The sequence below is a fragment of the Triticum dicoccoides genome, chromosome 1B (assembly GCF_002162155.2).
Source record: "Triticum dicoccoides isolate Atlit2015 ecotype Zavitan chromosome 1B, WEW_v2.0, whole genome shotgun sequence".
NCBI classification, from domain to species: Eukaryota; Viridiplantae; Streptophyta; class Magnoliopsida; order Poales; family Poaceae; genus Triticum; species Triticum dicoccoides.
Window position 1 is genome coordinate 663,660,166 of NC_041381.1, and position 72,089 is coordinate 663,732,254.

Below are 72,089 nucleotides of genomic sequence, written 5' to 3' on the forward strand. Positions count from 1 at the left end.
CCTCACGACGATATGCAGCCATAAGCGGGTCCTTAGAATCCCAAGTGCCAGATACCTGTTGAGCCATGAGGTCCGAGTCACCGAAGCACTTAACCCGACTTAGATTCATCTCTTTAGCCATCCGGAGACCATGGAGCAAAGCTTCATACTCAGCTGCATTATTAGTACAAGGGAACATTAAGTGGAGAACATAACAAAACTTATCACCCCATGGGGAAGTTAATACGACTCCAGCCCCCGAGCCTTCCAATTGCCTGGATCCATCAAAATAGATAATCCAATATGTGTGATCCGGCTTTTCCTCAGGTGCTTGCAACTCCGTCCAATCATTGATGAAATCAACAAGTGCTTGAGACTTCACCGCCGTCCGAGGCACGTACTTCAATCCGTGCGGCCCAAGTTCTATGGCCCACTTGGCAATCCGGCCAGTCGCCTCCCGGTTCTGTATGATATCGCCCAAGGGAGCTGAACTGACCACTGTGATGGGGTGCCCTTGGAAATACTGCTTCAACTTCCGACTTGCCATGAAAACTCCATATGCCAGCTTCTGCCAATGCGGATACCTTTGCTTGGATTCAATAAGCACCTCGCTGATATAGTAAACCGGCCGCTGAACCGGATACTCCTTGCCTGCCTCCTTGCGTTCTACCACAATAGCCACGCTAACTGCACGAGCATTGGCCGCTACGTATAACAATAACGGCTCCTTGTCGACCGGAGCTGCAAGAACGGGCGGATTGGCTAATTGCCGCTTCAAGTCCTCCAACGCTTCATCAGCAGCTGGACTCCAGATGACTTGATCTGTCTTTCTCAACATCTGGTATAAAGGGATGGCCTTCTCTCCGAGGCGGCTGATAAACCGGCTCAGTGCGGCGATCCGACCCGCCAAACGCTGAACATCGTTGATACACTTCGGTTTAGCCAGGGAGGTGATAGCCGTAATCTTCTCCGGATTAGCCTCAATTCCTCTGTTGGACACAAGAAATCCCAGTAACTTGCCTGCCGGAACACCAAAGACACATTTGGCAGGGTTAAGCATCATCTTATAAACCCGCAAGTTGTCAAAGGTTTCCTTCAAATCATCAACCAGCGTCTCCTTCTGCCTTGACTTGACTACAATATCATCCACATAGGCGTGCACATTGCGGCCGATCTGTTTATGCAGGCAATTCTGTACACACTGTTGATAAGTGGCTTGGGCGCTCTTGAGCCCAAAAGGCATAGATACATAGCAGAAGGCTCCAAAGGGAGTAATAAACGCCGTCTTCTCCTGGTCCTTAACCGCCATTTTGATCTGATGATACCCAGAATACGCATCCAAAAAACTCAAACGCTCACAACCCGCCGTGGCGTCAATAATCTGGTCAATGCGAGGGAGGGCAAAAGGATCCGCTGGACAAGCCTTGTTAAAATCCGTGTAATCCACACACATACGCCAAGTGCCATTTTTCTTAAGTACCAGCACCGGATTAGCGAGCCATTCTGGATGGAATACTTCAATGATAAAACCAGCTGCTAAGAGCCTGGCCACTTCTTCTCCAATAGCTTTGCGCCTTTCTTCGTTAAACCGGTGGAGAAACTGTTTTACCGGTTTATACTTGGGATCAACATTAAGATTGTGCTCAGCGAGTTCCCTCGGTACACCTGGCATGTCAGAAGGCTTCCATGCAAAAATGTCCCGATTCTCACGGATGAACTCGATGAGCGCGCTTTCCTATTTAGGGTCCAAGTTGGCACTGACAGTGAACTGCTTGGAGGAATTGCCGGGCACGAAGTCAACAAGCTTGGTCTCAGCCGCCGATTTGAACTTCAGATCTGAATCATGCTCCGTAGTCGGCCTCTTCAAAGGGGTCATGTCCGCCGGATCAACATTGTCCCTATAATATTTCAACTCCTTCGTGGCACAAACCGACTCTGCATAGGCCGCATCACCTTCCTCACATTCCAAAGCAATCTTGCGGCTCCCATGAACCGTTATTGTCCCTTTGTAACCCGGCATCTTGAGCTGCAAATAGATATAACAAGGCCGTGCCATGAATTTGGCATAAGCCGGCCGCCCAAACAAGGCGTGATACGGGCTCCGAATTTTCACTACCTCAAAGGTTAGTGTTTCAGATCGGGAATCATGCTCGTCCCCAAAAGCCACCTCCAAGGCTATCTTACCAACAGGATATGCTGATTTGCCAGGCACCACACCATGGAACACCGTATTAGACGGTCTGAGATCCTTGTCTGTTAGCCCCATACGGCGGAATGTCTCATAGTACAGGATGTTAATACTGCTCCCTCCATCCATGAGTACCTTGGTGAATTTATAACCTCCCACCTAAGGGTCTACCACTAATGCCAACTGGCCCGGATTGTCAACCCGGGGGGGGGGGGAGGGGGTGATCCTCCCTGCTCCACACGATAGGTTGCTCCGACCAGCGTAAATAACGCGGTACGGCCGGTTCAACAGAGTTCACTGCTCGCTTGTGAAGTTTCCGGTCGCGCTTATCCAAGCTAGTTGCGAAAACGTGATACTGCCCATTGTTCAACTGTTTTGGCTGGCTTTGATAACCCGACCGCTGCTGCTGCTGCTGTTGGTTGTAACCCCCTTGTCCGCTCTGATTATCCTAGTTATTATTACCGCCCTGATTGAAACCTGAACCGGAAGCTCCATCATGACCCGGCCCATGGAAACCGGATCCTGAGCCACCACCTGACCCACGGTCATACCGGAAGGCATTAGAGTTTTTAAATTCCTGCATAATGTAACAATCCTTCCAAAGGTGGTTAGCCGGCGCCTCCTTCGTCCCATGTTTTGGGCAAGGCTGATTCAGCAAATAGTTTAAGCGATCCGGGTTAGGATTTGGAGCCCCATTACGATTCGCCGCTTTACCTCTGCGCCGCTGACCCTTGTCCTGCGCATTAGTGTTAGCCACAAAGTTCATGCTGCCATCCGCTTTACGCTTGCCTCCGTTTCCATGGCCCGTCGGTTTGTATTGATGCCCCTTAGAGTTGCTATTCTTTTTTCCCTTCCCTGCTTCGTCATCGTCAGTCTCGGGATCCATGGTACTATCAGAATCAGCATACTTCACTAAAGCGGCCATGAGAGTTCCCATGTCATTACAGAACCGCTTCATACGCCCCAACTTCAACTTTAGAGGCTTAAACCGGCAGTTGCCCTCCAGGGTTAAGATCGCAGAGTCAGCATTGATCCTGTCAGACGAGTGCAAGACTTCAGAAACGCGGCGTACCCAATGGGTTGTTGACTCCCCGTACTCCTGAACACAAGCCGCCAAGTCTACTATGGACTTAGGCTGCTTACACGTATCTTTGAAATTCTGGATAAACCGGGTCCGCAACTGGGCCCATGAACTGATAGAATTAGGCGGCAGGCTCTTCAACCAAGTACGGGCTGCGCCTTCAAGCATCATGGTGAAGTACTTTGCACACGCGGTCTCATCCACATCCAGCATCTCCATTGCCATCTCATAACTCTCTATCCACGCTTCTGGAGATAAATCAGCGGTGTAATTTGGCACCTTGTGCGGGCCCTTGAAGTCCTTGGGCAGGCGTACATTGCGTAAAGCGGGGACTAAACAGGGCACTCCCAAGCTAGATGCGACCCCTGGCCCGGCAGAGGTGGTAGGACGAACCGGTGTAAGCTGATCCGCCTCGTTCTGTGCTGCTAACTCGGCCTCCCTTCGTGCCCGGGCCCGGTCCACTACATCCTGAGCATCGTGAAAAACACCGGCCGGGTTATTGCCACGGGCCGCTTCACGGCCCTGTGCATTGCTTGATATGGCTGGTTCATCCAGGCACCTACTATAGCTCCGGCTTGGACGAGGTGTGGAATGAATCCGATCACGGCTATATGAATATACCTCCTGTTGAATCAAAGCGGTCCGGAGAAGTTCCTTAACCCGGCGCATCTCTATTGCTTGTGGAGAGTCTCCTTCGACCGGGATAGCTTCTAATCACGTAGCAGCTGCGACAAGATTGTCCATAGGATTAGAATAATGACCCTGAGGTGTCTAGACCGGCGAAGGAATCACAATGTTCTGCCGAGGAGGTTCCATCAGGCGGGGTTGGACCGACGCTCCTGGCCCTGGTGCCTCGACGCGATTTACCTCCAGGTGCCCCGGCGGATTACTGGTTCCAGCTCCCGGAGTGTGAAAGAGATTTCGAGGGTCGAACCCTAACGGCAGGCGTGATCTGTGCTTCCGCTTCAAGACCTCCTGTGATGCGTTCTGGTCGAGCATGAGCTTATAGGCCTGGGCGTCCAAAGCGGTCCGCTCTGCAGCCATCCTGTCCTTCTCTGCTGCCTTGTCGGCTTTGGCCTGTACGATCTGCTCTCTCACCTTTGCAATCTCCGCATCATGGGCCTCGTGATCCACTGGATTGGCCTCTGCCATAAGTACCGCTAGTGTGTCAAACAGGTCAGACAGAACTTGCACCGATGGGGGCACAAGGCCTCCTGCCCTTGCTGCCGCTGCCACTGCTGATCTGGAGAGCATTGCTACTGCAGTCGAAGAGTGATTCGCCGCCTGCATGTCGGCCATGAATATTCCAACCCGGTTGATCTGATCTGGGGGGTCCGGAACACTGTCGCCATCGGAACAGCCCCTATTTTGGTCGTCTTGCAACTGGTACAATGATTCGGTCTCTCCGGTTGAGGACTCGTCACCGGAATAGACGACGGTCTCGCTACCGTATTCTGACTCGTCCTCATGCTCTCCTCCGTGGATGACTCCCACGAAGGCACGCCTCATGGCCGGCTTAACCTGGGTAGATCTTGCATACTGAGCCGTCTCGACGAGGTCGGTGCGGATGTCCGGCTCAGGCCCAGGCTCACCAATCTTGCCGATAAAAATGTGTATGCCACCAAAGGGGACCCGGTACCCATACTCGATCGAGCCGGCTTCGGGACCCCATCCTACATCGTCGATGTAGAGCTTGCCGCGATGACTCTTGGTCATCCGGCCCACAGCATAGCCTTCGAGTCCTTTGAGCTTGCCCTCCAAGATCATCAAACCGTTGTGCGATAGCCCCACGGTGGGTGCCAACTGTCGTGGATTTGTCACGGCAAACGTCCTTGTGAAAGGACTTAGTCGTGGAGCCATCGCTACAGGTTAACTTGAAGGGGTTAAAGTGGACACAAAGACACAAGGGTTTATATTAGTTCGGCCCCTTCGATGAAGGTAAAAGCCTACGTCTAGTTGTGATGGAATTGATGTGGTTTCGATGGCTAGGGAGCAAAGAAGCTTCGCCTAGGCTCGAGTTGTTGTTTTCTGTCCTTGAACCGCCGCCGGGTCGTCCTCTTATATACACGGGTGACGCCCGTCGGTCCACAGAGTCCCACACCGGTTCATACTCGTATCCCGGTTGGTATCTCTCTATCCCTAACCTACAATGCAAGTTTACATATCGAGCCGGTTTACGGCTACAGGTTCTAAACCGACTACAGGCCTTGGGCCTTCATCTGCTTAATCACCTTTAAACTACTAATGAAGCTAACCCGGCCCAGGTAGGCCGGTTCACGCCCAGTGGTAATATCGGCAACAGAACTTGTAGGGTGCGTCTAAGGTTTGTTCATAAGAGAAGGCGGGTAACCAATTGGACTTGCCGCCCTTCTTCCGCTTGGGTGCCGGCTGCCCTTCCGGCTGCTGATCCTCGATTGTCGCCACTTGTCGGCTGAGTGGCCTTCCGCTTGTTGTCGCTTGATTGCTGTCGCCGACTGGTGTCGCCAGCCGGAGTCCGAGGGGCCTGAGGTGCCACCTTGCCGGATGCATTAACTAGGATTTCCGCCTTCATGGAGGATTCGGCCGTGGCGTGCTTGTCGGTGATGATCAGCAGCTCGTCGAGCGTCTCAGGCTCGTCGCAGAGGAGTCGATGCTTGAGGAGGGTGCCCTCTCGGCACCCGGCGGTGAAGTTCTCGATTGCCTGCACCTCGTGCACGCCTTCGCAGGAATTGCATAGCTCAGCCCAGCGCATGAGGTAGTCGCGAGTCGATTTTGTGGGCCCTTGGACGCACAAGGAGAGCTGTCGGGGCTTGGGAGGCCGCTTGTAGGTGCTCGTGAAGTTGCGGATGAAAGCCTCGGTGAAATCAACCCAGCTATTGATGTTGCGGGGCTTCAAGCTGTTGAGCCATGTTCGGGCTGTACCCGGAAGCATGAGTGGGATGTACTTCACGACAACGCGCTTGTTGCCGTTTGCTATGCTGACGGCTGTCGAGTAGTCGACCAGCCAATCCTCTAGCTTCACGGAGCCGGTGTACTTGGGCGTATCTCGCGGGAGGGTGAACCCTTTGGGAAAGGGTTCATCTCGGATTCGAGGGCCGAAACAGGGCGGGCCCAGCGCATCTTCTTCTTCTAGCGCCAGGGAGCGGTTGAGGTGATCGATCCGATGGTGGGTGTCGTTCTCTCCGACTCCCTCTCGGTGGCCAAGGCGGTTGCCGAGTGTCAGGTGCGTGATAGGTGGCGAAGTGGGATGTCTTGCTCCGCGAGGCGGAGGAGGCAGAGGATCACCTCGGTGCTCCATCGCTCGAGGGTGGCCGTCTTCGTCACGCTCGATGGAAAGGCTAGTCCGGCTTTGGCTAGCCGCCGGCTCGTTGCCTCGTCTTCCGCGGGCGCCACCAGTCGGTGTCCGGGATGTCGCACCGTGATCTTGGTGAAGGGGCGGCTCTTCATTCCGCGGGGCGGGTTCTTCAGCACGGCAGCCGGCTTCGTGCAACGCGGCGGCCGCGTCTAGGAGCTGCTGGACTTGATCCGTCATGTGGCGACGCTCGTCGCCCTCGTGCTTGTCCAGTTCATCTGTCACCTCCTGGGCGGCCCGGATGTTCTCTGCAGGCGTGGCGTAGACGTGGCGTTCTGCCCCGAACATGCTGGCGATGGTCCCGCCACGCTGCCGGATAGGGCCAATGCGGCTAGGCCCCCAGGAGCCGGCGTACCACCGACCGCTCTCTCCATCTCGCGCCGATAGGCGTCCGAAAGGCGTCGCATTCTGGCTAGTCGGCTAGCACTCTCAAAAAGCTGGACGCGGCGTGCCTCCAGCATCTCAGCATCTGCGTCTTCTGGGATGGGCGCCGTCAGGTCTCGTAGCGCTGCATTGAGTGGGTCTCGAGCATCTCCATTCAAGCGCTCACCACTATTAATGACGAGCAACTCCGTGACGGTGCTCCTACCGTTGTGCTCGCGAGGAGGCGGCTCGTCATAGATCACCACGTTGGTGGGGAACGCATCAAGCGATGCCGTGTCGGAGTCGACGATCATTGCGTCAGTGGAGCCAACAGACTCCAGGTCCACATCAGGCTCGCTGGTGACGTGGAGCTGGTCGAGGAGGCTAACGAGGCGGCTCTCGGGGCAGCCGGTGCCCGCTGAGGGAGTCCCAGATTAGGGGGTATCCGGATAGCCGAACTATCACCTTTGGCCGGACTCCTGGACTATGAAGATACAAGATTGAAGGCTTCGTCCCATGTCCGGATGGGACTTTCCTTGGCGTGGAAGGCAAGCTTGGCGATACGGATATGTAGATCTCCTACCATTGTAACCGACTCTGTGTAACCCTAACCCTCTTCGGTGCCTATATAAACCGGAGGGTTTTAGTCTGTAGGACGAACAACAATCATACCATAGGCTAGCTTCTAGGGTTTAGCCTCTCTGATCTCGTGGTAGATCTACTCTTGTACTACCCATATCATCAATATTAATCAAGCAGGAGTAGGGTTTTACCTCCATCGAGAGGGCCCGAACCTGGGTAAAAACATCATGTCCCTTGTCTCCTGTTACCATCCGCCTAGACGCACAGTTCGGGACCCCCTACCCGAGATCCGCCGGTTTTGACACCGACATTGGTGGTTTCATTGAGAGTTCCTCTGTGCCGTCCCCATCAAGAAGGATGCATCATCCCGTCTTTAAAGACGGCACCGTTGCTAAAGGAGCTTTGGCCATCGGCCAAACTCTCTGGCTAGGCGGTTTTCTTATGACCGCCTGTTCGGCCAACGCGCCGACGATGACTTCTCGGGTCATCGAAAGCAATCTTCACATTAACTCGGAACTCGCCGAGCAGTTAGATCCGATGGAGCTCTCTTCCTTAAACGAGCTCTTGGATCGCATCTCCGCCATGGGAGTCGCTACAGACTACGATCAGATTGGGCCTAAACCCGATCTGAGAGAGATCAACTCTCCCCAGGTTACCCACCACGTTGCTGTGGTCATGGAACAATACGGCAACCCTTCCTCTATTTTAAGGACTAGCTATGTTCAGATTCCCGATCCCTCCATGCCGGATTCCCGCGGAGGGGAGGACGTCACTCAAGCCCTGAACCTAAAGTCAGGCAGCGGGCTAGATTCATTGGACAACATCCAAGAACCAAAGCTTCCAAGTTCAGAAACTTCTTGGCCCCTGAGTCTTAGATTGGACGGGGTTCCAAATTTAATTCCACCCGCCCTCCCAAACATAAGCGATTTATCCCAAATCCGGCAAGAGCCCGCAGAACAGTACACCATTACTGGGCCAGATTCCTCCTGGTCATCAACAGGATAAAGGATTGCCGTGAGGAGGACGCAATTTCATTCTTCTGCAATAATTGCACGGACAAGGGAATCCTCAACGCCGTAAGTCGTCGTGAAATTACACGCTTCGCTGACTTGGCGTCCATAGTACGAAAGTACTGTGCGATGGAAAGCGCCTGGAAAACCGAAATTAATTTTTGGGACAATCTGGCCCTGAATACAACCCCAGTCCGAAATAAAAGGGTGCATCATTGCCAGGCACCTGGGTTAAATACCAAAAAGCAAAAAACCCTCTATAGGGCATGGAACCGTACTGGAGGGATGGCTCAATGGACCCTGCAAAATTCATAGTACAGAGGGCGCCACTCCAACTCATAGCCTTAGAGCATGTTGGATACTACGGCAGGTGGCCAAAAGTGGCGAAGAGCTTCTAACTCCAGAGCACCAGCCCAGGGATACCAATACGGTATTAACAGTCTTCGAGACTTTCGCATCAAATAATATGCGGAAACGAACACTCCACAGCCTTGTGGAAGTCTACCAAGTAGCAACAATAAACCCATGGAGTGACACGGCTATTACCTTTAATGCCAGTGACGACCCTAAATTCCCAACAGCCCGAGCACCAGCCGCATTGGTCCTCAGTCCAATGGTGGACGGCTTTCACATTACCAAGGTACTCATGGACGGTGGCAGCGGATTGAACCTCATTTACGAGGAAACCCTCCGAAAAATGGAAATAGACTGGATCCACATTGAGCGAAGCAGCACAACCTTTAGAGGAATAATCCCCAGTCGGGAAGCATGTTGTACAGGAAGAATAACACTGGATGTGGTGTTCGGCACGCCGGATAATTACAGGTCCGAGGAGGTCACGTTCCAAGTGGCCCTGTTCAGCAGCGGATATCACACTCTATTAGGGCGAGAGGCATTCATAATTTTTCAAGATATACCCCATTACGGGTACATGAAGCTCAAAATGCCCGGGCCCAACGGAATCATCACTCTTGCTAGTGACCCGGACATAGCACTCCGCGCCAAAAATAAGACAGCCGCACTGGCCCTTGAGGCACTATCCGAAGCCCTAGCGGCCGAGGAACTCACTGCGCTATGCTCCATGGTGAATAGGGACGATGTGATACTCGAGAAGAGATCCATGTCCACCTCCTTTAAACCAGCGGACGAAATAGTCAAATTCCAAGTCCATCCAACGGACCCTACAAAAACGGCCTCCATCGGGGCACAATTAAACTCTGATGTAGATGCCGCACTACAAGAATTCCTACGCGAAAATTGGGACATTTTTGCCTGGCACCCTTCAGACATGCCAGGAATCCCACGCTGGCTAGCCGAGCACAGCCTAAACATCCTAAAAGGATTCAAGCCAGTCAAACAGGCTCTTCGGTGTTTCTCCAAACCCAAGAGACAGGCCATGGGAGAGGAGCTAGCCAAATTATTGGAGGCCGGATTCATCAGAGATATAAAACATCCGGACTGGCTAGCAAACCTGGTGATGGTACCAAAGAAGGACAAATCCTGGCGCCTATGCTTCGATTTTAAGGACCTCAACAAGGATTTCCCAAAGGATCCCTTCCCACTCCCCCGCATCGATCAAATTATCGACGCTACCGCAGGACACGATTCATTGTGTTTCCTCGATGCATACTCCGGCTACCACCAAATTAAGATGGCAGAGCCCGACCAGGCCGTAACGGCATTCATCACCCCATACGGCCCATTCTGCTTCAACACAATGCCCTTTGGGCTCAAAAACGCCGGCGCAACATATCAGCGCATGATTTAGACATGTCTGGCAAACCAGATCGGCAAAACAGTGGAGGCATATGTAGACGATGTGGTCATCAAAACCAAGCACGTCGAAACTCTAGTAGACGATTTGAGGCTCACGTTCGATAATCTCCAAACATATGACATTAAGCTTAACCCGGAAAAATGTGTTTTCGGCGTACCAGCCGGAAAGCTCTTGGGCTTCATTGTATCCGGTAGAGGAATTGAAGAAAACCCAGCCAAGATCCGAGCTCTGTCACAATTGGATATCCCAAAGGACCTCAAACAAATACAAAAATTGACGGGATGCATGGCGGCTTTAAGCCGCTTTATCTCCCGTTTAGGAGAAAAGGCATTACGCCTTTATCGCCTCCTCCGACGCACCAAACACTTCGAGTGGACGGATGCCGCTACGGCCGGACTCGAAGAAATAAAAGCCATATTGGCAACAAACCCGGTCCTGGCACGCCCAACATGGGCAAACCAATGCTATTATATATCGCGGCAACTTATCAAGTTGTGAGCGCGGTGCTCGTTCTCAAACGAGAAATGGACGGACACAAGTTCCCCCTTCAAAAACCAGTTTACTACATGTCCACTATCCTAACTCCATGCAAGTCACGGTACCCGCGTTATCAAAAGATAGCGTACGCGGTGTTCATGGCATCCCGGAAGCTGCGACACTACTTTCAAGAGTGTTCGATAACAGTAGCCTCCGAAGTACCTCTTAATGACATTATAAACAACCGCGACGCAACGGGCCGGATTGCCAAATGGGCCATTGAGCTCCTCCCGTTTGACATAACCTATAAGCCACGGCGAGCTATTAAGTCGCAAGCTTTGGCCGACTTCGTCGCCGAATGGACTGAAGCCGAACTCTCTAAAGAGTACGGCGCATATTCCAACTGGATCATGCACTTCGACGGCTCCAAAATGTTGGCTGGTCTGGGGGCTAGCGTCGTTCTGACGTCCCGAACCGGAGATACGGTTCAATACGTACTCCAGATAATGTATACGGACTCCAACAACGCAGCCGAATACGAGGCCCTTCTACATGGCCTCCGGATGGCAGTCTCCATGGGCATTCAACGCCTAGAGGTGCGCGGGGATTCGAACCTCGCGATATCCCAAATAAATGGAGACTTCGATGCCAAGGATCCGAAAATGGCAGCTTATCGCAACACCGTCCTAAAAATGTCAGCTCGTTTGAGGGGCTCGAATTTCACCATATAGCCCGGAATAACAACCAGGCAGCAGACGTGTTGGCACGCATTGGTGCAAAGCGCGATGCCGTCCATCCCAACATCTTCCTAGAGAGGCTGTTCAAGCCATCCGTATATGGGAGGGGGAATCCGAAAATAACAACCCGGACCCAACCGCACTGCCCGACACCGAACATTCTGACACAATCGATGGTTCTGCCAACGAAGTAACATCCTCAACCCACGTAATAATGGCAGTCATTGCCCCGTGGACGGAACCATTCCTAGCCTACCTAACCATGCAGGAACTTCCCGAGGACCAAAACAAGGCCCGCTACATAGTGGGGCGATCTAAAGCCTATAAGGTCCATGAGGGAGAGCTTTACAAGAAAAGCACAACCGGAGTTCTTCAAAGGTGTATCTCCGAAGAGGAAGGGCGGAATCTTCTGGCTGAAATTCATGCCGGACTCGGCGGGCACCACACCGCAGCTCAGGCCCTTGTAGGCAAGGCCTTCCGTACAGGATTTTATTGGCAGACGGCTCGGGCAGATGCTCAGGACTTAGTCCAACGATGCGTCGGTTGCCAGCTCTTTGCTAACCAAAGCCACATGCCAACCACCGCCCTCCAAACTATACCCATAACCTGGCCCTTCGCGGTCTGGGGGCTTGACATGGTTGGACCCCTTAAAGGAGGAACCCACAAGCAAAAATACCTATTGGTCATGGTGGATAAATTCACCAAATGGATAGAGGCCAAACCTGTTAAGACGGCCGAATCCGGACCAGTGATAGACTTCATATCAGGGGTCGTACACCGTTACGGCGTCCCCCATAGCATCATCACTGATAACGGCATGAACTTTACGGCCGACGAGGTCAAACTCTGGTGCAAAAAGATGGGCATCAAGCTCGACTATGCTTCAGTCTATCACCCTCAAACTAACGGTCAAGTCGAGCAAGCAAATGGTCTAATCATGAGCGGCATCAAACCCAGATTAGTGCGGTCCCTCAAGGAATCTAACACGCACTGGGTAGAGGAGCTTGACTCCGTACTCTGGGGGCTGCGGACCACTCCGAATTGCACCACCGGATTTACACCATTCTTTATGGTATACGACATAGAGGCAGTTCTGCCTGTGACATAATTCATGACTCACCTCACGTGCGCATGTACGAAGAAATAGAAGCCGAGCTCGACCGGCAGGACAGTTTGGACGCATTGGAGGAGGTGCGTGATGTGGCAAAAGCCCGTTCCGCATTCTATCAATAGCAAGCTTGAAGATATCAAAGCAGAGAAGTACGGGCCAAAACTTACAACGTTGGCGAGTTAGTTCTACGCCTGCCGGACAAGAAAAAGGACAAACTCAAGCCCAAATGGGAAGGTCCCTTTATCATCGACCAGGTCCTGACCGGTGCAGCATACCGTCTGCGAGATGCATCGGATAACCGACTCGAGCCGAACCCATGGAACGCAGCCCGTCCCCGAAGAATCTATGCCTAGCACCGGATTCTGAGTTCGTCTCCTTCCTTCGTCTATATTTTGCATATTAGATGTCTTTTGTTTCTCTCCTTCTCCCTCCTTTTCTATTACAGCCTCTGAAAGCTTGTTTGCGCATTGTTCACACACACTTGACGCGCTATCCGCGCTCATTATACCTGGGGGCTTCTTTAACAGAAGCTTATTTATACGGGCTTCATGCCCAACACATGTGTTACACTTTCGCATGTACCTTTTATTCACCATTATATGCATCGATATGACTTAAGTTTTCACCAAGCTGGGTTGCCTGGCTCCTGTGCTTACCCCTACGTTCCCGATTGTTCGGCTAGGCGGTAAAGGGAGCACCTCTGCGATTGTTACTGTCGGGTCAGCCGGATGTGTACCTCAGACTGGGTGAAGCCGAAAGCTAGCGTTCTTAAGGGAATATTCGGTCGGTGAACTAAAAGACGATTTCTTACCTATTTATTTATCTGCCCCCAGATGTTTTTCTGCTTTTTTCGCAGTCCGGACATGCACTTTAGGGCATGCCTCCCAGGGAAAGGAACCCCTAACGGAACTATTCTCCCTGGAAGATGTTTCTTACTAACCATGTAATATAACATACCTAGTTGGGCACTTGTCTGATAAAGCACTAATGACCCCTACGCCTGGTTTCCACGCATGCCCCGGTTCTTATATAACCACGAGGGTATTCAGACACACTCCGGACTATTGGGTCCCAAGGTTGAAGCGAAAAGGTCCGCTATGACAAACGATCTACAATCCGGCTAGAAGGCATTTTACATGTCATCTTAAATTACATAGTCAATTCGACTGATTGTATTCCTCTTCAATGCCATCTAATAGGCTGTCTAGTTTACAATCCTGCTAGGAATACTTTGCGGCCAACTCTACTTGGCCGTACACTAAGCTCACAGGGATCTCCTTCCCATCGGGCCCCACAGGTCTGACCTCGGCCATGTGGTTTGGGTCAGCCTTCGTGTACCGCGTCTTCACCATGGCCCAGGCCTCCTTGGCGCCTTGACGGCAGGCCGATATCTTCCATAATTGAAAGCGCCGCCGCGCTCACTGAAGCCTCTCTGCAAGCTCTCCAAGGCCTTCGGGCAGGGAGACAGGTGGCCACAAGGCCTAGGCGACGCCTTTCATCACCTGCCAAACTTGTTCGTGCAGTTGCAAGAGCTCGGGAAGAAGGTCACCCATAGAACCGGGCATTTCCTCAGCAGGACGGCCTGTCAGCATACCTACAGATATACCTCTATTAGTCGACTTCCTCGCCAAACTCTTTTTCAAAGTTCGTTCAAGCACTTACTAAAAATGGCGCGTCGAAGCCGCCGATTCTCCTTAACGGAGTCAGACAGCTGGGCACGAACATCCTTTAGTTCCTCACCCAGGTGGGTGTTGTCAGCTTGGAGATTATTTTTCTCTTTCTCACCCTTGTAAGCACATTCTCGCCGGCCTTTAACCGGCGCATGAGCTGTTGCTTGTACGGATCTATGCCGGCGCCATCCGCAATATTATTGTCAGACTTATACACACGCCACACTTCACAAATTACTTATCTTTTGAAGCATATATTACCAGAGGGGGTCTCTTTGGCTTCCCCCGCTGTGGCTAGTGCGGCCTCAAGTTGGGCTTTGCACTCCTCCAGCTCCTGGGACAGTTGGGTATTCTTTTCTGTAAGATCCTGCACAATAAATGATCCTTAAATCAGCTATTCTAACTATTTCAAGTCTCGGGGGCTACTGGCATATATAACTGTCAAATTTTCTCACCCGTATGTCTTTTACATACTGCTCCGTGGCTCTGGCTAGACCATTTTGAGCGGCACGGAGGTGCGCATCTCCCGAATTGAAGGCATCCAATGCCTCTGGGGAGAAACATGCGTCACGAAGAACTGCCCGGTGATGCCTGTGATTCATGGCACTCTCCACCTCGGAATTGGTGGCAGATAACCTGTCGGCATCCTCTATCGGAGGAGCATCCGACGCACGCCTCGTGTTCGCCTCCGACTCTGGACCTGGCTTTGGAGCCTGGCGAGCGGAGGATTGATTGGCAACCTCTCCGGATACAGTCCGGCGAGCGCTCTTCTTCCTGAAAAAGCACGAGCGTTAGTATGCCTCCTGGGAATAAAACCTGGGATAAAGATGACATGCCAAACCGTTGCACTGGCGTTTCAATCTGGACTGCACTTCTTTTCAGCCTGTTGGGCCTTGCTGTCCCTTGTTGACTAGCCATCGCAGGCTCGGCCTTCCGCCTTAAGGACTTCCCCTGCGAAACACCATTGGTATACGGTGATCAAAAACAAGCATGGATGGGTCATTTTCAAAGTATTAGAACTTCGTCTCAGTTACCTGCGAGGCTGGAAGTATTCCGGGGTAATCGGCCCTAATGGCGACCAAGGCATTATTGATGCTCAGTTGGTGAAATACCCCATCGATCAGCTCCACCGATATGTCCGGATCCTCTTGGGAGGTTGGATCGAGGAACCGTTCGGGATCCTCGGGTTGTGGAGGTGGGCTTTTTATATCCTTTACGGCCCGGCGCAGTTCCTGTGCCGAAATCACAAAATGAGATACTTGACTATGGGAGTATGGATCAGATAGGCAAAAATAAATGTCCGCTTACCCAGCTTGGGGGATTGTACATAGAAAATCCGTCCTGTGGATTGACACGGAGAAATTCCTCCTCTTCTCCCTTGTACAATGCGGACAAGATCTTCATCAGATCGGCGACCGATCCCGGCCCCTTACGACCGCAGCGGGTGGCATCATCCTCCCCGTTGAAATCCCACATGGGGTGGCCTCTATACTGGAGCGGCTGCACCCCCCGCATAATGCATGTGGCCATGACCCCGATCATGGTCAGTCCGGAATGAGCTAACAACCTTATTCGGCTCGTCAGGTAAAGGACGTCCCTGTCATTTTCCTTCTGAGGGCTTCGTGGACGCCAGCTTAGGCGTTTCTTCAAAGGAGCGTTATTGAACTCAGGGAGGCTGATCCGAACAGGGTTCGGCAGGGGGACATCTTCTATATAAAACCATTCCGAAGGCCAGTCTTCGGACACCTTCTTCGGGGTTCCGAACAGATATCCGGTCCCGGCGATGCGCCATAGTTCGGCTCCGCCCACTTGATATATTGACCCCTCTTGAGAATGGGGCACAAGGCAGAACAACTTCTTCCACAGTGCAAAATGAGCCTCGATGCCCAAAAACAGCTCGCAAAGGGCCACGAAGCCCGCAATATGCAAAATGGAGGCAGGCGTAAGGTTGTGCAACTGGACGCCCTAGAACTCCAGGAGCCCCCGGAGAAACGGATGAATTGGAAATCCGAGCCCTCTTATCAAATAAGAGACAAGGCATACCCGCTCTCCTTTGGAGGGGCTGGGGACGCTCTCCGCTCGCTTTCCGCCCTTATAGGTGGTGAGTCCGGCTCGAACCGGAACCATGAAGGCTGGGGGAAGAAATCCCTTGGTTTGGAGCGTCACTAACTCATTGTGCGGGACGGAGCATCTCTCCCAATCTCCAGGCTGAGGGCTGGGAGGGCGAGAGGAGGAGCCGCGTCGACTGTCCATGATGGAATGGATTTCTATCAGATGCGCTCTGATGAATGCTCGCGAAGGGAGGATGGTGTGATTCGGATCTAGATCCTCGTCTCTTTTATAGGCAGCTCATTTGCGCAGCTAGGGGGGTAAATGTAAAAATACCCTGGCTTTTTGCATTCGTTCAACACGTGGAAGATGGCCATTATTGGGCATGGAAGCCGAGGAGCGCAATATTTACAAGAAGCCGAACGCTATTCAACAGGTACACGGGATTTGGAGAAGAACCCGCCTTGCAATGCCAAAGACAATCTACGCGCCGGACTCATCGCCATTGAAGCCTGGTTCAGGGGCTACTGAGGGAGTCCCGGATCAGGGGGTGTCCGGATAGCCGAACTATCACCTTTGGCCGGACTCCTGGACTATGAAGATACAAGATTGAAGGCTTCGTCCCGTGTCCGGATGGGACTTTCCTTGGCATGGAAGGCAAGGTTGGCGATACGGATATGTAGATCTCCTACCATTGTAACCGACTCTGTGTAACCCTAACCCTCTTTGGTGCCTATATAAACCGGAGGGTTTTAGTACGTAGGACGAACAACAATCATACCATATGCTAGCTTCTAGGGTTTAGCCTCTCTGATCTCGTGGTAGATCTACTCTTGTACTACCCATATCATCAATATTAATCAAGCAGGAGTAGGGTTTTACCTCCATCGAGAGGGCCCGAACCAGGGTAAAAACATCGTGTCCCTTGTCTCCTGTTACCATCTGCCTAGACACACAGTTCGGGACCCCCTACCCGAGATCCGTCGGTTTTGACACCGACACCCGCATCGGAGGCCGGCTCGTCGGAGAGGTGAATCTCGCCAACGAGGTCGGCGAGGCAGATCGCCGCGCAGGTGATCTCCGCGCCATGCAAGGCGTCGAGGTTGATGCCGTCGGGCGTGCTGGGCTGGCTTCGCTCGCCAGGAAGGAACAAGGTTCCCGTCCAGAGCAGGTCTCCGGGAGACGGTGCACCTTGCCCCATGGTGGGCGCCAAATGTCGGGGGTTGGATGCGACATATGCCAAAGGATGGCTTATCATGGTGGGAGCGAGTAGAACGTCCCCGGTGCCCAGAAGCGGGATGAGGCGTAGACACGAACGCCGGCGTACTTTACCCAGGTTCGGGGCTCTCCTAGGAGATAACACCCCTAGTCCTGCTCTGCAGGGTCTCCGCATGATCACTATAGGCTCAAGTGATACAGAGTTGCTCCTTGAGTTGAATGCTAGAGGTAGGAGAAGGCAAGGCTAGCTCCTTCCTCCTCTAGGAATGTGGCTAGGTCTAATGGGGTGGGAACCCTTTGCATGGGTGCCCTGGAGGGTTTATATAGGCCTACCCCCAGGGGTACAATGGTAATCTGGCTGGCTACTTGGCCCGGCTGTCAGCGTCTCCGGCCTCCGGCTTCTCCGCCGACTACTGGAGCCCGCCACCTGGTGGGCCCCGCCGACCGGTCTGGTACGGAGCCGACAGGCCGCCTCCACAGCTGGCGGGGCTGGTTGGTGGCTGCTCACTGTAGCCATGCTGCTAATGATGCTGGCTTGGTCATCTCAGTATAGCTACAGTCCCGCCGCCTGGTGGGAGATCACTGTAGCCACACCTGGTATCATCAGGTTAATGGTGCACGGGCTTCGAGGGAGGGGACGGCCGCCTGCTGGAGGCCGGCCCTCTCCTGGTCCGATTGGTTCGGTGTGCTCCGTCTTCTGGGATGTCACTGCCCGGTAGGGCCCGCAGCCTGCGGGACGTACCGATAAGCCATCATGGGGAGAAGGGCTCCGCCTGCCCATTGTGACGGCAAGGGAGAGTGGCAACAGTACCACACCGTGCAGAGATCTCCGCCCGTACGGGACACTGTAGCCACGCCAATCCCAAGATTCTGGGGTGAGGGCTTCACTGTAGCCACGCCCCATCTCGTCCTCTTGATGGGGGCACAAACTCTGAGGGTGCATGGTGGCCGCCTGCTCGATGCCGTCTTCCCTGGAGGCCGGCTTGCTGGAGCCGGCTACTCGCGATGCCGTCTGCTGGTGGTTGGCCTCCCTCTAGTGGCCGGCCATTGAGCAAGCCAGCCCCCAGAGGGCGGAGCTTCAGCATGGGGCACAATAAGGCGAAGCTGGCCCAAAGTCTTGATAAATCCAGGGACTCGAGTGACGCTACCCGTGGCCCATTACTCCGGCAGTATGACTATTATCGCCCACAAATCTTTGTGTTCTACTCGAGGATATAACATCTATTCATAGACCTGGCTCAGATGCCATTGTTGGGGAATGCTACGTCTTGAGCTTGCGTTTGTTTTCCTTGAAGAGGAAAGGGTGATGCAGCAATAGTAGCGTAAGTATTTCCCTCAGTTTTTGAGAACCAAGGTATCAATCCAGTAGGAGGATCCTCAAAAGTCCCACGCACCTACACAAACAAACAAAGAACTCGCAACCAACGCAATAAAGGGGTTGTCAATCCCTTCACAGCCACTTGCGAAAGTGAGATCTGATAGAGATAGTATGATAAGATAAATATATTTTTCGTATTTTATAATATAGATTGGAAAAGTAAAGATGCAAATAAAAGTAGATTGAAAGCTTATATGATAAAAGATAGACCCGGGGGCCATAGGTTTCACTAGTGGCTTCTCTCAAGATAGCATAAGTATTACGATGGGTGAACAAATTAATATCGAGCAATAGATAGAAAAACGAATAATTATGAGATTATCTAGGCATGATCATGTATATAGGCATCACGTCCACGACAAGTAGACCGACTCCTGCCTGCATCTACTACTATTACTCCACACATCGACTGCTATCCAGCATGCATCTAGAGTATTAAGTTCATAAAAACAGAGTAACACATTAAGAAAGATGACATGATGTAGAGGGATAGACTCATGCAATATGATATTAACCCTATCTTTTTATCCTCAATGGCAACAATACAATACGTGCCTTGTTGCCCCTGCTGTCACTGGGAAAGGACACCGCAAGATTGAACCCAAAGCTAAGCACTTCTCCTATTGCAAGAAAGATCAATCTAGTAGGTCAAACCAAACTGATAATTCGAAGAGACTTGCAAAGATAACTTAATCATACATAAAAGAATTCAGAGGAGATTCAAATATTTCTCATAGATAAACTTGATCATAAACCCACAATTCATCGGATCGCGACAAACACACCGCAAAAAGAGTTACATCAAATAGATCTCCACAAGAGAGGGGGAGAACATGGTATTGAGATCCAAAAAGAAAGAAGAAGCCATCTAGCTAATAATTATGGACCCGAAGGTCTGTGGTAAATTACTCACAACTCATCGGAGGGTCTATGGTGTTGATGTAGAAGCCCTCCATGGTCGATTCCCCCTCCGGCGGAGCGCCGGCGAAGTCTCCAAGATAGGTCTCGCGGATACAAAAGGTTACGGCGGTGGAAATTATTTTTCGTTGGCTGCCTGGATGTTTTCGGGGTACGTGGGTATATATAGGAGAAAAAAGTAGGTCGGTGGCCACCCGAGGGGCCCACGAGATAGGGGGCGCGCCCTGTAGGGGTGGGCGCGCCCTCCACCCTCGTGGCCGCCTCGGCTGCTTCTTGGCTTGCACTCCAAGTCCTCTGGATCACGTTTATTCCAAAAATCACGCTCCCGAAGGTTTCATTCCGTTTGGACTCTGTTTGATATTCCTTTTCTTCAATATACTGAAATAGGCAAAAAAAAATAGCAATACGGGCTGGGCCTCCGGTTAGTAGGTTAGTCCCAAAAATGATATATATGTGTAAAATAAAGCCCATAAACATCCAAAAAGGGTAATATAATAGCATGGAACAATCAAAAATTATAGATACGTTGGAGGCGTATCAAGCATCCCCAAGCTAATTCCTGCTCATCCTCGAGTAGGTAAATGATAAAAACAGATTTTTTGATGTGGAATGCTACCTAGCATAATTCTCAATGTAATTTTCTTTATTGTGGCATGAATGTTTAGATCCAAATGATTCAAAATAAAAGTTCATATTGACCAAAGAAATAGTAATACTTCAAGCATACTGATCAAAGTAATCATATCTTCTCAAAATAACATGGCTAAAGAAAGTTCATCCCTACAAAATCATATAGTTAGGCTATGCTTCATTTTTGTCACACAAAAATGTTCCCAAATTCTACACCCCCGATGACAAGCCAAGCAATTGTTTCGTACTTAAATAATTTCAAACTTTTTCAACTTTCACGCAATACATGAGCGTGAGCCATGGATATAGCACTATGGGTGGAATAGAATATGATGATGGGGATTATGTGGAGAAGACAAAAAAGGAGAAAGTCTCACATTGACGAGGATAATCAACGGGCTATAGAGATGCCCATCAATTGATGTCAACATGAGGAGTAGGGATTGCCATGCAACGGATGCACTAGAGCTATAAATGTATGCAAGCTCAACAAAAGAAAACTAGTGGGTGTGCATCCAACTTGCTTGCTCACGAAGACCTAGGGCATTTTGAGTAAGCCCATCGTAGGAATATACAAGCCAAGTTCTGTAATGAAAAATTCCCACTCGTATATGAAAGTGACAACATATGAGACTCACTATATGAAGAACATGGTGCTACTTTGAAGCACAAGTGTGGAAAAGAGATAGTAACATTGCCCCCTTTTTCTTTTCTTTTTTTTTGGGTCTTCCTTTTTTTCTTTTGTCCTTTATTTTTCTTCTTTTTTTTTCTTTGGCCTTTCTTTTTTTCTTTTGGCCTTTCTTTTTTTCTTTGGGGACAATGCTCTAATAATGATGATCATCACACTTTTATTGATTTACAACACATGAATTACAACTCAAAACTAGAACAGGGTATGACTATATGAATGCCTGTGGCGGTGTACCGGGATGGGTAATGAATCAAGAGTGACATGTATGAAAAATTATGCAAAGTGGCCTTGCCACAAATACGATGTCAACTACATGATCATGCAATGGCAATATGACAATAGTAATGCGTGTCATGATGATAAGCGGAACGGTGGAAAGTTGCATGGCAATATATCTCGGAATGGCTATGGAAATGCCATAATAGGTAGGTATGGTGGATGTTTTGAGAAAGATATAAGGAGGTTTATGTGTGATAGAGTGTATCATATCACGGGGTTTGGATGTACCGACGAAGTTTGCACCAACTCTCAAGGTGAGAAAGGGCAATGCACGGTACCGAAGAGGCTAGCAATGATGGAAAGGTAAAAGTGTGTATAATCCATGGACTCAACATTAGTCAAAAGAACTCATATAATTATTGAAAAAATTTAGAAGTCATCAAAAAGCAAGCACTACGCGCATGCCCCTAGGGGGATAGATTGGTAGGAAAAGACCATCGCTCGTCCCCGACCGCCACTCATAAGGATGCACAATCCAAGGACACTTCATGTTTCAAATTTGTTACACAACTTTAACCATATGTGCATGCTACGGGACTTGCTAACTTCAACACAAGCATTCTTTAAATTCATAATCACCCAACTAGCATGACTTTAATATCACTACCTCCATATCTCAAAACAATTATCAAGTATCAAATTGATCATAGCATCCAATTCACTTCCTATGATAGTTTTTATTATACCCAACTTGGATGCCTACCATTCTAGGACCAATTTTATAACCATAGAAAATACCATGCTGTTCTAAGAGACTCTCAAAATAATATAAGTGAAGCATGAGAGACTAGAAATTTCTACAGCAAGTCACCGCCGTGCTCTAAAAGATATAAGTGAAGCACTAGAGCAAAACTATCTAGCTCAAAAGATATAAGTGAAGCACATAGAGTATTCTAATAAATTTCAATCAAGTGGGCTTCTCTCAAAAGGTGTGTACAGCAAGGATGATTGTGGTAAACTAAAAAGCAAATACTAATATCATACATGACGCTCCAAGCAAAACACATATCATGTGCCGAATAATAATATAGCTCCAAGTAAAGTTACCAATGAACGAAGACAAAAGAGGGGATGCCTTCCGGGGGCATCCCCAAGCTTAGGCTTTTGGCTAATCTTGAATATCTTGGGGTGCCATGGGCATCCCCAAGCTTAGGCTTTTGCCACTCCTTATTCCATAGTCCATCAAATCTTTACCCAAAACTTGAAAACTTCACAACACAAAACTCAACAGGAAATCTCATAAGCTCCGTTAGTGAAAGAAAGAAAAACCACCACATAAGGTACTGTAATGAACTCATTCTTTATTTATATTGGTGTTAAACCTACTGTATTTCAAGTTCTCTATGGTTCATACCACTTAATACTAGCCATAGATGCATTAAAATAACCAAACAACACACGAAAAACAGGATCTGTCAAAAACAGAACAGTCTGTAGAAATCTGTAACTAACGCAAACTTCTGGAACTCTAAAAATCCTACCAAAATATGAAGTCCTGGACATTTTGTATATTGATCTACAGAAAAAATAATCAATGCAAAATCACGTTTCTATGATTTAACAAAACTAATTCCGTGCGCGCAAAGTTTCTGCTTTTCAGCAGAATCAAATTAACTATTACCATGGGTTATCCTATAGGTTCTACTTGGCACAAACACTAATTAAAACACATAAAGCACATCTAAACAGAAGGTAGATGCAAAATTTATTACTAAACAGAAATAAAAACAAAAACATAAATAAAATTGGGTTGCCTCCCAACTAGCGCTATCGTTTAACGCCCCTAGCTAGGCATAAAAGCGAAGATAGATCTAAGTAGTGCCATCTTTGGAACTCAATTCATAAGTACCTCGCATGATAGATTCATAAGGTAATTTAATTTTCTTTCTTGGAAAGTGCTCCGTGCCTTTCCTTAATGGAAATTGGAATCTAATATTCCCTTCCTTTATATCAATAATCGCGCCAATCGTTCTAAGGAAAGGTCTACCAAGAATAATAGGGCAAGAAGGATTGCAATCTATATCAAGAACGATAAAATCTACGGGCACCAAATTTCTATTTGCAACAATGAGAACATCATTGATCCTTCCCATTGGCTTTTTAATGGTGGAATCCGCGAGGTGCAAATTTAAAGAGCAATCATCAAGATCATTGAAACCTAGAATATCACATAAAGTTTTCGGAATTGTGGAAACACTAGCACCCAAATCACACAAAGCATAACACTTATGATCTTTAATTTTAATCTTTATAGTAGGTTCCCACTCAGTTTTCTAGGTATAGAAACTTCCAAATTAAGTTTTTCATCAAAAGATTGCATCAAGGCATCAACGATATGTTTGGTAAAAGCTTTATTTTGACTATAAGCATGAGGAGAGTTCACAACGGATTGCAACAAGGAAATACAACCTTCTAAAGAACAATTATCATAATCAAATTCCTTGAAATCCAAGATAGTGGATTCAATGCTATTTAAAGTCACGACCTCTCCAATCCCACTTTTACCAAATTTAGCATCAAGATCTAAAAACTCCGAATTATTGGGACGCCTTCTAACTAAAGTTGACTCATCTCCAGTCCCATTATTATTAAGATTCATATTGCAAAACAAAGATCTAATAGGAGACACATCAATAACTTTAAGATCTTCATCGTTATTTTCATTGAAACTAGAAGAACACGCCTTTACAAAGCAATCTTTATTAGCACGCAATCTAGCGATTCTTTCCTTGCACTCATCAATGGAAATTCTCATTGCTTTGAGAGACTCATTGATATCATGCTTAGGAGAAGTAGATCTAAGTTTCAAAGAATCAACATCAAGCGAGAGTCTATCAATGTTCCTAGCCAAATTATCAACTTTGAGCAATTTTTCTTCAAGCAAGGCATTAAAATTCTTTTGAGAGATCATAAATTCTTTCACACTATTCTCAAAATTAGAGGGCATCTTATTGAAATTACCATAAGAATTATAGTAGGAATTTCCATAATTATTATAGGAATTACTAGGGAACGGTCTAGGATTAAAATTTCCTCTATTTTCCAAAACTATTCCTAACAAGAAAATTCACATCCATAGATTAATTATTATTCTCAATCAAAGTAGACAAAGGCATATCATTGGGATCAAGAGGAGCATTCTTAGTAGCAAACAATTTCATAAGTTCATCCATCTTTCCACTCAAAACATTAATTTCTTCTATAGCATGCACTTTTTTACTAGTAGATCTTTTGGTGTGCCATTGAGAATAATTGGCCATAATATTATCAAGAAGTTTTGTAGCATCTCCTAAAGTGATTTCCATAAACGTGCCTCCCGTGGCCGAATCTAAAAGATTTCTAGAAGCAAAGTTCAAACTGGCATAAAAAATTTGTATGATCATCCACAAATTCAAACCATGAGTAGGGCAATTGCGAATCATCAATTTCATTATTTCCCAAGATTGGGAAACATGCTCATGATCAAGTTGTTTAAAATTCATAATATCGTTCCTAAGAGTGATGATCTTAGCGGGCGGAAAATACTTAGAGATAAAAGCATCTTTGCACTTGTTCCAAGAATCAATACTATTCTTAGGCAAAGACGAAAACCAAACTTTAGCACGATCTCTAAGTGAAAATGGAAATAACTTCCATTTAACAATATCATTATCCGTATCTTTCTTCTTTTGCATATCACACAAATCAACAAAGTTGTTGAGATGGGTAGCGGCCTCTTCATTAGGAAGGCCGGCGAATTGATATTTCATAACAAGATTCAGCAAAGCAGTATTGACTTCACAAGACTCAACATCATTAAGAGGAGCAATTAGAGTACTAATGAAATCAATATTATTGGTACTGGAGAAATCACACAATTTGGTATTATCTTGTGCCATGGCAACAAGTAATCCAACACACAAGCAAATAGAAAAAGGCAAGCGAAAGAGAGGGGGAAAGATTGGGAAAGAGAGGGCGAATAAAACGGCAAGGGTGAAGTGGGGGAGAGGAAAACGAGAGGCAAATGGCAAATAATGTAAATGCGAGGGAGATGAGTTTGTGATGGGTACTTGGTATGTCTTGACTTGAGCGAAGACCTCCCCGGCAATAGCGCCAGAAATCCTTCTTGCTATGTCTTGAGCTTGCGTTGGTTTTTCTTGAAGAGAAAAGGGCGATGCAACAATAGTAGCGTAAGTATTTCCCTCAGTTTTTGAGAACCAAGGTATCAATCCAGTAGGAAGCTCCTCCAAAGTCCCACGCACCTACACAAACAAACAAAGAACTCACAACCAACGCAATAAAGGGGTTGTCAATCCCTTCACGGCCACTTGCGAAAGTGAGATCTGATAGAGATAGTATGATAAGATAAATATATTTTTGGTATTTTACAATATAGATTGGAAAAGTAAATATGCAAATAAAAGTAGATTGAAAGCTTATATGATAAAAGATAGACCCGGGGGCCATAGGTTTCACTAGTGGCTTCTCTCAAGATAGCATAAGTATTATGGTGGGTGAACAAATTATTGTCGAGCAATTGATAGAAAAGCGAATAATTATGAAATTATCTAGGCATGATCATGTATATAGGCATCACGTCCTCGACAAGTAGACCGACTCCTGCCTGCATCTACGACTATTACTCCACACATCGACCGCTATCCAGCATGCATCTAGAGTATTAAGTTCATAAGAACAGGGTAACGCATTAAGAAAGATGACACGATGTAGAGGGATAAACTCGTGCAATATGATATAAACCCCATCTTTTTATCCTCGATGGCAACAATACATTACGTGCCTTGCTGCCCCTGCTGTCACTGGGAAAGGACACCGCAAGATTGAACCCAAAGCTAAGCACTTCTCCTATTGCAAGAAAGATCAATCTAGTAGGCCAAACCAAAATGATAATTCGAAGAGACTTGCAAAGATAACTTAATCATACATAAAAGAATTCAGAGGAGATTCAAATATTTCTCATAGATAAACTTGATCATAAACCCACAATTCATCGGATCTCGACAAACACACCGCAAAAAGAGTTACATCGAATAGATCTCCACAAGAGAGGGGGAGAACATGGTATTGAGATCCAAAAAGAGAGAAGAAGCCATCTACCTAATAACTATGGACCCAAAGGTCTGCGGTAAACTACTCACAACTCATCGGAGGGGTTATGGTGTTGATGTAGAAGCCCTCTTTGGTCGATTCCCCCTCCAGTGGAGCGCCGGCGAAGGCTCCAAGATGGGATCTCGCGGATACAGAAGGTTATGCCGGTGGAAATTGTTTTTCGTTGGCTCCCTGGATGTTTTCGGGGTACGTGGGTATATATAGGAGGAAGAAGTAGGTCGGTGGCCGCCCGAGGGGCCCACGAGATAGGGGGGCGCGCCCTCCACCCTCGTGGCCGCCTCGGCTACTTCTTGGCTTGCACTCCATGTCCTCTGGATCACGTTTGTTCCAGAAATCACGCTCCAGAAGGTTTCATTCCGTTTGGACTCCGTTTGATATTCCTTTTCTTCGAAATACTGAAATAGGCAAAAAAAAATAGCAATATGGGTTGGGCCTCTGGTTAGTAGGTTAGTCCCAAAAATGATATATATGTGTAAAATAAGCCCATAAACATCCAAAAAGGGTAATATAATATCATGGAACAATCAAAAATTATAGATGCGTTGGAGACGTATCATGGAACGCAGTAATTTTAAAAAAATTCCTACGATCACGCAAGATCTATCTATGTGATGCATAGCAACGATAGGGGAGAGTGTGTCCACATACCCTCGTAGACCGAATGTGGAAGCGTTATGTAACATGGTTGATGTAGTCGAACATCTGCACGGCACCTCCGCGATCTGCACACGTTCAGCTCGATGATGTCCCTCGAACTCTAGATCCAGCTGAGGCCGAGGGAGAGGTCCGCCAGCACAACGACATGGTGACGGTGATGATGAAGTTACCAGCACAGGGCTTCACCTAAGCACTACGAAGACATGACCGAGGTGGAAATCTGTGGAGGGGGGCACCGCACACGGCTAAAAGATCAACTTGATCAATGATAACCCACAAGTGTAGGGGATAATTGTAGCCTCTTTCGATAAGTAAGAGTGTCGAACCCAACGAGGAGCTAAAGGTAGAACAAATACTCTCTCAAGTCCTATCTGCCACTGATACAACTCTACGCACGCTTAGTGTTCACTTTACCTAGAACAAGTATGAAACTAGAAGTACTTTGTAGGTGTTGTTGGATAGGTTTGCAAGATAATAAAGAGCACGTAAATATAAACTAGGGGCTGTTTAGGTAAAGAAGCAATAAAGTAAATATAGCGAGTGTGGATAAGTGGTGGTAGGAGTTGTGAAATTGTCCCTAAGCAATTGACTACGTTACTAGACCGGTAATCACTATTGCAATTCTATTTGAGGGAGAGGCATAAGCTAACATACTTTCTCTTCTTGGATCATATGCACTTATGATTGGAACTCTAGCAAGCATCTGCAACTACTAAAGATCATTAAGGTGAAACCCAACCATAGCATTAAAGCATCAAGTCCCCTTTATGCCATACGCAAACAACCTACTTACTCGGGTATGTGCTTCTGTCACTCAGCCACCCACCATAAGCAAATCATGAACATATTGCAAACCCTACAACGGGAATCCCTCACGCTTGCGCGACACGGAGGGCACCACAGGACAGCACCAATAATAAAACATGCAACTCAAACCAATCATAGCAATTCATCAATCACCGATAGGACAATGAAAATCTACTCAGATATCATAGGATGGCAACACATCATTGGATAATAATATGAAGCATAAAGCACCATGTTCAAGTAGAGGGTACAGCAGGTTGCGGGAGAGTGGACCGCTGAATATAGAAGGGAGAAGGTGATGGAGATGTTGGTGCTGATGATGGAGGTGTTGGTGTAGATCGTGGTGATGATGATGATGGCCCCCGGCAGCGCTTCGGCGCCACCGGAAGCAAGGGGGAGAGAACCCCCCTTCTTCTTCTTCTTCTTCCTTGACCTTCTCCCTATATGGGAGAAGGGTTTTTCCTCTAGTCCTTGGCTCCCATGGCGTGGGAGGGGCGAGAGCCCCTCCGAGATTGGATCTATCTCTCTGTCTCTCTCTGTTTCTGCGTTCTGAGATCCTTCCCTTCCACCGTTTCTTTTATATCCGGAGATTCGTAACTCCGATTGGGTTGGATCTTTCGCCCAGATTTTTCTCATAAAATTAGCTTTCTTGCGGCAAAAGAAGAGCATCAACCGCCTTACGGGTGCCCACGAGGGTCCAGGGCGCGCCTGGCCCCCTTGGTGCGCCCCCTGCCTCATGGCCCCCTCGGGCACCGTCTCGCGTTGATTTTTCTTCCCAAAAATCACAAATATTCCAAAATAATTCTCCGTCCGTTTTTATCCCATTCGGACTCTGTTTGATATTGGGTTTCTGTGAAACATAAAACATACAACAAACAGGAATTAGCACTGGGCACTGGATCAATATGTTAGTCCCAAAAAATAATATAAAAAGTTGCCAAAAGTATATGAAAGTTGTAGAATATTGGCATGGAACAATCAAAAATTATAGATATGGCGGAGACGTATCAATCAACTTGTGTGTCTTTGGGGTGCCGACTCCCCCGTATATAAAGGAGGAGAGGGGAGGCCGGCCGGCCCTCATAGGCGCGCCAAGGGGGGAGGAATCCTCCTCCTAGTAGGAGTAGGACTCACCCCTTTCCTAGTCCTACTAGGAGAAGGAAGGAGGAGGAAGAGAAGGAAGTAGGGGGCGCCACCCCTCCCCCTAGTCCATTTAGGACTAGGCCCATGGGGGGGCGTGGCCAGCCCATGGCCGCCTCTCTCTCTCTCCCTCTCTCTCTCTCTCTCTCCTAGTCCCAATAAGGCCCATTACTTCTCTGGTGGTTTCGATAACCCTTCCGGCACTCCGGTTATATCCGAAACTTCTACGGAACACTTCTGGTGTCCGAACATAGTCGTCCAATATATCAATATTTATGTCTCGACCATTTCAAGATTCCTCGTCATGTCCATGATCACATCCGAGACTCTGAACAATCTTCGGTACAACATATCACATAAACTCATAATACCAATCGTCATCAAACGTTAAGCGTGCGGACCCTACGGGTTTGAGAACTATGTAGACATGACCGAGATACGTCTCCGGTCAATAAGCAATAGTGGAACCTGGATGCTCATATTGGTTCCTACATATTCTACGAATATCTTTATCGATCAAACCGCATAACAAAATACGTTGTTCCCTTTGTCATCGGTATGTTACTTACCCGAGATTTGATTGTCGGTATCTCAATACCTAGTTCAATCTTGTTACCGGCAATTCTCTTTACTTGTTCCGTAATACTTCATCTCGCAACTAACTCATTAGTCACAATGCTTGCAAGGCTTATAGTGATGAGTATTACCGAGAGGGCCCAGAGATACCTCTCCGAAACACAGAGTGACAAATACTAATATCGATCTATGCCAACCAAACAAACACCTTCGGAGACACCTGTAGAGCACCTTTATAATCACCCATTTACATTGTGATGTTTGGTAGCACACAAAGTGTTCCTCCGGTATTCGGGAGTTGCATAATCTCATAGTCTGAGAAACTTGTATAAGTCATGAAGAAAGTAGTAGCAATGAAACTAACACGATCATAATGCTAAGCTAACGGATGGGTCATGTCCATCACATCATTCTCCTAATGATGTGATCCTGTTCATCAAATGACAACACATGTCTATGGTTAGGAAACATAACCATCTTTGATTAACGAGCTAGTCAAGTAGAGGCATACTAGGGACTATATGTTTTGTCTATGTATTCACACATGTACTAAGTTTCCGGTTGATACAATTCTAGTATGAATAATAAACATTTATCATGAATTAAGGAAATAAATAATAACTTTATTATTGCCTCTAGGGCATATTTCCTTCGGGAATGAGCCTACCTCCAAGGCCAATCCCATGGACAATTGGCAAGATAATATTAGAAAACTTAGAAGAGTGGCCAAAGGGTGGAACTCCAATGAGGAGGCCCAACTTAGGAGATACAAGAAAATCCTTCTATAGGAATATGATAAGCTAGATATCAAATCTGAAACCACAGTGCTTTCTGAAGCTGAGTCTTCAAGACTCAAATTTACTTATAGTGATCTCCAAAAAAATTGGCTTCAGGAGGAGGTCAAAGCAAAACAAAGATCTAGAGATAGGGATATTAAGGAGGGGGACAGGAATACTGAATATTTCCACGCGGTGGCAAACCAGAGGAGGAGAAAATCTACTATCCACTCCTTGGATGGCCCGCATGGGCCAGTCACTGATACAAAGGAAATGCTAGGCATCGCCTATAGTTTCTATAAATATCTGTTCGAAAAAGAAGAGAGGAGAGGATACCAGTTGAACCCATCCTTCTTCTCTGATGAGGAGAAGGTTAGTATTGCTGAAAATGAAGCCCTAGAAGCCACTTTATCGGAGGAGGAAATTAAGAGGGTTGTCTTTGAATCATACTCAGATGGTGCCCTTGGCCCAAATGGTATTCCATTTTTCTTTTACCAGCATTTCTGGGAACTGGTCAAAAAAGACCTAATAGCCATGTTTGAAGTTTTCCATCATGGGGAACTGGCTATCCATAGGCTCAATTTTGCAATGCTGACCCTGATCCCAAAAGAGGCTGATGCTTCCAGCATGAAGAAATTTAGGTCCATTAGCTTACTTAACTGCAGTTTTAAAATCTTCACTAAGGCCCTCACTAATAGACTAGCTATGATACTGCAGAGGCTCATAGCTAGTAATCAATCTTCCTTCTTGAAAGGCAGGTATATCCTAGCAAGTGTGGTCACAGCTCATGAAGTGCTACACTCCATCCTCTCTAGTAATAGGCAAGGCTTAATCCTTAAGTTAGATTATGAGACTTTGATAAAGTGGACTTAGATTTTCTTGAAGAACTTCTTAGGAAAATAGGCCTTGGGGGAAAATGGATCCATTGGATTCGGCAAGTCACTAGAGGAGGCTCAGTGGGTGTCAAGTTGAACAACACTGAGAGTGATTTCTTCCTTGCTGGTAAATATTGAGGTAGGGAGACCCTATTTCCCCCCTGCTATTCAACCTGGTAGTTGACATACTGACAAGGATGCTAATGAAAGCAGCAGATCATTGATGTCTACTACGCAACCTTCTCCTTGTAGACGTTGTTGGGCCTCCAAGTGCAGAGGTTTGTAGGACAGTAGCAAATTTCCCTCGAGTGGATGACCTAAGGTTTATCAATCTGTGGGAGGTGTAGGATGAAGATGGTCTCTCTCAAACAACCCTGCAACCAAATAACAAAGAGTCTCTTGTGTCCCCAACACACCCAATACAATGGTAAATTGTATAGGTGCACTAGTTCGGCGAAAAGATGGTGATACAAGTGCAATATGGATGGTAGATATGAGTATTTGTAATCTAAAAATATAAAAACAGCAAGGTAACTAATGATAAAGTGAGCACAAACGGTATTGCAATGCTAGGAAACAAGGCCTAGGTGTTGGGTGGTAGGTGCGACATATGCCAACGGATGGCTTATCATTGTGGGAGCCAGTAAGACATCGCCGGTGCCTGGAAGCGGGATGAGGCGAAGACATGCACGCCGGCGGATCTTACCCAGCTTCGGGGCTCTCCATGAAGATAACACCCCTACCACTGCTCTGCGGGGTCTCCGCATGATCACTAGATCAACAAGTAGCTACAAGATGCTCCTTGAGATGTTCGGTGGCAGGAGGAAGAAGGGCAAGGCTAGATCTCTCCTCTCCCGATGGTGGTGTCTAAACCTCTCAGTGTTCCCCTTTGCATGGGTGTCCCGGGGGGTTTATATAGGCCTACCCCCCGGGGTACAATGGTAATTCGGCTGGGCGCGGGCCCAGGCCGTCAGTGTCTACAACTGTCGTCTTCTCCGCCGGCTCCTGGGGCCCGCCGACTGGTGGGTCCCGTCGGTTGTCGTCCCGTTGGTCTACAGGCCAGCCCCACCGCATGGGGGATCTTGTCGGGGGCTGGTTATTGTGGCCTCGCCTCTGATGACGAGGGTTTCATCGAGGTAAGCATGGCTACAGTGCCGCCGCCTTGCAGGCCCCCACTGTAGCCATACCACGTCTCATATGCTTAATGGTGCACGCGCCCCGAGGGGAGCAAGCCGGCTACTGGAAGTCGGCCCGGCCTTGGGGCGGCTAGAGGAGGCCAGGCCGCCTTCGGATATCTCTCTGACCGAAGGGGCCCGCCGCCTGCGGGCCGTACTAGCATCCCACCGTGGATGGTGTCATGATTCTCATGGCAACAGTGCCATGCCGGACGGGGGATGGCCGCCCCGTACGGCGTATTGTGGCCATGTATCTTCCGGGATTCGGGGGTGGCAGGGTTTGCTGTAGCCACGCCCCGTCCCGTCACTGTTATGGGCGATGGTCTTTAGGATGCGGCGTTCGGCCGCCTGCTTCTTGAAGTCGGCCCTTCGCGGGCCGCCTTCTGGGAGTTGGTCCTTCATGAGTCGTCTTCTTGGAGTCAGTCCTTCATGGGCCGGCTCCTTGGAGTCGGCCCGATCGTGGCTGTCAGGACCCCGACTCGATGTCACATCGATCTAGCCGGTAACACCTCATATCACTTTGCGGCCTCATGCAAGGTATCCCCACGGGTGTCGCCTTACCTTTGCCCGGGACCGTTTGCGCCTTTTGGCTCACGTATATGATGGTGTCGCTAGCATCCATATGATAAAGAGCCCGGGCTGACATGACTAGTCGTAAACCCAAAGTGGCACAGACTTACAGGGACAGGCATCCATGACCCAGCTTCGAACGTGTCGGTCATCAGCAAGTGGGTCCGGGCTGTAGCACTGGGCTAGCAGGACTCCGGTAAACCGGGCTGTAGCGGGCTAACAGGACTCCGGTACTCAAAGCGTGACATTTCCCCGAAGGGACAGACACAGGAACGAAGAAGGACACATGCCGGCCAGCCTAAGTGTTCCAGAGCAGTAGCAAGCTACCATGGCTCAGCGGTAACACTAGGAGACATTTCCCGGTAAGAGAGGCTACTAAAGATAAACAACTAGATAGCCAGATCCCACACATACCAAGCATTTCAATCATACACACAATATGCTCGATATGTGCAAATACAACGAAGCATCACAACATGACTCTACGACACAAGTACTTTATTTAAAGCTCAGGGAGCCATACATAACATACACAAAGGTACGGGTCTCACGACCCAACATACAAGTCATACAGTCATACAAACCAGCAGCGGAAGTAACTTGTCTGAGTACAGACAACTAGTAAAATAAAAGAGGCTTGGAAGCCTAGCTATACTACATGGTCCTTCACAAGCTCAGGGTCACCACCTGGGCCTTTAGCCTACTCGTTGATGTCAATGTCTACATAGAACCCATCAGAAGGGGTTGCAGCGTCTTCTGTAAAAATGTAGATTATAGCAACATGAGTACAAAGGTACTCAGCAAGACTTACATCAGATCCTACATACATGCATATTATCAAGAAGGGTTGGTGGAGTTATTGCAGCAAGCCAGCTTTGACTCTTGGCTAGACTATCCTACGATACTTCAACTTGAAATGGTTTTGCGCACACGAGTCCACTACTCACCACTTCAATACACTACCGAGGATCCACCTCCGTCCTCCTACGGAAGAGCCATCCTCGGCACTCACACTTATCTTGAGGCTTTTAGCAGTTTCCATTTACTTGTCTATGAACTGTATAGGCAACCAAGTAGTCCTTTACCGCGGACGCGGCTATTCGAATAGATTATGATAACCCTGCAGGGGTGTACTTCTTCATACATGTTTCCACCACTTAGCGTCTGCACACGACATGTGCTCGGCAGACTTCAAGCGAAAGCCGACGTGGGTGTAGACCACGACCTACCTAAACACTTAAGCCTCTAGTCCAGGTTTATCGCCTATTCAGGTTCCATCCACAGGGAGTCCGGCCGAGGTTTCCCATACGGCCCCGAACGATGTGAACAGGGTTCCCGAGATACCTAACGGGTATTCGGTACACCCGGCCACGTACCTACCGCATCACAGCCCACCCCTATGGTCAGCGTTGTCCACGGCCTCCAGTAGGCTACAAACACCAGAAACTACTTGCAACTCCTGGACAGAGAGCTAGGGTGAATAAGAAGTCGAGCGGGGTCATATTTCAGGGCCCAATGCATGGTAGTAGCTGTATCTTAAATCACACATACAGATCTCAGTGCTTAAGGTCGGCTTCAATGAAACAACCCACCATGTACTCCTACATGGCCTCTCATCGATACCTTTACCAAATCGTGTTCACCACACCACCCTCATTACCGACATAATCATTTCACTCTAGCCATCACCCAGATGAACCAGACCCGACACGACTCTAAGCATAGCAGGCATAGCAAGGTAGGAACAACACATACATATGGCTCAATCAACTCCTACACATGCTAGTGGGTTTCATCTAGTTACTGTGGCAATGACAGGTCATGCAGAGGAAATGGGTTCAACTACCGTAGCACACAGCAGTTTGAATCGCGTTGTCTTAATGCAGTAAAAAGGAGCAGGAGCGAGAACATGGGATTGTATCGATATGATCAAATGGTTGGTCGCTTGCCTGATGGTTCGATGCACTGATACGGTTCTTCGTTAGGGTAATCACGGTACTCCTCGGAGGCAGAACCTGTCGCGAAGGACACCGATACACAACCATCACCAAACAATGTGCAACAATATGATGCATGCATGAAACATAGCAATATGGGTGTGTTGGGCTAATGCAACTAAAACCAGAAGGATTTGAACAAATTTGAATCATAGATTCAAATTTCAAATTCAAATATGGCCTTTTAAAGTGCTTTTCCTTGTTCTGTTTGAAACATCAATTTAACTTGTTTAATCATGCATGAAAATAGTACAGATGGATAGATTGGATTTTTCTGATCATTTTTCATATATAATTTGTCCAATTTGGAGTTACAGAATAAAAGTTATGAATTTTTGAAGTTTAAATAATATTCTGGAATTTCCTGATTAAAATTAAATCCAGAAAATCAATTACTGCGTCAGCCTGACGTCAGCATGACGTCAGTGGTCAACTGCGGCTGGCTGAGGTCAAACCTGACGTGTGGGGCCCACACGTCAGTGACAGGGGGGTTAAACAGGGTTAAATTAATCCTAATTACTAATTAGTGGCGCTGGGGCCCACTAGTCAGTGTCAGGGGGTTAACTAACAGTGGTTAGCGCTAATCCTAATTAGCTACAGGGCTGGGCCCACCTGTCAGGGACTCAGGGGGGGTTCCTGCCGTGGTCAAAGTGGGTCAAACCCACCAGCGACGTGACGCCGGCGAGGCCCGAGACGGCGGCGCGATGCGGAATCGCGCTACAGGGCACGGGCGAGGCTGTTCTTGGGCTCGTTGGAGAGCTCTTGCTCCCGCGCGTCGAACGGTGGCCGTGGCTGGGCCTGGGGTGGCCGGAGTCGACGGCGGCGAGCTCGGCTGCGGCCGCCGGAGTTCGGGTGCGGTCGGAGTCGGCGTTGCAGGGGGTTTGGGGAGGCGTTGGTGCGTGCTGCGTGCTCCTAGTGAGGCGTGGAGCACGATAGTGTGCTCGGTTGGGCGCTACGGTGACCGTGGCCACGACGGCGACATCGCCGGCGGCGTGGAGCTCTCGGCCAAGGTGGGGCTAAGGCCTAGAGGTCGAAAGAGACCAGGGGAGAAGGGGGAAACGACTCAGGGGCTCACCGCGGTTGCAGTGGGCGTCGAAGCGGGCTCGGAGACGCGCTGGAGACGGCGAATTCGACGGCGATGATGGTCGGAGCCCGAAGAGGGGAACGGCGACGTGGCGGCGATGCAGGGCTTCCGGAGGCCCGTGGAGCGGTGGGGAGGAAGAGGGGGTTGTGGCGGAGCTTCTGAGCTAGTCGGGGGAGCGAGGGGTGGCCGGAGACGGCTGCTAAGGCGAACGGCGGCGACGGTGGTGTTCGGCCGTGAGAGAGAGAGCGAGGGAGAGGAGGGAAGAGCCGAGGGCGAGTGAGAGAGAGCAGGGGGGGAGGCGTGGCGTCGTCCAGGGCATCGAGGCGAGGAGGGGAGGGCAGGCAGGCAGGGAGAGAGGTGGCGTGGCGCGGTGGCGCGCGCGCGCGCCGGCCACACTCCCCTCCCTCTGTCGGGACGAAGACGACAGAGGAGGGAGACGGGCTGGGCCGCCTGCTGGCTGGGCCGGCCAGCTGGATGGGCTGCACAGTGGAGGAGCCCAGGTAAGCTTCTCCCTTTTATTTTTTTCTGTTTTCTAATTTCTGACATTTGTTTTGATTTAAATAATATATTAAATCATTTATTTAACTTATGCCAAATTTTTCACGGGCTAAATATATTATTCCAGAGCTCCTTTATAATTGGCATAATATTTGGACATATATTAATATATATAGAAATATATTTCCAAAGCAAATATTTATGCATTAATTCCAAATGCCCAAAATAAATGTCCATGAGCCACTAAAAATATTGGTTTGATTTTTATCTCTGTCCAATATTTTCAGAGATCAACATGAGCATTTTCTTGGACCCTTTTGGAGAAATTTTTATTTGGGTCATTTTCAAAATGATTCTGAGGGTTTCACAGATCCCCATTTCAAGTTTCTGATGAAAGAGTAAACATGATGCAACACTCTAATGCATGACTAGCTAGGGTGTGACAACTCACCCCCACTCAAAAGAATCTCGTCCCGAGATTTGGGTTCCTCCGGGAAGAAGGCGGGATACTCAAGTCGAAGACGATCCTCCCTTTCCCAGGTTGCTTCATCCTCAGAATGGTGCGACCATTGAACCTTGAGAAACTTGATATTATGACGTCGAGTGATACGCTCGGCCTGATCGAGGATACGAATGGGGTACTCTCGATATGTAAGATTATCCTGGAGATCAAGCGTTTCGTGGTCCACTCCACGGATAGGATCCGAGAAGCAACGCCTGAGTTGAGAAACGTGGAAGACATCGTGGACTCTGGAGAGATGCGGAGGTAGTTCCAACTGGTAGGCAACTTCTCCTCGTTTGGCAAGAATGCGAAAAGGTCCAATGTAACGAGGAGCCAATTTGCCTTTGATACCGAAACGATGGGTTCCCTTCAGAGGGGTGACCCGAAGATAAGCCTTCTCGTCAACCTCGAAAGTCATAGCCTTATGTTTTCGGTCATATTGACTCTTTTGACGAGATTGGGCTGTTTTCAACTTTTCACGAACGATGCGAACTTGTTCTTCTGCTTCCTGAATCATATCCGGGCCAAAGAATTGTCTTTCCCCGGTCTCTGACCAGTTAAGGGGTGTTCGACACCGTCGTCCATAGAGAACTTCAAAAGGGGCTTTACCCAAGCTAGATTGATAGCTGTTATTGTAAGCGAATTCGGCAAATGGAAGGCACTTCTCCCAGTCCATTCCGAATGAGATAACAGAGGCTCGAAGCATGTCTTCTAGAATCTGGTTGACGCGTTCCACTTGACCACTCGACTGAGGGTGGAAGGCGGTGCTAAAGGAGAGACGGGTTCCCATAGCATTTTGAAAACTTTCCCAAAATCGAGAGGTGAAAAGACTTCCTCGATCCGAGTTAATTTCCAAAGGAACACCATGGAGGGACACTATTCGGGAGATGTATAAGTCTGCCAGCTAACTAGCGGTTATACTCTCTCGAACAGGTAGGAAATGGGCTACTTTGGAAAGACGATCGACCACGACGAAAATAGCATTATTCCCTCTCTTGGTCCTGGGAAAACCGGTAATGAAATCCATACCAATTTTATCCCATTTCCATTCAGGAATAGCTAGGGGTTGAAGGGTGCCAGCAGGCCGTTGATGCTCTGCTTTTACACGACGACAGACGTCGCAATTAGCAATATACTGAGCAATTTCTCTCTTCATCCTAGTCCACCAGAACCTCTGGCGTAGGTCCTGATACATCTTAGTACTACCGGGATGAATGGTGAGAGGAGATTCATGAGCCTCCTTAAGGATCAACTGCCGTAGATGCTGGTTCTTGGGAACCACTAGACGGTTCTCAAAGTACACAACACCATGATCATTTGTGGAGAAACAACTAGCACCTCCGCTAGCAATGTTCTCCTTGATCTTAGCTATTCCCTTATCTCGCTTCTGGGCAGCAATGATTTGATCCGTAAGAGTAGGTTTCGCCACCAAGGTGGAAAGAAATCCTTGAGGAACAATGTGAAGGTTAAGCTTCCGAAATTCCTCATGGAGAAGCGGTTGACTTTGTTGTAACATCAGATTGTTACAATAAGATTTACGACTTAGTGCATCAGCCATGACGTTGGCTTTCCCTGGGGTGTAGGTTATTCCTAAGTCGAAATCTGTGATCAACTCGACCCAACGTCTTTGCCTGAGATTCAAATCCGGTTGGGTGAAGATGTACTTCAGACTTTGGTGATCAGTGAATATTTCGCAACGATTACCGAGGAGGTAATGTCGCCAGGTTTTAAGTGCATAGACTACGGCTGCAAGCTCTAGATCATGAGTAGGATAATTCTCCTCATGTGGGTGCAATTGCCGTGAAGCGTAGGCAATTACGTGTCGATCTTGCATGAGAATGCAACCTAGTCCTTGTCGCGAGGCGTCGCAGTAGATAACAAAATCCTTGGAGAAGTCTGGCGGTACCAGTACGGGAGCAGAAGTCAGGCGTCTTTTCAGTTCCTGAAAGCTGTGCTCACATTGTGGAGTCCACTCGAACTTCTTATCTTTCTTGAGGAGTTCGGTTAGAGGTTTAGCAACTTTGGAGAAGTTCTCGACAAAGCGACGACAATAGCTCGCTAAGCCCAGAAAGCTCCGAACTTGCTTGACCGATTCAGGTGGAGTCCAATTAAGGATGGCTTGAACTCGCTCAGGGTTAACGGCAATACCTTTACCAGATATTACATGACCCAGATAGGTCACTTCTGGCAACCAGAATTCACATTTAGAAAATTTGGCATAAAGGCGATGCTCTCGAAGTTTCTGCAACACTAGCCTTAGATGTTCGGCATGTTCTTCCTCGTTCTTGGAGTAGATGAGTATATCATCGAGATAAACTACGACGAATTTATCCAAATACTCCATGAAGATTGAGTTCATTAACCGAGAAAAGGTGGCTGGAGCGTTGGTTAAACCGAAGGACATGACGGTGTACTCGTATTGGCCGTAACGAGTAACAAAGGCCGTTTCAGGGATGTCCCCGTTTCTGATTTTGATTTGATGGTAGCCCAACCTCAAATCCATCTTGGAGAAGACTGAGGATCCAGCGAGCTGATCATACAGGTCGTTGATCCTGGGAAGCGGATATTTGTTCTTGATTGTGACCAAATTGACAGGTCGGTAATCTACAACCATCCGGTCCGTACCATCCTTCTTCTTGACGAATAGGACGGGGCAAGCCCACGGAGATGAACTAGGTCGGATGAAACCCTTTTTCAAGGACTCATCGAGTTGTTTCTTAAGCTCGGCTAGTTCTAGGGGTGCCATCTTATAGGGTCTTCTAGCAATCGGAACGGTTCCCGGAATGAGGTCTATTACGAACTCAACATCCCTGTCAGGTGGAACACCTGGCAATTCTTCTGGAAAGACATCCGGGAAGTCACGGACTACCGGAACGTCCTCAAGGTCTGGCAAAGGGCTGGCGTTAAGAGAATATAATTGTCGCTTGGCTATTCGGGTCAAGACATTGACTATCTTGCCCGAAGGGTGAGTGAGTTGAACAGTCCTAGAGAAGCAATCAATTTTGGCATGATGAGCTGACATCCAGTCCATACCCAAAATGATATTAATATCTGAAAATTTAAGGGCTATCAAAGACGCGAGGAAAACAAGTCTGTCGACTTGGATTTCATTTCCATAACTTACCCTAGAGGTCTGCCATCTAGAACCAGGGGTAGAAATTTCCATAGTGGATGGCATGTCACAGAATGCAACGTTATGCAAACGAGCATAACTTTCGGATATAAAAGAATGAGAGGCTCCTGTATCGAAAAGAACAGATGCCGGGTGGCAATTAACAAGAAGCGTACCAAGAACGACGTTGGGATCCTCTTGAGCTTCTTCGGCAGAGATACAGTTGACATGGCCACGTGTAGCGGTGACCGGCTTGGCGTGGAATACTTTTCCTGTCGGCTTGCCACGGCCAACAGCTTTAGCAGACTGGTTGGGGTTGGTCTGGGGACACTCACGCATATAGTGGCCAGATTCCCCACACTTGAAACAAGTCACGGAACTGGTACGTGGAGGAGCATTGTTAGTTGGACCCCCATAGGGCTTGGCCGGTGCAGACTGTTGAACGGGGCGAGGCGCCTGGAAGGATGGCCTCGGTGTGAACCTAGGTGGCAGGGCGGTGTTGGGTACCCACACGCGGCGCTTCTGAGGACCAGCACCGGATGAGGAACCCATGTCACGGCCATGCTTGCGTGTTGCGTCATAGTCAGTCTGACCAGTTTCAGCACTGATGGCTTTGTTGACAAGTTTCTGAAAAGATGTGCACTCATGCAGACGGAGGTCACGGCGAAGCTCAGGACTAAGGCCCTTACGGAACCTTGCTTGCTTCTTAGCGTCAGTAGAAACTTCCTCGGTTGCATATCATGCGAGATTACCGAACTCCCTGCTGTAAACATCCACAGAAAGTCGGCCTTGGGTGAAACTGCAAAATTCTTCACGTTTACGGTCCATGAGACCCTCCGGAATGTGATGTTCACGGAAAGCCTCGCTGAATTTAGCCCAAGTAGTGACATGGCCTGCCGGGCGCATAGCTCCATAATTCTCCCACCATAGACTGGCGGGGCCTTCAAGATGATATGCAGCAAAGGTGACCTTGTCAGCCTCCGCTACCAGCGCGGAACGCAGTTTGTGAGAGATACTGCAAAGCCAGTCATCAGCGTCGAGAGGCTCGACGGAGCGGTGGAACGTGGGTGGATGTAATTTGATAAAATCACTGAGTGACACCACGTTAGTCCTCTGATGGTGTGCCGTGTTCTGTTCAATACGCTCCAACAAACGGTTGGTCTCCCGCTTGTTTCTCTCGGCTTCCATCATAACCTCGGCTAGTGAAGGAGGATGAGGCAGATTTTCATTCCTGCCTTCACTGCCTTCGGCCTGCTCTTGAGAAGCAGGGTTAGCGCGCGTGTTGACCATCCTAGGTAAACAAGACAATGATTTAGTCAGGATGATAAAATTCCGACATAGGATACAGAATGTAAGGAATAACTCGAAATGCAAGATGATCATCCGTATGACATGGTAGATACAGAAACTGCTTCTTTATTCCATCGTCATACACACCATACAGGGTTTAGTACAAGACCAAACAAAGTCCTATTACGGTGAAAAGAGGATTACATCTCATCGGAGGCATTCCAAGCTCCTATACATTATTTTTCTACACCTCCGGAAAGAGTACAAACTAGGTCATATCCCACGAGTCACGCGGGACGACAGACGACACAGCTAGTGCGAACTAGTGATACTACCACTAACTCAGACCGATCCGTAGTAGTCCTCGTAGAAGTCACCTCCATAGCCTGGAAGCTCAACATGATCATCCGGAAACAGACGATCTCGCGGAGCTTGTGGACCATAGGGGCTAGGATGAGGCCTTGGACCAACAGACGGTGGCCTGCGGGGACCGCGAGGTGGGGTGATGCCTCCTACATCACGCCAAACCATCACGTCTGGCAGAGCAGATCTCACAGGATAGAGATCGCGCATATCCGAACATCCAGCTTGCACCGCCGGTGCGAACCGAGTCAAAGTGGCCCAGTGGTCAGCACGGGTATTGAAGAGCTCTAACCTCAAGGCCCGATTTTCACGGTCCTTATCCTCGAGCATCTCAGCAGTGGTGCGAGTCCGTGAATCCTCCTGGGTGGGGTCAGCATAAATAGCCTGGAGATACCCTTGTGCTCCCGGAAGTGATCCTGGCATATACCGGAAATCAGAGTCCCGAAATATACCAGATCTGACTCGCATAATGGTCATCATAGAGTAGGCGGCGTCCTGCACAGCCATCTCAATAGTAACCCCGAGTCCATAGGAGCAGTGAAGAGGCTCGGTGGATCCAGGATAAGATGGAAATATCCTGACAGTGCAGAGATACTGGCTTTGATTAAAGTCTCGGAATTGCTCTTCGACCGTGTACTCAGGATACCAGCGGTATCCAGCCTCAGTCATTACCCTGACCAACTTGGCAGTATGGCCGGGTACATCTAGGCATCGAGTCAGGCGAACCACTTGATTGAGGTCGCGAGTGGCCATCTGAAAGCACAATCATAATGCAAAGGCATTAGAATTTCTAGCGAAATTTCGGCAGCATAACAGCTGTAAATGCTCAAGAAGGATTTTGAGACATTTGACAAAGGATTTCGTACGCACTCAACATCATCATATCAAAGTTCTGAATCCATTCTAACAACATAATGTGGTAGTAGAACTGAACTAGGCTTGTATCCATCAGACTTATAAGGTACTACTGATTAGTAACACGTGATCCTGATAGAGAGAATAGATCCTAATTCCTTAACCCCCGGTGGAAGAATGGACTAACTCAGATCAGAATGTCATAAGATAAAGGAGTAAAAAGAGCCTTACGTTCCAACCCACAAACAATTCCCCTACATATAACTAAAGAATTTCTAGACTCAACATCGACCAGTATGGCTTGGAGAACCTACGGGCAGTCCGGCTCTGATGCCAACGCTGTCAGGACCCCGACTCGATGTCACATCGATCTAGCCGGTAACACCTCATATCACTTTGCGGCCTCACGCACGGTATCCCACGGGTGTCGCCTTACCTTTGCCCGGGACCGTTTGCGCCTTTTGGCTCACGTATATGATGGTGTCGCTAGCATCCATATGATAAAGAGCCCGGGCTGACATGACTAGTCGTAAACCCAAAGTGGCACAGACTTACAGGGACAGGCATCCATGACCCAGCTTCGAACGTGTCGGTCATCATCAAGTGGGTCCGGGCTGTAGCACTGGGCTAGCAGGACTCCGGTAAACCGGGCTGTAGCGGGCTAACAGGACTCCGGTACTCAAAGCGTGACATTTCCCCGAAGGGACAGACACAGGAACGAAGAAGGACACATGCCGGCCAGCCTAAGTGTTCCAGAGCAGTAGCAAGCTACCATGGCTCAGCGGTAACACTAGGAGACATTTACCGGTAAGAGAGGCTACTAAAGATAAACAACTAGATAGTCAGATCCCACACATACCAAGCATTTCAATCATACACACAATATGCTCGATATGTGCAAATACAACGAAGCATCACAACATGACTCTACGACACAAGTACTTTATTTAAGGCTCAGGGAGCCATACATAACATACACAAAGGTACGGGTCTTACGACCCAACATACAAGTCATACAGTCATACAAACCAGCAGCGGAAGTAACTTGTCTGAGTACAGACAACTAGTAAAATAAAAGAGGCTTGGAAAGCCTAGCTATACTACGTGGTCCTTCACAAGCTCAGGGTCACCACCTGGGTCTTTAGCCTACTCGTTGATGTCAACGTCTACATAGAACCCATCAGAAGGGGTTGCAGCGTCTTCTGTAAAAATGTAGATTATAGCAACATGAGTACAAAGGTACTCAGCAAGACTTACATCAGATCCTACATACATGCTTAGTATCAAGAAGGGTTGGTGGAGTTTTTGCAGCAAGCCAGCTCTGACTCTTGGCTAGGCTATCCTACGATACTCCAACTTGAAATGGTTTTGCGCACACGAGTCCACTACTCACCAATTCAATACACTACCGAGGATCCGCCTCCGTCTTCCTACGGAAGAGCCATCCTCGGCACTCACACTTATCTTGAGGCTTTTAGCAGTTTCCATTTACTTGTCTATGAACTGTATAGGCAACCAAGTAGTCCTTTACCGCGGACGCGGCTATTCGAATAGATTATGATAACCCTGCAGGGGTGTACTTCTTCATACATGTTTCCACCACTTAGCGTCTGCACACGACATGTGCTCGGCAGACTTCAAGCGAAAGCCGACGTGGGTGTAGACCACGACCTACCTAAACACTTAAGCCTCTAGTCCAGGTTTATCGCCTATTCAGGTTCCATCCGCAGGGAGTCCGGCCGAGGTTTCCCATACGGCCCCGAACGATGTGAACAGGGTTCCCGAGATACCTAACGGGTATTCGGTACACCCGGCCACGTACCTACCGCATCACAGCCCACCCCTATGGTCAGCGCTTTCCACGGCCTCCAGTAGGCTACAAACACCAGAAACTACTTGCAACTCCTGGACAGAGAGCTAGGGTGAATAAGAAGTCGAGCGGGGTCATATCTCAGGGCCCAATGCATGGTAGTAGCTGTATCTTAAATCACACATACAGATCTCAGTGCTTAAGGTCGGCTTCAATGAAACAACCCACCATGTACTCCTACATGGCCTCTCATCGATACCTTTACCAAATCGTGTTCACCACACCACTCTCATTACCGACATAATCATTTCACTCTAGCCATCACCCAGATGAACCAGACCCGACACGACTCTAAGCATAGCAGGCATAGCAAGGTAGGAACAACACATACATATGGCTCAATCAACTCCTACACATGCTAGTGGGTTTCATCTAGTTACTGTGGCAATGACAGGTCATGCAGAGGAAATGGGTTCAACTACCGTAGCACACAGCAGTTTGAATCGCGTTGTCTTAATGCAGTAAAAGAGAGCAGGAGCGAGAACATGGGATTGTATCGATATGATCAAATGGTTGGTTGCTTGCCTGATGGTTTGATGCACTGATACGGTTCTTCGTTAGGGTAATCACGGTACTCCTCGGAGGCAGAACCTGTCGCGAAGGACACCGATACACAACCATCACCAAACAATGTGCAACAATATGATGCATGCATGAAACATAGCAATATGGGTGTGTTGGGCTAATGCAACTAAAACCAGAAGGATTTGAACAAATTTGAATCATAGATTCAAATTTCAAACTCAAACATGGCCTTTTAAGTGCTTTTCCTTGTTCTGTTTTAAAACATCAATTTAACTTGTTTAATCATGCATGAAAATAGTACAGATGGATAGATTGGATTTTTCTGATCATTTTTCATATATAATTTGTCCAATTTGGAGTTACAGAATAAAAGTTATGAATTTTTGAAGTTTAAATAATATTCTGGAATTTCCTGATTAAAATTAAATCCAGAAAATCAATTACTGCGTCAGCCTGACGTCAGCATGACGTCAGTGGTCAACTGCGGCTGGCTGAGGTCAAACCTGACGTGTGGGACCCACACGTCAGTGACAGGGGGGTTAAACAGGGTTAAATTAATCCTAATTACTAATTAGTGGCGCTGGGGCCCACTAGTCAGTGTCAGGGGGTTAACTAACAGTGGTTAGCGCTAATCCTAATTAGCTACAGGGCTGGGCCCACCTGTCAGGGACTCAGGGGGGTTCCTGCCGTGGTCAAAGTGGGTCAAACCCACCGGCGACGTGACGCCGGCGAGGCCCGAGACGGCGGCGCGATGCGGGATCGCGCTACAGGGCACGGGCGAGGCCGTTCTTGGGCTCGTTGGAGAGCCCTTGCTCCCGCGCGTCGAACGGTGGTGGTGGCCGTGCCTGAGGTGGCCGGAGTCGACGGCGGCGAGCTCGGCTGCGGCCGCCGGAGTTCGGTCGTGCACGGAAACGGGGTTGGAGCTCGAAGGCGAGCGAAGCGAGGCGCTAGGGATGCTCTATGGAGCCTTACGAACTCGTTGGACTCGCCGGGGTGACCAAATGGTCACCGGAGCTGCGTCGACGGCGAGCTCGGCGACGGCGGAGGTTCGGCCGTGGTGGGGAGGAGGCTACGGTGAGGGAACGAGGGGGAGAAGAGGGGGAAACGGTGGCGTAGCTCACCGCGGTTGCAGTGGGCGTCGAAGCGGGCTCGGGGACGCGCTGGAGACGGCGAATTCGACGGCGATGATGGTCGGAGCCCGAAGAGGGGAACGGCGACGTGGCGGCGATGCAGGGCTTCCGGAGGCCCGTGGAGCGGTGGGGAGGAAGAGGGGGTTGTGGCGGAGCTTCTGAGCTAGTCGGGGGAGCGAGGGGTGGCCGGAGACGGCTGCTAAGGCGAACGGCGGCGACGGTGGTGTTCGGCCGTGAGAGAGAGAGCGAGGGAGAGGAGGGAAGAGCCGAGGGCGAGTGAGAGAGAGCAGGGGGGAGGCGTGGCGTCGTCCAGGGCATCGAGGCGAGGAGGGGAGGGCAGGCAGGCCGGGAGAGAGGTGGCGTGGCGCGGTGGCGCGCGCGCGCCGGCCACACTCCCCTCCCTCTGTCGGGACGAAGACGACAGAGGAGGGAGACGGGCTGGGCCGCCTGCTGGCTGGGCCGGCCAGCTGGATGGGCTGCACAGTGGAGGAGCCCAGGTAAGCTTCTCCCTTTTATTTTTTTCTGTTTTCTAATTTCTGACATTTGTTTTGATTTAAATAATATATTAAATCATTTATTTAACTTATGCCAAATTTTTCAGGGGCTAGATATATTATTCCAGAGCTCCTTTATAATTGGCATAATATTTGGACATATATTAATATATATAGAAATATATTTCCAAAGCAAATATTTATGCATTAATTCCAAATGCCCAAAATAAATGTCCATGAGCCACTAAAAATATTGGTTTGATTTTTATCTCTGTCCAATATTTTCAGAGATCAACATGAGCATTTTCTTGGACCCTTTTGGAGAAATTTTTATTTGGGTCATTTTCAAAATGATTCTGAGGGTTTCACAGATCCCCATTTCAAGTTTCTGATGAAAGAGTAAACATGATGCAACACTCTAATGCATGACTAGCTAGGGTGTGACAGTGGCGCCCTCCAAAGGTTGTTTTATGGCCGGGCCGCCTTCCACCAGCCGACTTAGGCGATAGCCGGCCGGAGGAAGGCGGCCCCACGCCTTAGGTGCTTCAAGGTCCGATCGGCCCGTTGTTTTTTCTGAGGGCCAAAGGGAGCCGGTTAGGCTACCCGTGGTCATTTACTCCGACTGTAGTCCCGGAAGCTGGTTGGGCTTCGCAGCTTGAGGGGAAATCGAGAAGCTCGGCCAGTTTCCTATTCCAAGGAGTCGGCAGCTAGGAGCCGGCCCTTCTTGCTCGTGCCTTCTCGGCGAAGCTTCCTCAAAATCCGAAGGCGAGAACCAGCAAGCGCGCCAGCCGAGCGGCGGGCTGACCGCCCGCTTTCCACGCGCCGCATGGCATCCTTCGGCTGGCAAGGCCTGCCAGCCCACGCGCGTGACGGGACGCCGTTGCAGGCCGGGGCCCGCCACTCCCGCGCCTCGGCCCATGCGCGGATCTTCTGTGGCCCGAACCGACCGCACGTCTTCTGGCGGTGGTTCCCACTCGCCATCAAGGCGTGATAATCGCAGGGCGTGGGGGAGTGGGTGCAGTTAATCCCACGCCCCCCCCCACCCCCCCGTGCCTTGCCCCCTCGGCTTCACCGCGCGGAGCTATAAGTAGGGGCGGGGAGGGGGAGCAGCAGTCGCTCGCACGCTCGCCCTCACCCCGCCTCCTTCTTCTTCTGCTTCGCCGCGGTAGCTCCTCGCCGTGCTCCCGCGTCACCATCCATTCTTTCTCCCAGCGTTCCGCAGGCCTGCTGCCTCCGCGTCGGGCGCTTCTCGTTGTCGCGCTCGCCACCATGGCTCCGACGTCGAGCTCTTGGGACGGCTCCATCATCCGCGATGACCACATAGATTTTCTCCGCAAGACGCGGCGGCTGCCGAGCGAGGATCTCGTGCAAGTCCGCCTCGCGCTAGCGAGGGAGATATCGCCGGCGCCGGAGGAAGGCGAGCGAGTGATCTTCTACTCGCATTGCATGCGCGGCGTCGGCCTCCCCGTCAGCGGCTTCTTCCATGCATTCCTTGAGTTCTACCAGCTCCAGCCGCACCACCTCACCCCCAACACGGTGGTGCTGCTGTCGGCCTTCGTATCTTTGTGCGAGGGCTTCCTCGGCGTCCTCCCCACCATCGAGCTCTGGGGGGAGTTCTTTCAATCCAAGCTCGGCATGGCCGTCGCCGGCGTGCCGGCTCAGTGCGGGGCCTTCATCGCCATAAGGCGGTCCATCGCCGACAACCCCTTTCCATCCATCGCGCTGATCTAGTCGGTGAAGGTCTGGCAACGGTCTTACTTTTATGTAAAGAACGTTGCCCCGAATGGCGACTACGTCAACTTGCCGGCTTACGTAGCCGGCCCGCCGGCTGGGAGGCCGGCCACATGGTCCTACCGGGCCAGATCGCTAACGCCGGCTGGAGCCGGGGCCGTCGCCCGACTTCGGGTGCTCATCCAGTCGGACCACCTGACCAGGCCCGACCTGATCGCCGCCTTCGTTGAGCGCCGGGTCCTTCCGCTTCAAGGCCGCCCTCATCTGATCTATCAGATGAGCGGCCGCTTCGACCCAAGCCGGCTCAGCACCAGGGAGATGCCTCATGATGAGGTGTCGTACATGGTGAACTATATCGCCAATTGCAAGCTCAAGTCGGACTGGTAGTATGGCATGGCGCCATTCTCTCGCACCAATCCGCAACCCATGGTAAGTTTCTTTCTTTATTCGTTGCCGAATCCTTTTTCGAGCTGACTCTTGATCCGTTGGTGTGTCTTGAATCAGAATCCCCTTCCTCATCCTCCGGCCGGGACTGCGGGACCGGAGTGTGAGTTCGCCCCCGACCGCGAGGCGGACGATCCTGACGACGCCGACTTGGGGGCAGCCGCCCTGGACGACAACGCCGCGGGGGGCGGCGGTGAGACAGGTGGCTCCGGCTTCACCGCCAGCTTCGACGATTGGCCCGACGATGACGAGGCCGACCCCGCTCCACGTCGCCAGCCGACATCCAACCCCTAGGGCGCCGGTCCATCCGGCGGGTCGGCTGCTCGAGGCGGCGCACTGAAGTGCCGAGCGGCACCGACTTCCTTTGGAGGCCGACCGAAGAGGCCTAGGGTGCCCGCGGTGGCAACCAAGCAGGATGAGGCGGCCGCGAAGGCAGCCCGCTTCCGCAAAGTGGTGAAGCAGCCACAGGCTGTCTCGGCGTGAGTTCTGGTCTTTACGCAACTTTCTTTCTTTTCTTTAGTTGATGTTCTTCTGAGTCTTGTCTCCTGTTTTGTCAATCAGGGCCCCGCTCACTCTTGAGCGGACTACCGCCGCCTCCATTGTCGGCGGAGCAGGAGGGTCTGCAGGCTCCCGTCGCATAGACCCCCGCGCCGAGCTTCAGGCGGTGACGGAACGGAACGCGCGGGAAGCGCGGGAGGAGCGGGAGGCGGAAGAGAGAAGGACAGTCGCCGCCGAGCCGGCCCTAGAGACGTCGGCGGAGTCGGCCGAGGCGCAGGCTGATGCGGCGGCCAGGGCTCGGGCGGAGGCCGAGGCCGCGGAGAAGACGACGGAGGCCCTGCGAGGGAAGCCTCCGTAGCTTGTCATCCCCCTCTGTTCCGCGCCCCCGGACGTCCCGCAGCCCCCGCTGGAAGAGGTCCGCCGCGACCCGCCGGTGGCGGAGAGGGAGGAAGGCGACGTAGTCGTCCTGGAGGGAGGAGTAGAGCCGCCTCCGTCGGCCGGGACCGGCCAAGGCGGCCAGCCCGAGGTGCCGCCTGAGCGGCCGACTGTGCAGGCGGATCTTGTGGTCTGTCGCCGGCTCGCCGGCGTGCGGCGAGGGCGGCTTCGGAGCCGGAACCGCAGAGGGCGGCCGCCTCCAGCTCGCTGTTGCATGAGCCGGAGTTGGCCACCGCTAGCTCGCCCGGGTGGATGCAGGGCGGCGGAACAACCGCGCTGACCTTGGCGGCGCAAGACATCCGCAGCCAGCTTCAGGCCCAAGCCACCGCGCTGCAACAATGTACCCGAGAATTTCTCGCGATGTGGGCGGTCGTTCGGGTGAGTTCTTTGTTCTTGATTGCTTTCCGTGGGGGCGCGTCAGCGCACCCACTGGGTGTAGTCCCCAAGTTCCGAGCCGGCTGCTGAGCAGGCGGCTTGGAACTTCTTCGAAGGGTTGTTCTATTGACTTACTTTTGCTTGCTTCTTCGTCCTGTTTGCAGGATTACCACAACCTCCATGCAGCTACCTTCAACTCCCAGGTCCGGGAGGCAGACAAGAGGGCCGCCGATCTAACGGAGAGTCGGCGTGAGTGTTTTTGTCTTTCATCTCATGTGGGGGCGCATCAGCGCACCCACTGGGTGTAGTCCCCGAGATTCGGGCCGACTGCTGAGCAGTCGGGTCGGATCTTTCTTGCCGACTTCTTTCTTAACTTTTTTCTTTCCGTACTGGCAGGAGCCAACGCCAACTTGAGGCAGCAGCTGGGTATCGCCTAGACCGCCCTTCGCACCAAGGAGGGCGAGCTCAATGCCTTGGCCCAGGAGCGTGACTGCCTGGCCAAGAGACTGGCCGACCAGGAGGAAAGCTACCAAGCGGCCCTGAAGGCGGCCCAGGACAGCGAGGCCACCCTCAAAGCCGAATTCGAGACCGAGGTGGCGGGCTGGGCTGAGGCGAGGCAAGCTCTGAGCGAAGGCTACGGCCGTGTCGAGGACTTGGTCGACGGTAGGCCGCCTTCTCCTTCATTCTTTGCTTGTTCTGCAAGTCGGTTTATCTCCTGACTTGCTCTGTTTCTTCTTATTTGTGAAGAGTACTTTCCTGGCCACTCTGTTGCTGCCAACCAAGCCATCGAGGCCCACCGAGAGGCCCGGCGGCAGGCTGGGGTTGAGATCGCGACGAATGCTAACCGGTCGCTTGAGGAGCAGCTTCTGGAGATCGAGGCCCACCTCCAGCTAGCCTACCGCATGCTCCGCCGGCTCCAGCGTTCCGGGGCGCAGGTGCTGGCCGCCCTTTGGCCAGGCGAGGTAATCCCTCGCACCCCCAGCTGCACTGCCGACTGGCTGGAGGTAGCCGTCGGCCGACTTGAGGCCTGGAAGGCTTCAGCAGCTCGATCCGGCGCTCGACGGGCGCTAGAGTTTGTCCGGGCTTGGTACCCAGGGCTGAAGTTGGATAAGCTGCGCACCTGGCGGCACGAGGCCGACGAGGAGCTAGAGGCGGTGCGGCCGGCTATCATCCAGCGCGCCTTGGCGATCGCCGACTTCACCGACACCAGCGTATTTGCTCCTGAGGTGAACGAGAACGGCGTCGCGCAGCCGGAGGACTGGTTCGGGCTGAACCCGACCGATGGTGAGGACTCGGCGGAGGAGATTGACTCCAGCGACGAGGGCGAGGAGGAGGAGGAGGAAGACGGCGAAGATGCTGAGCCGAATGTCGGAGCGGCCGGCCAGCCTCAGCCTGACCGTGCCACCAGCAACGAGGCACGCGCGAACGCTCCGCCTGCCGCCAGCGACGACCAGGCCAAGACTCGCCAGCCGGCCACCCCTCCAGCCGACACTGCCGTCTCTACCGTTCTCCCCGAAGCTCCAGGCGCTCCCTTGGCTTGATTTATCATTTACTTCCCTGCTAGTTTACTCTTTGGACAAACTTGTTATTTTGCGCAATTCCACCCACTGGGGGGTGTATTGAAACTTCATTGAATGTCGGCCTTTCGAAGGCTCTTTGATGTAAATATTATTATGCATGTGTTTGGCTTCCATTCCGACTTGCTTTTTATCTTTCAGCTTTCTTCCTTTGCCGCCTTCCCTTGGTTGCTGCCTTCCCAGCCGGACAGCTGCTCTGCAGTCTGTGGCTGGGTAAGGAGTTCGGCTGCCTAGGAAGGCAAAGGTTCGAGCTCTCTTAGACTTTGGCAGAGTAGGAAAGGAAGCCGGCCAGCCGACTGCTTCGACAGTCGGTTGGTGATGGGGGAAGCCGACTTGTGTAATGTAAGTTCGTTAGTCCTTAGCCATTTTTCATGTGGGCATCCTTTCCGCCTTTAGCTCTTGCTAGTCAGGCAGCTGATTCTTCAAGTTGTGACTCTCACAAGAGAGGGCTTGGGTGTCGGCACATTACTTGTCTGACTGTGGGTAGAACTTGGACATAACTCAAGGCGGCAAGTCCCCGGGCCGACTAGTCGAACCCGGTGCCAGACGGAGAAAGTAAATGCAGTAGGGTAACCATGGGGGTGATACCCGTCATACATAGATAAAGTGGGGCAGTCCCCGAGAACTCCTCGGGGGCCCATTGTCTCATACTTAATACAAAAGATAGTGTGATACATACTGCATTTTAATTGTAAAATCTTCAAAGAAGATTGGCGTTCCAGGGGCGCTCCGACTCCTTGCCGGAGTCGTCTCTCTTGCGTGCCTTCGGCTTCTGTGCGTCGATTAGGTAATAGGAGTCATTTCCCAGAGCCCGGTTGATGACGAAGGGGCCTTCCCAAGGGGCCGAGAGCTTGTGCTGGCCGGCTGTTCGCTGGATTAGCCGGAGCACAAGGTCTCCCTCTTGGAAAGTCCTTGGCTTCACTCTCCGACTGTGGTAACAACGAAGCCCTTGCTGGTAGATGGCGGACTGGCTGAGGGCTAACAGCCGGCTTTCTTCCAGCAAGTCGACACCGTCTTCTCTTGCTTCCTTGGCCTCCGCCTCCGTGTACATGGTGACTCGAGGTGAGTCGAACTCGATGTCAGTTGGGATGATAGCCTCAGCACCATATACAAGGAAGAAGGGGGTGAAGCCGGTCGTCTTGTTTGGAGTAGTGCGCAGACTCCAGAGGACGGCCGGTAGCTCGTCGAGCCAGCAGCCAGCCGAACGCTCCAGCGGCACGACCAGTCGGGGCTTGATGCCGGAGAGGACGAGGCCATTTGCTCGCTCGACTTGGCCGTTTGAGTGCGGGTGGGCAACGGATGCTAAGTCCAGTCGGATGCCCTGTGTCACACAGAAACGTGCCAATGCTCCCTTGGCGAAATTTGTGCTGTTGTCGGTGATGATGTTGTGTGGAACGCCGTACCAGGTTGTAATGTCGGCAATGAATGTCACGGCAGTTGGGCCATTCAGCTTCTTGATCGGCTTTGCTTCGATCCACTTGGTAAATTTGTCTACGGCGACAAGCAGATGTGTCATGCCGCCGTGTGCCGTCTTGAATGGCCCGACCATGTCCAGTCCCCAGACGACAAAGGGCCAAGTGATGGGGATGGTCTTGAGTGCAGAAGCCGGCAGGTGTTGCTTGGAGCCGAAGACTTGGCACCCTCTGCAGTGTTTGACTAGTTCCTTGGCATCCTCCAATGCAGTCGGCCAGAAAAATCCATGGCGGAAAGCCTTGGCGACGAGTGCTCTAGAGGCGGCATGGTGGCCGCATTCGCCTTGGTGGATGTCTTCGAGGATTGCTATGCCCTTCTCTTGTTTGACGCAGTGCTGGAAGACTCCGGTAGCGCTGCGCCTAACTAGCTCTTGATTCATTATTGTGTAGGCTCCGGCTCGGCGTTGGACTTGTCTGGCCGAGATCTCGTCAGTCGGTAGTTCTCCATTCACCAGAAACCGGAGGATGGGCTGAGCCCATGATGAAGCTGTGATTTCTTCCACTGCCAAGACGGCTACTGCAACCAGTTGGAGTCGGCCTCCGCCTGTTGTGCCGATGTAGTCCCCGGGCTGGGTTCAGCTATGGCAGTCCTCGAGCCGGGTTCGACTATGGCAGTCCCCGAGCCGGCTGTCGAAGTCCCCGGGCCACCTGTCTGGTCCCCGAAGTCGGATCCGACTGCATCGGGGTCAGGCGGCATGAAGATGGAACTGGATTCCGGAGAAGGCTTGGCAGATGGCTTGAAGAGGCGTTGGAGGGCGACGCCAGTTGGTATGGCTTGTCGGGTGGAGCCTATTCGTGCCAGGGCATCTGCTTGCTCATTATCGGCCCGACGCACGTGAAGGAACTTGCACCCCTCGAAATATCCGCTGAGCTGCTGGACAAGGAAACGGTAGATCGCCATGTTTGCGTCCTTGGCATCCCAGTCGCCGGATGATTGCTGCACCACTAAGTCCGAATCGCCATAGCATAGGGTCCGGCAGATGCCGAGTTCGTTGGCTAGCCGATCCCGTGTATGAGCGCCTCGTACTCGGCCACGTTGTCGGAGGCGGCAAAGTGGATTTGCAATGTGTATCTGAGTTTGTCGCCTTTGGGAGAGGTGAGGACGATGCCGGCTCCCAAGCCGGTGCGCATCTTGGATCCGTCAAAATGCATCCGCCAATGAGTGGAGTCCGGGGCCGGCGGCAGGTACTGGGTCTCGGCCCAGTCGATGAGGAAGTCGGCCAGTGCTTGGGACTTGATGGCGGTGCGGGGCTGATAGTAGATCGTGTACGGAGCCAGCGCAATGGCCCATTTCGCCACTCGGCCGGATGCGTCCCGGCTGCCTATGATCTCGGCAAGCGGGGCGGTGCATACGACCGTGATGGGATGCTCTTGAAAGTAGGGCTTGAGCTTCTTGGAGGCAAAGTACACACCATAGCACATTTTCTGATAGTGCGGGTAGTTCTGCTTTGAGGTGGATAATACTTCGCTCAAATAATACACCGGTCTCTGGACTAGCTGAGCTCGGCCTTCCTCTGGGCGCTGAACCACAATGACTGTGCTGATCACCCGGCTGGTGGCGGCGATGTAGAGGAGCATGGGTTCCTTCTCAGTTGGGGCTGCCAAGACAGGCGGTGTGGACAACATCTTTTTCAGCTCGCGGAACGCTTGATCCGCCTGGTCATTCCACTCAAAATGAGCGGATTTCTTCATGAGTCGGTAGAGGGGAAGAGCCTTCTCTCTGGGCCGGCTCATGAAGCGATTCAAAGATGCCAAGCATCCGGTAAACTTTTGGACGTCTCGCAGCTTGGTAGGGACCTTCATTCTTTCTATGGCCTTGATCTTTACTGGGTTGCACTCAATGCCGCGTTAGGAGACCAGAAAGCCTAGGAGCTGGCCGGCTGGTACTCCGAACACACATTTCTCCGGGTTGAGCTTGATCTGAAACCGGCGCAAGTTCTCAAAGGTTTCCTTGAGGTCTTCCAGCAGGGTGCCGCGTTTCTCCGTCTTCACCACAACATCATTTACATAGACGTGGGCATTTCTGCCGAGTTGCTTCAGGAGGCATTTCTGCATGCAACGCTGAAAAGTGGCGCCGGCATTTCTCAAACCGAACGTCATAGTCAGGTAACAGAAAGCTCCGAATGGGGTGATGAAGGCGGTCTTCAAGCGATCAACCGGGTTCAACTTTATCTGGTGGTAGCCGGAATAGGCATCCAAAAAACTCAACAGCTCGCATCCGGCTGTGGAGTCTATCACTTGGTCAATCCTTGGCAGGGCGAATGGATCTTTGGGGCAGGCTTTGTTGAGGCTGGTATAATCGATGCACATGCGCCACTGCTTGTTCTTCTTCAGTACGAGGACCGGGTTGGCAAGCCATTCTGGAAAGAACACTTCGATAATGAAGCCGGCTGCCAGAAGCCGGGCTATCTCTTCTCCGACTACTCTTCTCTTCTCTTCTGACAGGCGGCGCAAGGGCTGCCTGACCGGCTTTGCGTCATATCGGACATGTAGCTTGTGCTCGGCAAAATCCGTCGAGACACCCGGCATGTCTTTGGGAGACCATGCAAAGATGTCCCGATTCTCACGGAGGAAATCGACGAGCTCGCCTTCCTATTTGCTGTCAAGGCATGTTCCTATGACAGCGTGCCTCTCTGGGTGCTCCGGGTCCAGGGGTATCTTCTTTGTCTCCTTGGCCGGCTGGAAAGAACCTTGAGCTTCGCACTCCTTGGGGTCAGGAGACAAGGCCGGCTGCTTGCCAGCCAGGGCCACAACTCGGTCCAGCATTTTCTTTTCTTCAGCGATCACGAGGGACTCGTCCAGGCGACTGTTGGCCGCTGCACACTCAGAGGACTTCTTGTAGTCTCCGGCTATGGTGATAATGCCCTTGGAACTCGGCATCTTCATCTTGAGGTAGGCATAGTGGGGCACAGCCATAAACTTGGCCAACGCTGGTCGGCCAAGCAGTGTGTGGTACGGGCTCTCCAAATCCACTACCTCGAACCATATTGCCTCCTAGCGGAAATGATCCTTGTCTCCAAAGAGGACATCCATCTTGATCTTGCCGATTGGTGAGCAGGACAGGCCGGGTACAATGCCATGGAACACGATCCGGCTAGGCATGAGTTGCTTCGGCTTGATGTTGAGCTTCTCCATGGTATCTCGGTACAGAATGTTGACACTGCTCCCGCCGTCTATCAGCACGCGGGAGAAATGAGCAGTGCGCCTCTCCGTCGCCAGGGTAGCCTTCAAAACAAGGGCATAGGAGCCAGGAGACGGCATCACCGCTGGGTGGTCGTCCCGGCTCCAGCTGATGGGTTTCTCCGACCAGTGCATAAACTCAGGGTTACTGGAGGCGACCGCGTTGACTTCTTGGTGTTGTCGGCACCGACTTCGCCGATCGTCTGGTTGCCTCGTGAAGACGACGTAGGCGGCATGCTCGTCAGGGAATTCGTCGTGGATGGCTCCGACTGCTGGTCGAGCGGCCAGCTGCTGGGGAGCAGGAGGCGGCTGGCCCACAGGCGGGGGCGGCAACAGCCCCTCGCCCTTGGAGATTCGGGTGAGCCAATGGCACTTCCGGGTCATATGGTTGGACGGCTTCACGCCACTGTGGAACTTGCAGGGGGCACCGAGAGTTTGCTCGTAGGAGAAAGCCGGCTGGCAAGCCAGCCTGCCGCCCTTCGGTTTCTTGGGAGCCGGTCATTCCTCAGGCTGCTCTTCTTCGACCATTTCCACCTGCCGACTAGTGGAAGGCGGCATCGGGGCCTTGCGCTTGTTGTCGTTCTAATACGGGCGCCGAGTGGACTCTCCAGCCGGCGTCTTGGGGGTCGACGCAAGCACTTTCCCGGAAGCGTCGATTCGAAGCTCGGTCTTCATGGAGGAATCGGCCGTGGCATATTTGTCCGCGATGATCAGCAGCTCGTCAAGGGTAGTCGGCTCGTCGCAGAGGAGTCGATGCTTGAGGAGGGTGCCCTCTCGGCACCCAGCCGTAAGGTACTCGATCGCCTGAACCTCGTGCACCCCTTCGCAGGAGTTTCGAAGCTCGGCCCAACGGGTGAGGTAGTCACAGGTCGACTCGTTGGGTCCTTGTACACACAAGGAGAGCTGTCGGGGCTTGGGTGCCCGCTTGTAGGTGCTGGTGAAGTTGCGGATGAAGGCTTCCGTGAAGTCGAGCCAGCTGTTGATGTTGTAGGGCTTGAGGCTGTTGCGCCAGGTGCGTGCCGTGCCTTGGAGCATCAGGGGGACATACTTCACGGCAACGCGCCGGTTGCTGTTTGCTATGCGAACCGTGGTGGAATAGTCGATCAACCAGTCCACCGGCTTCACGGAGCCGTTATACTTGGGCGTGTCTCTTGGGAGCGAGAACCCTTTGGGAAAGGGCTCATCGCGGATGCGGGGGCCGAAACAAGGCGGGCCGACATCATCTTCTTCTTCTAGGGCCAGGGATCGTGCAAGGCGGTCGATCCGATGGCGGGCATCGTTCTCGCCGACTCGTTCGCGGCGACCAAGTCGGCCGCTGAGAGTCGGATACTCAATAGGCGGCGGGGTGGGGTATCTCTCCCCGCGGGGTGGAGGAGGGGGCAAGTCGCCTCGTCTCTCCACGCCTCGGGGACGGCCTTCCGCGTCGCGCTCGATGGTGATTCATGTCCGGCTGCGGCTAGCAGCTGGCTCCTTCTCTTGTCTCGCACGGGCGCCACCCGCAGTCGGCGTACGCGATGTCGCAACGTGCTCTCGGCGAGGGGGGCTTTCAGCTCGGACGCCGGCTTCGTGGCACGATGCGGCCACGTCGATCAGTTGTTGGATGCGTCTAGTCATGTAGGGGAGCTCGTCGGCCCCCAGTCCGTTGAGCTCGTCAACGATCGACTGGGCGGTGCATAGATTCTCGAGGGGCATGGAGTAGACCGGGCGGTCCGCACCCAGCATGCTGGCGATGGCCGCGCCGCGTTTCTTGACGGCGCCTACTCGGCTTGGCCCATCTGGAGCCGGCGTGCCGAAGGCGGCACGGTCGACCTCGCGCTGGTGGGCTTCCGTGATGTGTCTCATGGTGTTTATCTTCTGGCCCTCTGCGACGAGGGCAAGGCGGCGAGCCACCAGCGCCTCAGCGTCGGCGTCGGCTGGAATGGGGACGGACAAGTCCTGCAGCACCGCTTGCAGGGCGTCGTGGGTGTTCTCGCCAGAGGCGGCTCCATGGCTGATGACTAGCACCTCAGTGACGGTGCTGCCGCCACTGTCATCTCGCAGGAGGGGATCGTCGAAGACGATCACGTCGGAGGGGAAGGCGTCAAGCGATGCCGTGTCGGAGTCAACAAGCATCGGGTCGGTGGAGCCGACCAACTCCAAGTCCGTGGTAGGCTCGCCGGAGACGTGGAGTTGGTCGAGGAGGCTGACCAGGCGGCTCTCAAGGCAGCCGGTGCCCGCGTCGGATGCAGGCTCGTTGGAGATGCAAACCTCGCCAAGGAGATCAGCGACGCAGCTTGCCGCGCAAGCGTCATCGACGCTTTGCAGCGCGTCGGGGCAAGCGCCATCGGGCGTGCCGGGCTGGCTACGCTCGCTGGGGAGGAAAACGGTTCCTGTCTAGAGCAGGTCTCCGGACGACGGTGCACCTGGCCCCACGGTGGGCGCCAAATGTCGGGTGGTAGGTGCGACATATGCCAACGGATGGCTTATCATTGTGGGAGCCAGTAAGACATCGCCGGTGCCTGGAAGCGGGATGAGCAAAGACATGCATGCCGGCGGATCTTACCCAGCTTCGGGGCTCTCCGTGGTGATAATACCCCTACTGCTGCTCTGCGGGGTCTCCGCATGATCACTAGATCAACAAGTAGCTACAAGATGTGTTGGGGAACGTAGCAGAAATCAAAAAAATTCTATGCAACACCAAGATCAATCTATGTAGTAATCTAGCAACGAGGGGAAGGAGAGTGCATCTACATACCCTTGTAGATCGCTAAGCGGAAGCGTTCAAGTGAACGGGGTTGATGGAGTCGTACTCGTCGTGATCCAAATCACCGATGATCCTAGTGCCGAACGGACGGCACCTCCGCGTTCAACACACATGCAGCCCGGTGACGTCTCCCATGCCTTGATCCAGCAAGGAGAGAGGGAGAGGTTGGGGAAGATTCCGTCCAGCAGCAGCACGACGGCGTGGTGGTGGTGGAGGAGCGTGGCAATCCTGCAGGGCTTCGCCAAGCACCGCGGGAGAGGAGGAGGACTTGGGAGAGGGGAAGGGCTGCGCCAGAACTTGGGTAAAGCTCCCATGCGCCTCCCCACTATATATAGGGGTGGATGGGGCTGGTTTCTTGCCCTCCAAGTCCATTGGGGCGTTGGCAAAGGTGGGAGGAAAGAAATCCCATCATTTCCTTCCCCACTGATTGTTATCCCCCCTTTTTAGGGATCTTGGTCTTATCCCTTCGGGATATGATCTTATTCCTTCTAAGGGGGGATCTTGGTGCGCCTTGACCAGGGGTGTGGGGCCTTGCCCCCACTACCCACGTTCATGTGGGTCCCCCATGCAGGTGGGCCCCACTCCGAAACCTTCTAGAACCTTCCCGGTACAATACCGAAAAATCCCGAACATTTTCCGGTGGCCAAAATAGGACTTCCCATATATAAATATTTACCTCCGGACCATTCCGGAACTCCTCGTGACATCCGGGATCTCATTCGGGACTCCGAACAACATTCGGTAACCACGTATATCTATTCCCTATAACCCTAGCGTCATCGAACCTTAAGTGTGTAGACCCTACGGGTTCGGGAACCATGCAGACATGACCGAGACGTTCTCTAGTCAATAACCAACAGCGGGATCTGGATACCCATGTTGGCTCCCACATGTTCCACGATGATCTCATCAGATGAACCACGATGTCAAGGACTCAATCGATCCCGTATACAATTCCCTTTGTCTAGCAGTATTGTACTTGCCCGAGATTCGATCGTCGGTATGCCTATACCTTGTTCAATCTCGTTACCGGCAAGTCTCTTTACTCGTTCCGTAACACATCATCCCGCGATCAACTCTTTGATCACATTGTTCACATTATGATGATGTCCTACCGAGTGGGCCCAGAGATACCTCTCCGTTTACACGGAGTGACAAATCCCAGTCTCGATTCGTGCCAACCCAAAAGACACTTTCAGAGATACCTGTAGTGCACCTTTATAGCCACCCAGTTACGTTGTGACGTTTGGTACACCCAAAGCATTCCTACGGTATCCAGGAGTTACACAATCTCATGGTCTAAGGAAATGATACTTGACATTAGAAAAGCTTTAGCATACGAACTACGATCTTTGTGCTAGGCTTAGGATTGGGTCTTGTCCATCACATCATTCTCCTAATAATGTGATCCCGTTATCAACGACATCCAATGTCCATGGTCAGGAAACCGTAACCATCTATTGATCAACGAGCTAGTCAACTAGAGGCTTACTAGGGACATGGTGTTGTCTATGTACCCACACATGTATCTGAGTTTCCTATCAATACAATTATAGCATGGATAATAAACGATTATCATGAACAAGGAAATATAATAATAACTAATTTATTATTGCCTCTAGGGCATATTTCCAACAGTCTCCCACTTGCACTAGAGTCAATAATCTAGTTCACATCGCCATGTGATTAACACTCACAGGTCACATCGCCATGTGACCAACATCCAAAGAGTTTACTAGTGTCATTAAACTAGTTCACATCATCATGTGATTAAGACTCAATGAATTCTGGGGTTTGATCATGTTTTGCTTGTGAGAGAGGTTTTAGTCAACGGGTCTTCAACATTCAGATCCGTATGTACTTCGCAAATCTCTAGGTCATATTGTAAATGCTGCTTCCACACTCCACTTGGAGCTATTCCAAATGGTTGCTCCACTATACGTATCCGGTTTGCTACTCAGAGTCATTCGGATAGGTGTTAAAGCTTGCATCGACGTAACCCTTTACGTCGAACTCTTTATCACCTCCATAATCGAGAAACATATCCTTATTCCTCTAAGGATAATTTTGACCGCTATCTGGTGATCCACTCCTTGATCACCTTTGTACCCTCTTGCCAGACATGTGGCAAGGCACACATCAGGTGCGGTACTCAGCATAGCATACTGTAGAGCCTACGTCTAAAGCATAGGGGACGACCTTCGTCTTTTCTCTCTTTTCTGCCGTGGTCGAGCTTTAACTCTTAACTTCATACCTTACAACTCAGGCAAGAACTCCTTCTTTGACTGATCCATCTTGAACACCTTCAAGATCATGTCAAGGTACGTGCCCATTTGAAAGTATTATTAAGCATTTTCATCTATCTTATAGATCTTGACGCTTATTGTTCAAGTAGCCTAATCCAGGTTTTCCAGTGAAAAAAACTTTTCAAATAACCCTATATGCTTTCTAGAAATTCTACATCATTTCTGATCAACAATATGTCAACAACATATACTCATCAGAAATTCTATAGTGCTCCCACTCACTTCTTTGGAAATACAAGTTTCTCATAAACTTTGTATAGACCCAAAATCTTTGATCATCTCATCAAAGCGCACATTCCAACTCCGAGATGCTTCCTCCAGTCCTTAGAAGGATTGCTGGAGCTTTGCATACTTGTTAGCGTCTTTCAGTATTGTCAAAAACCTTCTGGTTGTATCTCATACAACCTTTCCTCAAGAAAACTGTTAAGGAAACAATGGTTTTTGACATCCTATATGCAAGATTTCATAAATAATGCAGTAACTGCTAATCCAATTCCAACAGACTCTTAGCACCGCTATGAGTGAGAAAGCCTCACCGTAGTCAACTCCTTGAACTTGTCAGAAAACATCTTTAACGACGAGTCGAGCTTTCTTAATGGTGATACTTACCATCATCGTCTGTCTTCCTTTTAAAATCCATCCTTACCCAACGTCCTTACGACCATCAAGTGTTTCTTCCAAAGTCATGGATCCTCTCTCGGATGTTATGGCTTCTAACCATTTGTCAGAATTTGGGCCCACCATCGCTTCTCCATAGCTCGTAGGTTCATTGTTGTCTAGCAACATGACCTTCAAGACAGGATTACTGTACTACTCTGAAGTAGTACGCATCCTTGTCATCCTACGAGGTTCGGTAGTGACTTGATCCGAAGATTCATGATCACTATCATAAGCTTCTACTTCAATTGGTGTAGGTGCCACAGGAATAACTTCCTGTGCCCTGCTACACACTGGTTGAAGTGATGGTTCAATAACCTCATCAAGTCTCCACCATCCTCCCACTCAATTCTTTCGAGAGAAACTTTTCCTCGAGAAAGGACCCGTTTCTAGAAACAATCACTTTTGCTTCCGGATCTGAATTAGGAGGTATACCCAACCATTTTTGGGTATCCTATGAAGATGCATTTATCCGTTTTGGGTTCGAGCTTATCACGATGAAACTTTTTCACATAAGCGTCGCAGCCCCAAACTTTCAAGAAATGACAACTTAGGTTTCTCCAAACCATAGTTCAAATGGTGTCGTCTCAACAGAATTACGTGGTGCCCTATAAAGTGAGTGCGGTTGTCTCTAATGCCTAACCCATGAATGATAGTGGTAATTCAATAAGAGACATCATGGTACGCACCAAATCCAATAGGGTGCAACTATGATGTTCGGACACACCATCACACTATGGTGTTCCAGGCGGTATTAATTGTGAAACAATTTCCACAATGTCTTAATTGCGTGCCAAAGCTTGTAACCCAGATACTCATCTCTATGATCATATCATAGACATTTTATCCTCTTGTCACAATGATCTTCAACTTCACTCTGAAATTACTTGAACCATTCAATATTTTAGACTTGTGTTTCATCAAGTAAATATACTCAACATCTACTCGAATCATCTGTGAAGTAAGAACATAACGATATTCACTGCATGCCTCAGCACTCATTGGACTGCACACATCAAAACGTGTTACTTCCAACAAGTTGCTATCTTGTTCCATCTTACTGAAAACGAGGCTTTTCAGTCATCTTGCCCATGTGGTATGATTTGTATATCTCAAGTGATTCAAAATCAAGTGAGTCCAAACGATCCATTTGCATGGAGTTTCTTCATGCGTATACACCAATAGACATGGTTCGCATGTCTCAAACTTTTAAAAACGAGTGAGTCCAAAGATCCATCAACATGGAGCTTCTTCATGCGTTTTATACTAATATGACTTACATGGCAGTGCCACAAGTAAGTGGTACTATCATTACTATCTTATATCTTTTGGCATGAAAATGTGTATCACTACGATCGAGATTCAATAAACCATTCCTTTAGGTGCAAGACCATTGAAGGTATTATTCAAATAAATAGAGTAACCATTATTCTCCTTAAATGAATAACCGTATTGCGATAGACATAATCCAATCATGTCTATGCTCAACGCAAACACCAAATGACAATTATTCAGGTTTAATACTAATCTTGATGGTAGAGGGAGCGTGCGATGTTTGATCACATCAAACTTGGAAACACTTCCAACACATATCGTCAGCTCACCTTTAGCTAGTCTCCGTTTATTCCGTAGCTCTTTTATTTCGAGTTACTAACACTTAGCAACCGAACCGATATCTTAATACCCTGGTGCTACTAGGAGTACTGGTAAAGTACACATTAACATAATGTATATCCAATATACTTCTATCGATCTTGCCAGCCTTCTCATCTACCAAGTATCTAGGGTGATTCTGCTCCAGTGGTTGTTCCCCTTATTACAGAAGCACTTAGTCTCGGGTTTGGGTTAAACCTTGGGTTTCTTCACTAGAGCAGCAGCTGATTTGCCGTTTCATGAAGTATCCCTTCTTGCCCTTGCCCCTTTTGAAAACTAGTGGTTTTTACTAACCATCAACAATTGATGCTCCTACTTGACTTCTACTTTCGCGGGGTCAAACATCGCGAATACTTCAAGGATCATCATATCTATCCCTGATATGTTATAGTTCATCACGAAGCTCTAGTAGCTTGGTGGCAATGACTTTGGATAAACATCACTATCTCATCTGGAAGATCAAATCCCACTCGATTCAAGTGATTGTTGCACTCAGACAATCTGAGCACAAGCTCAATGATGGAGCTTTTCTCCCTTTGTTTGCAGGCTAAGAAAATCGTCGGAGGTCTTATACCTCTTGACGTGGGCACGAGCCTAAAATCCCAATTTCAGCCCTCGAAACATCTCATATGTTCCGCGACGTTTTGAAAATGTCTTTGGTGCCTCAACTCTAAACCGTTTAACTGAACTATCATGTAGCTATCAAAACGTGTATGTCCGATGTTCGCAACATCCACAAACGACGTTTGGGGTTCAGCACACTGAGCGGTGCATTAAGAACATAAGCTTTCTACTGTCCGCATAATCGCTATTGTCAACTTTCAACTATATTTTCTCTAGGAACATATCTAAACAGTGGAACTAAAGCGCGAGCATACGACATAATTTGCAAAGGTCTTTTGACTATGTTCAGGATAATTAAGTTCATCTTATGAACTCCCACTTAAATAGACATCCCTCTAGTCATCTAAGTGATTACATGATCCGAGTCAACTAGGCCGTGTCCGATCATCACGTGAGACGGACTAGTCATCATCGGTGAACATCTTCATGTTGACCGTATCTACTATATGACTCATGCTCGACCTTTCGGTGTCTTGTGTTCCGAGGCCATGTCTGTACATGCTAGGCCCGTCAAGTCAACCTAAGTGTTTCGTGTGTGTAAATCTGGCTTACACCCGTTGTATGTGAACGTAAGAATCTATCACACCCGATCATCACGTGGTGCTTCGAAACGACGAACTTTCGCAACGATGCACAGTTAGGGGAAACACTTTCTTGAAATTTTAATGAGGGATCATCTTATTTACTACCGTCGTTCTAAGCAAATAAGATGCATAAACATGATAAACATCACATGCAATCAAAAAAGTGACATTATATGGCCAATATCATTTTGCTCCTTTTGATCTCCATCTTCGGGGCTCCATGATCATCATCGTCACCGGCATGACACCATGATCTCCATCATCATGATCTCCATCATCGTGTCTCCATGAAGTTGTCTCGCCAACTTATTACTTCTACTACTATGGCTACCGGTTAGCAATAAAGTAAAGTAATTACATGGCGTTGTTCAATGACACGCAGGTCATACAATAAATTAAGACAACTCTTATGGCTCCTGCCGATTGTCATACTCATCGACATGCAAGTCGTGATCCCGATTACAAGAACATGATCAATCTCATACATCACATATCATTCATCACATTCTTCTTGGCCATATCACATCACATAGCATACCCTGCAAAAACAAGTTAGACGTCCTCTAATTGCTGTTTGCATGTTTTACGTGGCTGCTATGGGTTTCTAGCAAGAACGTTTCTTACCTACGCAAAAACCACAATGTGATATGTCAATTGCTATTTACCCTTCATAAGGACCCTTTTCATCGAATCCGATCCGACTAAAGTGGGAGAGACTGGCACCCGCTAGCCACCTTATGCAACAAGTGCATGTCACTCGGTGGAACCTGTCTCACGTAAGTGTACGTGTAAGGTCGGTCCGGGCTGCTTCATCCCACAATGCCGCCGAATCAAGATTGGACTAGTAACGGTAAGCATATTGAACAAAATCAACACCCACAACTACTTTGTGTTCTACTCGTGCAAAGAATCTACGCATAGACCTAGCTCATGATGCCACTGTTGGGGAACGTAGCAGAAATCAAAAAAATTCTACGCAACACCAAGATCAATCTATGTAGTAATCTAGCAATGAGGGGAAGGATAGTGCATCTACATACCCTTGTAGATCGCTAAGCGGAAGCGTTCAAGTGAACGGGGTTGATGGATTCGTACTCGTCGTGATCCAAATCACCGATGATCCTAGTGCCGAACGGACGGCACCTCTGCGTTCAACACACATGCAGTACGGTGACGTATCCCATGCCTTGATCCAGCAAGGAGAGAGGGAGAGGTTGGGGAAGACTCCGTCCAGCAGCAGCACGACGGTGTGGTGGTGGTGGAGGAGCGTGGCAATCCAGCAGGGCTTCGCCAAGCACCGCGGGAGAGGAGGAGGACTTGGGAGAGGGGAAGGGATGCGCCAGAACTTGGGTAAAGCTCCCATGCGCCTCCCCACTATATATAGGGGTGGAGGGGGCTGGTTTCTTGCCCTCCAAGTCCATTGGGGCGTTGGCAAAGGTGGGAGGAAAGAAATCCCATCATTTCCTTCCCCACCGATTGTTATCCCCCCTTTTTAGGGATCTTGATCTTATCCCTTCGGGATATGATCTTATTCCTTCTAAGGGGGGATCTTGGTGCGCCTTGACCAAAGGTGTGGGGCCTTGCCCCCACTACCCACGTTCATGTGGGTCCCCCATGCAGGTGGGCCCCACTCCGGAACCTTCTAGAACCTTCCCGGTACAATACCGAAAAATCCCAAACATTTTGCGGTGGCCAAAATAGGACTTCCCATATATAAATCTTTACCTCCGGACCATTCCGGAACTCCTCGTGACGTCCGGGATCTCATCCGGGACTCCGAACAACATTCGGTAACCACGTATATCTATTCCCTATAACCCTAGCGTCATCGAACCTTAAGTGTGTAGACCCTACGGGTTCGGCAACCATGCAGACATGACCGAGACATTCTCCAGTCAATAACCAATAGCGGGATCTAGATACCCATGTTGGCTCCCACATGTTCCACGATGATCTCATCAGATGAACCACGATGTCAAGGACTCAATCGATCCCGTATACAATTCCCTTTGTCTAGCGGTATTGTACTTGCCCGAGATTCGATCATCGGTATGTCTATACCTTGTTCAATCTCGTTACCGGCAAGTCTCTTTACTCGTTCCGTAACACATCATCCGGTGATCAACTCTTTGATCACATTGTGCACATTATGATGATGTCCTACCGAGTGGGCCCAGAGATACCTCTCCGTTTACATGGAGTGACAAATCCCAGTCTCGATTCATGCCAACCCAACAGACACTTTCGGAGATACCTGTAGTGCACCTTTATAGCCACCCAGTTACGTTGTGACGTTTGGTACACCCAAAGCATTCCTACGGTATCCGAGAGTTACACAATCTCATGGTCGAAGGAAATGATACTTGACATTAGAAAAGCTTTAGCATACGAACTACGATCTTTCTGCTAGGCTTAGGATTGGGTCTTGTCCATCACATCATTCTCCTAATAATGTGATCCCGTTATCAACGACATCCAATGTCCATGGTCAGGAAACCGTAACCATCTATTGATCAACGAGCTAGTCAGCTAGAGGCTTACTAGGGACATGGTGTTGTCTATGTACCCACACATGTATCTGAGTTTCCTATCAATACAATTATAGCATGGATAATAAACGATTATCATGAACAAGGAAATATAATAATAACTAATTTATTATTGCCTCTAGGGCATATTTCCAACAAGATGCTCCTTGAGCTGTTCGGTGGTAGGAGGAAGAAGGGCAAGGCTAGCTCTCTCCTCTCCCGATGGTGGTGTCTAAAACTCTTAGTGTTCACCTTTGCATGGGTGTCCCGGGGGGTTTATATAGGCCTAACCCCCGGGGGTAGAATGGTAATCCGGCTGGGCGCGGGCCCAGGCCGTCAGTGTCTACAACCGCCATCTTCTTCGCCGGCTCCTGGGGCCCGCCGACTGGTGGGTCCCGTCGGCTGTCGTCCCGTTGGTCGACAGGCCAGCCCCACCGCATGGGGGATCTTGTCGGGGCTGGTTATTGTGGCCTCGCCTCTGATGACGAGGGTTTCATAGAGGTAAGCATGGCTACAGTGCCGCTGCCTTGCGGGCCCCCACTGTAGCCATACCGCGTCTCATCTGCTTAATGGTGCACGCGCCCCGAGGGGAGCAAGCCGGCTACTGGAAGCCGGCCCGGCCTTGGGCCGGCTGGAGGAGGCCAGGCCGCCTTCGGATATCTCTTTGACCGAAGGGGCCCGCTGCCTGCGGGCCGTACTGGCATCCCGTCGTGGATGGCGTCATGATTCTCATGGCAACAATGCCACACTGGACGGGGGATGGCCGCCCCGTACGGCGTACTGTGGCCATGTATCTTCCAGGATTCGGGGGTGGCAGGGTTTGCTGTAGCCACTCCCCGTCCCGTCACCGTTATGGGCGATGGTCTTTAGGATGCGGCGTTCGGCCGCCTGCTTCTTGAAGTCGGCCCTTCGCGGGCCGCCTTCTGGGAGTCGGTCCTTCATGAGTCGTCTTCTTGGAGTCGGTCCTTCATGGGCCGGCTCCTTGGAGTCGACCCGATCGTGGGGCCCTCCAAAGGTTGTTTTATGGCCGGGCCGCCTTCCACCAACTGTCTTAGGCGATAGCCGGCGGGAGGAAGGCGGCCCCACATCTTAGGTGCTTCAAGGTCCGATCGGCCTGTTGTTTTTCTGAGGGCCAAAGGGAGCCGGTTAGGCTACTCGTGGTCATTTATTCCGACCCTAGGGTTCATACTTTCACTAGTGCAAGTTCTCTCAACAATAATAACATAATTGGAACATATAACTATCCCTCAACATGCAACAAAGAGTCACTCCAAAGTCACTAATAGCGGAGAACAAACGAAGAGATTATTGTAGGGTACAAAACCACCTCAAAGTTATCCTTTCTGATCGATCTATTCAAGAGACCGTAGTAAAATAACACGAAACTATTCTTTCCGTTCAATCTATCCTAGAGTTCATACTAGAATAACACCTTAAGACACAAATCAATCAAAACCCTAATGTCACCTAGATACTCCAATGTCACCTCAAGTATTCGTGGGCATGATTATACGATATGCATCACACAATCTCAGATTCATCTATTCAACCAACACAAAGTACTTCAAAGAGTGCCCCAAAGTTTCTACCGAAGAGTCAAGACGAAAACGTGTGGCAACCCCTATGCATAAGTTCACAAGGTGAACCCGCAAGTTGATCACCAAAACATACATCAAGTAGATCACGTGAATATCCCATTGTCACCACAGATAAGCACATGCAAGACATACATCAAGTGTTCTCAAATACTTAAAGACTCAATCCGATAAGATAACTTCAAAGGGAAAACTCAATCCATTACAAGAGAGTAGAGGGGGAGAAACATCATAAGATCCAACTATAATAGGAAAGCTCGCGATACATCAAGATCGTGCCATATCAAGAACACGAGAGAGAGAGAGAGATCAAACACATAGCTACTGGTACATACCCTCAGCCCTGAGGGTGAACTACTCCCTCCTCGCCATGGAGAGCGTCGGGATGATGAATATGGCCACCGGTGAGGGATCCCCCCTCCGGCAGGGTGCCGGAACAGGGTCCCGATTGGTTTTTGGTGGCTACAGAGGCTCGCGGCGGCGGAACTCCCGATCTATGATGCTCCTGGATGTTTTCGGGGTATATGGGTATATATAGGAGGAAGAAGTAGGTCGGTGGAGCTGCGAGGGGCCCACAAGGGTGGGGGACGCGCCCAGGGGGGCAGGTGCGCCTCCCTACCTCGTGGTCTCCTTGCTTCTTTCTTGACGTCCACTCCAAGTCCTCTGGATCACGTTTGTTCCAAAAATAACTCTCCCGAAGGTTTCATGCCGTTTGGACTCCGTTTGATATTCCTTTTCTATGAAACACTGAAATAGGCAAAAAAAACAGCAACTTGCACTGGGCCTCCGGTTAATAGGTTAGTCCCAAAAATAATATAAAAGTGTATAGTAAAGCCCATTAAACATCCAAAACAGATAATATAATAGCATGGAACAATCAAAAATTATAGATACGTTGGAGACGTATCAATCATCAGTTGATAGAAGGGATGTGCTCTGAGATCTGCCCGGGAGGGATTATATGCCTTCAATATGCTGATGACACAATACTTTTTTTAGATAAAAACCTGGATCATACCAGGAACCTTAAGATGGTTCTCTCCTGTTTTGAGAAGATCTCTGGCATGAGAATCAACTATAGTAAAAGTGAACTCATCCCCATTAGCATGGATGAGAATGAGGTAGGGGAGTTCCTAGATACACTAGAGTGTGTGAAGGGTTCCTTCCCAATTAAGTATCTTGGGATCCCACTTCACTATGATAAGCTTAGAAGAGAGGACATTCAACCACTTATTGATAAGATCATGAAAAGGATTGCTGGGTGGAGAGGGAAGCTTCTCTCTTATAAAGGAAGGCCGGTCCTCATTCAGGCATGTCTAGCCAGCATACTTGTGTACCTGCTTTCCTTCTTTAAATTCCCTAAATGGGCTATAGAACTTATTAGTACTCAAATGGCAAACTGTCTATGGAATGATTTCGAAGGACACAAAAAATTGCATTTGGCTAACTGGAAAATGGTCTGTATGAAAAGGAATTTGGGGGACTTGGCATCCCAAATCTCCAAGAGGTTAACCTTTGCCTGCTAGGGTCTTGGGTTAAAAGATACAATGAGGGGGGAAGGGAAACCCTGGAAGATGATGATAGACCCACTGTTCAAGAAATCTTCCGATTCACCGATTAATCTTCTGATTTATCGCTGATCGGGGGGTGACCGATAAGATTATGCATTATCTTTGTCATTTATCTTTTGGACCAATTTATCGTTCTGACAAGCGATTTATTGGGAATCTACCGATAAATTAGACCTATTCTTCGCACTATGTTGGCAAAAACTATGTTTATTTATGTTTTGTGGACCTTGTTACGGAATATGTACTATTGCCCTATTTTGTTTGTCATTTTACGAGGATTCAAAGGCTAGAAATCAACGTAACACTTATGCCAAATATTGTTTTAATGTTGAATATTGCGTATTTTAGTGTTGGGAACCTGAGAATTGCAAAAAAATATCCGATTAATAGTCGACCGATAAAATCGATTAATCGGTCGATTTCCGATTAATCTCTAATCCCTAGCTGATCGAGACGATAACGATAAGCGATATCCTCAACATTGGATAGACCATAAATATATGAGAGGCAAGACTAGTGTTTTTGCCCCTAGCACCTCCACCAATATCTATAGGTTTTGGAAAGGGGTGAAATCCATCATCCAAACTATGAAGTTTGGTTATAGATGGAAAATAGGAGTAGGAGATAAAATCAGGTTTTGGGAGGACACCTGGTTTGGCACCTCCCCCCTAGCAGTGCAATTCTGGCATACTTACATGATTTGCAATGAGCAAAATAAAAGTGTCAGAGAGATCTGGGATGGAGAGACCCTGAAACTAACTTTTAGGAGGAATTTTGACAATAAAATGATGGAACAATGGTATCAACTGGTGGAGATTGCTAGAGAAATCAACTTCAATAGTGATCCTGATGCTCTTATATGGCAACTTGAGAACAAAGGTGTGTACTCTTCTAGCTCTTTGTACCACGTGATTAACTTTAGAGGAGTGCAACCTCTGTTCCTACTAGCTGTTTGGAAACTTGTAGTGCCACCTAAGATTCATGTATTTCTTTCGTTGTTTTCTCAAAACAAGCTTATGACTAGAGACAACCTCAGGAAAAGACATATAATCAAACCACTAGATTGTGTTTTCTGTACTGAGAATGAGACTAATCACCATTTATTTTTTGGTTGTGTTGTGGCCAGGAATATTTGGTCTTTTGTCAGTCTTTTTTCCAAAAAGAGTTGGGCACAAACTTCGAGTCTATGGCTTGTTTTTGGATCTCAAACAAAAAGAATTTAGCTTTAAATGTAGTTAGCTC